The 65,941-nt window shown below is 41.4% G+C and overlaps 3 protein-coding genes across 6 annotated transcripts in view; 2 read left to right on the top strand and 1 right to left on the bottom strand.

Annotated features, from left to right (window-relative positions):
- gal (galanin/GMAP prepropeptide) overlaps positions 1 to 1,426 on the bottom strand; it is a 10,624-nt gene extending 9,198 nt beyond the window's left edge. Inside the window, exons 1-2 of one of the 2 annotated variants that reach the window (XM_023397447.2) lie at positions 1,310 to 1,426; positions 1,124 to 1,204 (exon numbers count right to left, since the gene is read on the bottom strand). In XM_023397447.2, the coding sequence (XP_023253215.1) occupies positions 1,124 to 1,204 (81 nt within the window). In that variant the 5' untranslated portion in view covers positions 1,310 to 1,426. The remainder of the gene's footprint in view (positions 1 to 1,123; positions 1,205 to 1,309) is intronic. The other variant, XM_023397448.2, reaches the window with a different exon arrangement.
- Positions 1,427 to 24,734: 23,308 nt separating this feature from the next.
- Positions 24,735 to 45,510, top strand: cfdp1 (chromatin remodeling protein CFDP1). Its single transcript, XM_023397344.2, has 7 exons — positions 24,735 to 25,218; positions 27,688 to 27,814; positions 29,378 to 29,606; positions 30,852 to 30,961; positions 35,411 to 35,542; positions 41,321 to 41,479; positions 44,308 to 45,510. Exons 1-7 carry the CDS (start codon positions 25,149 to 25,151, stop codon positions 44,393 to 44,395), a joined length of 915 nt encoding a protein of 304 aa, XP_023253112.1. The 5' UTR covers positions 24,735 to 25,148; the 3' UTR covers positions 44,396 to 45,510.
- A 3,212-nt stretch (positions 45,511 to 48,722) lies between these two features.
- The window catches only part of bcar1 (BCAR1 scaffold protein, Cas family member), a 90,380-nt gene continuing 73,161 nt past the window's right edge, over positions 48,723 to 65,941 (top strand). For 2 of the 3 annotated variants that reach the window (XM_023397397.2, XM_023397395.2), the window contains exon 1: positions 48,725 to 49,209. In XM_023397397.2, coding sequence (XP_023253165.1) covers positions 49,198 to 49,209 — 12 coding nt within the window. In that variant the 5' untranslated portion in view covers positions 48,725 to 49,197. Of the gene's footprint in view, positions 49,210 to 65,941 lie in introns of all 3 variants that reach the window. The other variant, XM_087171552.1, reaches the window with a different exon arrangement.

Here is a 65,941-nt window from a genome sequence, read left to right as displayed (position 1 = left end):
GGGGGGGGGGGGGGGGGGGGGGTTGCACTGCATAAAAGAAAAACTCAAACAGCTGATTCCTGTGGAGGATCTCTAACTAAATTCTGCTCACAGCTGTACTGGTATCATACAGTCTTTGTGGATGTATCAGGAACTTATTTGACACACACACTTATTACCTACTTTACATACTGCACATTTTACTGTACACACCTTTGTATAAGCTACAGCTCTATTCTGATATTTATATCTATACAATTATTGTATTTAACCTCTTTCTATACACTCACTGTCTATTTTTTATATTGTCATTTTTAATCAGGCTACATAATTAGTTATTTTTACATGATTTTTCACTTTTACATTATTACTTTAGGGGAAACCGGGGCATCTTGTCACACCAGTTTCTTTCACCTCAATGTCTTGGTCTCAGTACATCACAGTCTCTCATTTTCCAAGTTAAACAATAAAATCTTGTGCGCAAATGATACAATACAATTTTTATATTTACTGCTCACTTTAATACAGAGTTGTCCCATCAGGGTAAATTGTCACATTATATTTTTCAGATTAACTAAAACCTCACCCCCATCAAACTCTTAACCTTAACTCTTCCCTTTGTCTTTCCAACCCTCTGAAAATTCCGACAAAAACAAGATATTTTATGATTAAATATATTTTTCTAATTAAAGGTTTATCATACATCCTCCCGTATATACTCCCTATTTTATCCTATATAATTGTTTCAAATCCATCCTAACCATGTTGTATCCCTATTCAACAATATATGCCAAAAAATCAATGTCTTTGTTTGTTCTCATGTCACAATTCAACAACAACAAACAAATATCATGTGTTCTTACGTCAGCACGCCTCCACCAATGTTAACCAATAATATCAGGTGGAGAAAGTGTCAGAAAGACAGCAACAGCGCTTCAGCTAACTTCAGTCCAGGACTTTGGTTTAGGTACCAACACACACCGTTTCTGTCCTCTATCATGTTCATATCACTGAACACACTTCTGTGTCCAAGTTTTATTACATAAATAGTGCAGTTTAGATTTTTACTTTTAGGGTTGCAAATTTGAAAATTGTGTCAAGAGCAAAATGACTTGAGAGCTGTGCTGACTAGTGAACATCTTACCGCGATCACCAGCCCGATGGTCTCAGACAGAGCAGCGCAGAAGATGAGCGACACGCAAAATATCCCGAAGCACCTCTGCATCTGGGACAGACAGAGGAGAGAGGACATGAGCGGAGAGGAGGACACGCAGACACTGTCTCATCATGTTGGTCAGCAGGAGTGAAGTCTGCAGAAGCAGTGACTTACCTTGGATGTGGTTTTCCCGCCGTCTGTTCCACCTGAACGCAGAAGTTGGTGTATGTGTGTGTGTGTGTGTGTGTGTGTGTGTGGCGGGGAGACTCAGTGGTTGGGATGAAGTGAGGACTCCTCCACCTTTTATTGTCGCTGCAGCCCGACCCCGCTGCTGTCAGCCCGCGTCAGCAGCCCCCCTCCTGCACACGGGATGGGCAGGTCACGAACAAGGCGCGTAATGAAATTCAATATCATATGAGTCCATCATCAGATTTTTTCTTTGTCGCAATCGGAGACACTGGATTGAATTTAAAGAGGGAAAAAGGTCTGCGCGATCCTTCTGTCCTAATCTGATACAGTGGCTTTAACGTGTTTACTCCAGGAGCAGCAGAGGGTCAATAAACATCTGTTTCACGAGCATCACAGACTTTATCTTTTAGGACCTCTTCCCTATGATTATCTTAATGTCTTGTACGTCTTTCATAGTGTTGGTGCAGATTTTTACTGATTTTACTTTGACATAAAATTTGGTAAATTACATTTTAACGGAAGTAGCAGAGCAGTTGTGCTGATATAATAATAAAGATGGAAATTAATAGTAAAATGTATCACTTTAACCCCAACATCCTTGATACCTGTACTAAATGTTATAGCCATAAAGGTTCTTTGTCTCATTGTATGTGGGAGTGGCCCCATATAATCTGTTTTTGGAAGAGGTTGCTGGATTTATCCAGTCAGATCGTAGGCAAGGAGGCTCCTCTTAACCCTATTGTGTATAGTGTGCGGAAACTTCTAGTACTGAAAACTGAAAATGTCAGGTCGACGCATCTATCAACACATCAAAGAATATTTCAATCAAGGGCAGAAATCAAACTGTGTCTTTTCATACAAGATTATCTTCAAATCAGTTCTCGTCAGCTAACGAGTTAATAAGGATTGTTGCTAAGGAAGGAGTGTTACTGGGCCTTAGAGTATGAGGTTCCGTCAAAGTTGTTTTCTCCTGATAATATCTCGTTATCTCGGAATATCGAGTTTTGTTATCTTGAGATGACGCGATAAAAAAGTATTTGTGAGTATGTGCCTTTCTCAACTTCCGTACAAACCAACTCCACAGCAGCAATTCATATATAGTTCAGCACCATGGACAGAGCTGAAGATCACCCACATGAGGCGTGGTGTAATGCAGGTGTAATGGTTCAGCACCATGGACAGAGATGAAGCTATGTTCCATAAAAGACACCCACAGCAGAATCCAATACCCCTCCCGCCTTCTGTCAGTCACTACTTCTACATAAACACATTTATCAGTCCTCACTCATAACATTCATTTTATCATCATTATCATTCATCTTTCAAATCCAATCTATTGCATTGTGGAATTGTTAGCAGTAACAAAATATGTAATGTGTTGTATATTTAATAAGGAGTGATTTCAGACACAGCATATGTTCTGTGTCGTAGATATCACAAACAGTCAGACTTCAGACTATACTAGATAGACTGAGTCTAAACTCATCTGTTGCACAAGGCAGTTTAGATGTTGACTATCTTAAGCCGGACTGTGGTACAATGAATTCTGGGTTAATAAAGACTTTTTTACCCCCAAAGAAAATGTTTGTCTACTGGAAGAATTCAGCATGTTTTACTTGAGAGAAACAGTAAAAAGAAAAATTTGATTTCGAAAAAAAAGAAACCCTGCAGCCTCTAAAAAGTCTCTTCCTTCGCGTTGCTCTCTCCATAACGATGTTAGCAAACCAAAAATTATGAATCATGTTTTCCCGTTTTTTGTTGTTGGTCAGTACTGGTGTAATGGTTGTTGCCATGGTAACATTGGTCTTAGACCTGAGTTAGCCTGGGGATAAAGTGTCTACAGTTTTTTGGTTCAAAATGAGTCAGTCTTTATTTTAGTGAAACAGTCTGACAAACATCAGACTGATCTGTGAGCAACATGAAGACTGGACCAACACTACAGACCAGTCTCACACAGCTTGGTGAAACTGGAGCCAGAGCTACTGGTCTATGTTAGGAGGCTGTGTGAGGTCAAAGTTTCAGGCCAACACACAAAGAGCCAGGGAAACAGGAACACTGAGCAAATCTTTACAAGTGTGTGTCCCCACACAGAAGTCACCGGATAGAGTGGGTTAAAGCTACTGAGACAAAGCTGCATCCTGAATGAGCATCATGTTATAATACACGTTATAATATTTATTTTCAAACAGAAAGATTCATGATAGGTCAACGAGGCTTGTTCCACACTGTAAAAACACCCACTTCTAATGTTTAACAGAAATAAGGATTACTAGATTCTATGACTTAAATGATCACACACTCTAATTCTGTAATAAACTCAAGGTTGTAATGTAGCTAGAAATGTTGATTCCGATGTATGTAGTTTGTGGTGCAGCTGAACTGTGTGATTTCCAGGTGTTTATATATATATATATATAGCCATTCATGAAGGTTGGATTGATTGATGAGCAAAATATTTTTTATTGACATGCAGGTAAACACTGTCTGTCCTCTTCTAATCTAAATCCCATTATGATGCAGACTTGTTCTGTCTCAGATGAGTTTTCTCTTCTGACTTGTTGGTGCAGCTGCTTTGACTCTGTTTTAGCAAATCTGGAAATCAATAATCAATACTGATTTGTTTTCTAGGTGGGTACATTGTACAGATTAGAGTTACTGGTAGATGTGTCATGCAAACTAGACAAATAAAAGAAATAATGCAGGATGTAAATAATGGAATGTAAAATAACCTTGTACTTGTTAGTGACCTGGATATGATGTTGATCAATGTTATAGAAAGAGAGAAATTATATGGACATATGTAGCATTAACCTGCCACATTGTTTGCCAGCAGTCAGTCGTACTGAACACATCCCTGGTCTGTTGGTTTGTTTGTTTGTTTCAAATAATAACTACTACAGAGATTGGCCTTAAATGTAGCTATTTTTGATGTACTATGCTTGTTTTTCCACTAGCCAATGAACTTTTAAAAATATAATAGTTCTGTAAAATGACTGGTTAATACTATAAATGTGAAGAGATTTGTCTTCTCAGATCTGGCTTTTATGTACTTACTGTGTATTTATACATTAGTTCTTATTTATTGTACTGGAAAAAAACAACATCTTAATAGAACATTACTGTAAATATACTTAGCAGTTTCTTAAATGAACTAATAAAAGCCATAAATTAATAGAAATAAACCTGAAAGGTAATTGTTTTTAATGTTTTTTGACATCATATGTTTGTTATTCTACTGTTAAATGAACATGTATCAACAATAATATACTGTAATTTAATCATTTTTGACTGTAACATCTGCTCTGTATTTTTACAGTTTATCACATATAATTTTGTGTTTGTGCATTCAATCAGATACTGCCAAGATTGCGACAGTGGAGCAGCTCACTCTGAGCTTCAAAACTGCTCTTTAGAAACCTGTGGATGACGTCACAAAGGCTATGTCCATCTTTATTTACAGTCTATGGACTGAACGAGGGACATGGTGCCACGTTACCACAAAACAGCATCCTCCAATCTGGAAACAGCTCGGTTTGTATGTTGATGCTTGTAATAATGTATGTCTGCATATCGTAGATAAAACCCTTTGGTGTTTTAAAAGATAAGCTTTTGTGATCTGGACAAAACCTTTTGTAAGTTGCCCATCAGGAATATTTGTGTTATTTGATGTACCTTGGTTCACAGCCCCTCTAACAACCTAATTACATTATCTTCTAATACACACTTTATATCTACAGTGTAAGTGAAACAACGTCTCTCTCTTTCTTCAGTAGGAGCGAAAAACATCATCAACATAAACCTGATTATTATAATGTTAGAGGCTGAAAGAGTGAAATTAAACAATGTGTCATCTCAGTCAGGACCCAGAGGAACCTACTGATGAAGCACTGAGGTTCCCTGACACCACACTGGGAGCTGGATGGTCTTGATACTAATAATCAATCCTAATAACCTTCATTCACTTTGGTCCTTGGGCTCATCTCTGCAGAGCAAACAACTAAAACATCTTCATACAAAATAACCAGCCACTTGGAATGAGGTCCATCATACAGTATTTTACTGAGTCATAACAGAGGCCTGATCAGCTTTTTGTATTATTATATACTGTATATATTATATTATATATTAACTGACAGTGGAATGCGTTGTCCTGACATTTTCAGTTTACAGCTCTAGAAGTTGCCATCTGCATCTGATCTCTGATTAACAAAGTAATTATGCTGAGAACAGATAACGGGATAATCATCTAAAAAAATATTAAAAAAAAGAACCATTTTCCCCTGATAATATCTTGGGATAACGAGCTTTGTTATTGTGATATAACGGGAGAATTAATATTTGTGAGTATGGCCTTTCTTGGCTTCCATAAGTATCAGTGGAAACTGCTGACACGTCATCCTGAGGAACTCGACATTTGTTCAGTTTTTCAAAGCAGTGGAGTAGATGTAAATGTCACTAGAGAGAAGAAGGAAACGATATTCTTCTTACTTCTTAATTTACTCCAGAACAAACTTGCCAGGTCTGTCAGGTCATGCTTTGATTAGATTTTATTCACAGTGAAGCAAAATAAGCCAATAAACCCACATTTATCATCTGACTTTGATTCAAATGTTGCTTAAATGCAGTTGGTGCAAGGAAATACATATTACTGATCTCCACCCATTCAGAACCAATGAGAAGAGCACGGTCAGAAATCCAAACACAGAAACCTCAGCCAATCACATCACTGGCTCTGCCCTGTTTGTTCTGACTGACTGACACTATGAAATAAAATTGTCATTTTGAAGAAGAATTTTATTATGGAAAAAACATATGTTGAAAAAAATATATCTATTTTCAATGGTTTAGAAATGAATTCAATTCTTACATGATTATATTAAATATATTTGTATTTATTAGTGTGACTATTCATATCATTAGGTGTTATTAATTTAATATTGAACAGTTTGGGTCACCACCTTTTCGTTTGAAGAGTCTGCTGAACAAGAGCCGGTCTGAAATCAACGGACATCTGTTATTTAAGGAGCTATATGTAAGATTTGCTATTGCTACATAACTAACATTAGCATTAGCAGCTGTTTACTTACCAGTCTAGAAGAAACATGCATCCAACATCAAACTTTATTCCTTTACTCACCAAAAGCTGTCTCCAGAAGTGGAAACAAACACCAATGTTAACTCTTGTCTCTGTCACGTCTTTTCCTCTCCTGAAGTTAGCATGCTAACCAGCTAGCCCAGGCCCATCTCATCACCGTAGCTTCCAGTCTGTCCAGAAGACAGAAGAATGCTCAGAGGACGTATTCTAACCTCTTGTTTTGTAAATGGAACGATGGCTGAAGCTCTTGTCAAGAGACAATCATCACCACCTGCTCCCAGCAAGAAAGCAGCAGAGAAAACTTACAAATAGCCCTTTAACTTATATAAACCAGTCACATGGAGCGTTTAATGTCCACACAGCAGTAGTAATACATGCTTTACTTTATGCTTTGTCAAAACTGTCTCATGTGAGAGACATTTGAGTTAAATTGTGTCATAATTAATGTATGAATTCCTGAGTTATGACCAAAAACATGTTTTGTGAGATCACAGTAACCTTGACCTTTATGCGGACTTGGTTTCATGTGGACTTGGTTCCGTGTGGACTTGGTTACGTGTGGACTTGGTTTCGTGTGGACTTGGTTACGTGTGGACTTGGTTCCATGTGGACTTGGTTACATGTGGACTTGGTTTCGTGTGGACTTGGTTTCATGTGGACTTGGTTCCATGTGGACTTGGTTCCATGTGGACTTGGTTCCATGTGGACTTGGTTACGTGTGGACTTGGTTCCATGTGGACTTGGTTACGTGTGGACTTGGTTTCGTGTGGACTTGGTTTCGTGTGGACTTGGTTTCGTGTGGACTTGGTTACGTGTGGACTTGGTTTCATGTGGACTTGGTTTGGTACAGATGATCACAGTCCTTGTGTTGTAATGAGCGTGAGGAGCAGAGGGAGAAGTTAACCAGAGCTCGGATGTTGACTCTGGACACATCACTCTGCTGAATGACACAGATCCAGGTTTGTCAGGAGGATTTCACGCACTGCTGGTGGATTAAAGCTGCTGAGAGCATATTACAGCCTAGTAAAAGTAATACTGATTTGTTTTATTATTATCATAGTTACAATTGAAGGTTATTAGAAGCTATTCAGAAGCCCACAGCAAGAAATACACACTAATGAAATTCAACCAAATTTTTTATGAGAGGAAAACATACAAACTGTATTAGATATATTTTACATCCTCCCTGCAGTGGTCACAACAATTTAATAGGCAGGTGAAAAGTACAGCAGAGAGGGAGGGGGCTCTCTCCTCACTCCTCCACCTTCAGTCTGTAATCACAAACATCACACACTGACCCTGTCTCTTATACACATCTTGAGGAAGAACACAGAGAGAGGACTGAAGGGAGAACAGGAAGGAGAAGACAGAGCAGCAGCAAACAATTGTTGTTGTTTATACTTATACATGATATAATACACAACAATAAGTCTGTACACTATGAACCAAATCTAGTGGAGTTTGTGATGCTGTGAGAAAAAAAGGCATGAACTCATAAACTCAAGATTCTAACTATCTAATCTGTCATTTTAACCCTAAAACTTATTAAAGTTCCTCCAGACATGTTTTAAACTGTGAAAATCCTCTGCTATGATTCATATTGAGTTTAAAATGTGTAAAAAAATTAAAAAAAAAAATCCAAAACTGGGTCTGAAGCTCATCTCCTCTTACTTCCTGATTGAGAAATGTGGATCAGGCCTTGAGCCCCGCCCACCACCTGCTGTCTCCAGGTGGACAGGTGAAGGAGCAGAGAGCATCAAGATGGTTAGAGGAGGAAACATCAGAGAGAAATTACATAAACATGCACAATATAAACTTTTGATTTGGTTTTTACAGTGAAATAATTATCCCAACAGATAAATAAACAACCAAGTGAATATTAAAAGGGCTGACATGAAATAAACACAAACAAAGGACAAGATAATCAACTTTTATTCACTTAAAACTGCATGAAACTGTAAGAAACACAGGTACCTCAAAATGTACTTAAGTACAGTACCGTACTAAAGGTACACCACTGGATGTATGTACCTGACTTGAATAAACCCATTTCATTCATCAGAGCTGCATCATGAGAAGTAAAACACAAAGTTATCTCCATTAATGTAGATTTCCACTTTGTAGACATTCAGATATTTACACCCAGTTGTTTCTTTAAAGACAAATACTTCTCAAATGAAAATCAACTTTTTAACTTCGTCCATATGGTGTTTTTTTATACAAGAAACATCATGAGTAAAATAAGCAGTCAACACCATGACTGTGACAATGTACCAATCTCATAAAAACAGATTCAGACAGCCAGGGGTTTCTACTTCACATATGTAAGGAAACATTCCTGTCAACTTGCAGGATGGGGCTTTTCATATTATTTCACAGTAGAATTCCTCTGATACCTCAGCTACCTCTCATTTAGATTAGATTAGATTAACTTTATTAATCCCACAACTGGGAAATTCATTTACCACAGCAGAAAATAAACATCTATAGACTGAACATCTATGAAAATATAGATAAAAATACACCAAATATACACTAATAAATACAATATACACAATACACACGATATGTACATGAAAAAGTGCAAGTTTGCACATGGTCAGGAAGAGCAGGAGTTGTGGAGTCTGACAGCTGCTGGAATGAAGGACCTGCGGAACCTTGCTAAAGCAAATTGAGGGGTATCAGAGGAGAATCCAGGTACAGCTAATTATCGGTATCTAACAAGCTAAGTTAGCTAATTTAGCTAAGGCAGCTAAGTCAGAGCTGGTGATCAGGACCAAATTTTATCTAACATTAGCAACACAGTAGCTGTATGATAATGTAGTCAAGCTGAAGGTTCAAGTGATCTATGATCACGTCATTTCTAACGTTGCAGACATATAAAATACTCAACCATAGTAATAAATCGATTCATAGGCAACTCTGAACAACTCACTCTTCTTCTTCGTTGTCTTCGGATATGATCTCCGCTTTAAAAATGTCTGCCTGAATTACTGTACTACCACTAACACAGGACTCTAAAAGGAATCCATGTTAGTAGGAGGTTGGAGTGGATAAATAGGTCAACGAAACACAGGACTCTCAAACCCTCTTTTTTCCATGACTGTTATTACTGTAACCTTGACGACGATCTTCTAAACCTAAGGAAGCAGATCTTCTCACCCAAACCATGGTTGGGTTGTTTTTGAGCCTCAACTTAACCAAACTGTGATGTTCCACAGCCTTAATCCCATGTTTATTACAGTAGCCATGACAACAAATGAAGACGAATGTCTAGCACACATGCTGGGTTGTAACAGAGGGTTATTGGGACAAATATATATGGTCATTTTGATTAAAGGATCTAAATTATTATATAGGACAATAATTATTCATTTCTTGGGAACAGAGTTGTAAATATGCATCAACAGAAGAGAACGTCAGCTGTAAATGACTGTAAGCATGGTTTACATCCTTCATGGCGGGAACAAAAAGAAGGCATAAAGCTACATACAGCAAACAGCACTAAAAATAATTGTTGAGACCATGTCTGGTTGTCATTAAAAGTCAAACAACCAAAGAATAGTGTAAAATGAAGGAAATTGCTTTAATTATGTAATGGACATTTCAAGATATTTTTTCGTTTTGGATTAAATAATATTTTCTGTCCAATTATCCCAGGCATCACATGCTTTGCATAAGGTAAACCCCCCCTCTGAGCAGCCTGAGACCCCGGGGTGAATCAGTTGAGACTGTGCGGAGTAAACTGAGTTTTCCATCATGTTCCTGGAAGCTTCTTGAGACAGTGAGTGCTCTGTGACAGTACACATCCATGTGGACAGAGTGTGGAGAAAAGGGATGCACCTGTTCAGAAACAATGCCAAAGTACACTGTGGCCATTTGACTGATGCTAAGTTGAAGTGGTGAGAGTGTGCCAAGAAACTACTCTCCACACCATTACAGTCAACAGCCCTCTGAGCTGACAGTCACATGAATCCCTGGGTTTAGCACCGGGGTGTGGACCAGATTCTGACTGGACCACTGACTTAAAAAGAAACCAATTATGTATGTCCTCTTTTTATTTGTCTTGTTGTGACGTTGATATGTCGACTAATGCTTCAACCTAGCTGATGTGATACTGGATTTGACAAATCTAAAGGAGATGCTGTGTCTCCAACAGCCTGGATCCACATCACTGTGGAGCTGGATTAAGTTATGATTGGTCAGTGTTGCGGTCGTGCTCTGATCCTGATCTTCCTGCTCTGGTTTGCATCAGTCTTGTGTTACTGCTGTCAATACAGACCACCAAGGAGGTCTGAATTGGGTTAGAGTGACAGTTATGAATACATCTTGTGCACCGTAAACTATTGACCTGTCTGGATCCATGTCGTTAAATAGGGTTTGGTTTCACTTATAGTGTGTGAGAGATGTATCATCCACACGAGGAGGAGTTTCCCCTAGAGGATCAGGACTCCTGGTAACATTAGTCTAGTCCTCTCAGGGTCTTGAGTCCAGCCATCAGACAGTCCTGATGTTTCAGTTCAGGTTTGTTTAGTACACAAATTTAGGAGAATTTAGGAGAATACAAGCACAACAGGATGAGAGTGTTGATGAATTAACAGGAGTCTTTATGGTTCTTTGAAGCTGTTTTTAAATTCATGTGGAACTGCTGTCAGAACAGGTCCTGGAGCCCACACCAGCAGCTTATTGTGGATCATGACCAGTACATTTTGGGGTGAACCACAAACATGTCGTAGTAATATATGATGAAAGAGAGTTGTTATAGTTCTGATTTTAAAAAAGAACATGCAGCTTATTGAGAAATCCCTGTGATCTGTCCACACTTAAATTATCATAATGAAGAATTACCTTAATGAAGGAATTACCGTAATAGATAGATAGATATATTGATACTTTATTGATCCCCTAGGGGAAATTCATGATAATGAAGAACATTATACTTATACATGATAAAATACACAACAAAATAAAACTCATAGTTTCTAGCTTGAGTTTATGAAGGGGCAGAGCCGGCTCTTTTTCCTCAGGAGGCTCAGGTCCTTTGACGTCTGCAGTGAAATGCTGCACATGTTTTATCAGTCAGTGGTGGCCAGTGTACTCTTTATGCTGCAGTCTGCTGGGGCAGTGGCATGTCCGATATGAACACAAAGAGTCTGGACAAGCTGGTCAAAAAGGCTGGGTCTGTGGCAGGAGTGTGGACTCACTCAGGACTGTTGGGGAGAGACACATCCAATGTAAGATGGAGGCCATCTTGGACAATACCAACCATCCTCTCCACAACATTCTTGCAGGACAGAGAAGCAGCTCACTGCACTGCAGAACAGGTTCAGGAGATCCTTTGTTCCCACTGCCATCAGGCTATACAACATCTATCTATCTATCTATCTATCTATCTATCTATCTATCTATCTATCTATCTATCTATCTATCTATCTATCTATCTATCTATCTATCTATCTATCTATCTATCTATCTGTTAAAAAAACAGTGGATCCAGAACATACAGGATTCATTTGGCATTAAAATGGGAATTTATCAGTTTAACACTAAAACTTTTTTAAATGATTAACTGCAGAACTCACTTTACAAAAAAAATGTTATATCTAACTTTTCCACATTCAAATGTCACATCACAGAACTTCTTCAAACTTGGCACAAACATTCACAAGGATTACTCAAGGATGAACTGGCTAAAGGTCAAAGGTCACGGTGACCTCACAAAACATGATTTTGGTCTTCTGAGCGCAATATCTTGAGAACTCCTCAAGGGAGTCCCTTCAGATTTGGCACAAATGTCCACTTGGACTCAAGGACAAACTGATTTGGTCTGTGTGACCTCACAAAACACTTTTTACCCACAAGACTTCACACAGCAATTATGACAAAATTTCACACAAATGGTTCATATTTCCTATGACTCTGGATAAACAGGGATGTAACCTGAAACTAGTCTGAGCGGAGGAGGCAGACAACCTTGAGGAGGTGATACTAGTTAAGAAAAACTTTTTACACCTTGGTGGTTTTCAACTATATATTTTAACCAGATGAAGGATTTTAGTCATCACACGTCTGGATCTCAAGTTATCAAGGAAAAAAGTGAGTAAAGAGTGAGTGTTAGACAGTTCAGCTCTGCGACATCCTGTGTCAACTGAAGAGCATCAGTGAATCACTAAGAGGAAGAATTCAACTCCAATTCAATTCCAGGTAAAAACCTGGAGTTGAATTCCAAACCAGGAGAAGCTTATGGCAATGGTAGTGAAGAGCTCCAATGACACCATGCTACTTCACCCACTACCATCTCTTATTGTTTTAATTGAGAGACCCCTTGAGGCAGAAGCTACAGACTGTGTGTTTAATGAAATGGAAGATTTTAGTAAGGTTTGATTTTCATATCAAACTTATGATCATCACTTGAGAGTCTCTTGCACGTCCATTGGGAAACAAACCAATCATTCAGCAAAGTCATTCTGGGTCTGACCACACTCATTGGTTCTATCAGTGATGAAACACTGTGGAGCTCAAACAAATGACACCTGCAACAATGCAGGAACACACATCAAATGAGACTCATATCCATGAATCTGTTGCCCCTGGGCATGCTGGGTGGTTTCCCAGCACTCCTCATGTAACTGCAGTCACATGATCAGCCCTCAGTCATATGAATGCTGATAGTGCTTTAATTAAATGCACATTGTTTTTAAAGACAACTTCATCCAGGATAAAGAAATCCATCCTCAAACTGCTGAACTGCAAAAGCAACAATAATTAACAGGATTATTTTATTTTAACAGCATGTCAGCCTGAATTAGTTAAGCCACATTTGAAGAACAGGGTCCATGTAAGAAAAAAGAAAAATATAATATTACATGGTTAGGAAGTGACTGGAGTTTAAGATGAAGGGTTTGAGATGAAGGGCACATTATGGCCATAAATCATTAAACACATCCCCTTGCTGAAGATCAGGGAGAAGGAAAGTGAGGAAAAGCCTATTTTTTCCTTCCCTGAATTCCCAATTACCTTGTGGTGAGAGTTTGGAGGTGGGGGGCATCAGGGCTCCAGTTCATCTGCTTTCACACCTGTCCCTGCCGTCCTCAGCATCAAAGGACATCAAGCAGCAGCAGAGCAGACCTCTGTCTCTTGCTGAGAAGAAAGAGAATAGGCTGTGTCTAGTGAGCCATTACAGCGTCATCGACAGGTCCAGGAAAAGGTAGATGGAGTGATGGCCACAATAGGACAGCCTCAGCAGGACACAGAGACACAGTGCAGAGCATGTCAGTGTTGAAATGAGCATTTATCATGTATTTAGATTTCTCAGGTTGGTTAGAAGGAAATACACTCACAAACAGGTACACTGGTATAGGAAAATTTTCTTTTCTTATGTAGTCAAGCCTGGTTAATGAAACCTGAGTGTGAATTACACAGAGTGAGGACTTTTTTCTGCATGGCAAAAGGGAACCAGTACAGTGCAGGCGTGGGCTTCAGTGAATTTAAGTGTAATCCGTAAGGTATCTTGCTACAAGGTAATATTTCCCTCTGAAATACAGTGGAGTGGAATTATAAAGTAGCATAAAACAGAAATACTCAAGTACAGGTAACTCACAATTCTATTTAAGTACAGTACTTACTTTCCACCATTGCTAATCCAATTACTGAGCCTACAACACATGGATTTTAATATTGTTCAGTGACTCAACAGGTAAAACTTTATGACTAAAAACAAAGGGACGGTCTATTATAGAAGCTAATATCAAAAAGGTAATGACTCGCTAAACCACCACAGACACACAAAGACCATTAACATGAAATAATAAACTCTATACTATATCTCTACAACAACTAATCCTCCATTGTCTCACTGCTCATGACTGAGCACCAGTGTTTGCTAACATTAGATCATATATGACATTTTATATTGGTAATGGAAATGAAAGGGCATGTTATCAACGAGCTAAAATTAGTTAGGGTTAGGGTTAACTAAGGCTAAATTAAGGCTAAACTGCAACCTTAGGCTAAAGTTAGAAACTAGCTAACATTAACGTCATCACAGATACTTGACACAATCTAATTCCGTAACTCTGAAGGTAAGAAAGTATAGTGTATTAAACACGCTAGATAGTTAGCTACTGCTACTTACATTTACATACAGTGGCTGTGTGGAACCACTGACGTAGTGAAACAGGCAAAGGAGACCTTTAACTAATGTCAAGGTTAAGAAATGGCATAGTCCGCTCAATATTCTTCCATGCATGAATATGGAAAATTTATTGTAATTTTTAAGATTACAGGTATATTGTAGAGCGTGGGGGCGGCACAGCAGAGCAGTGGTTAGCACTCCTTTCTGTGTGGAGTTTGCATGTTCTTCCTGTGCGGGTTCTCCGACTTCCTCCCGCAGTCCAAAGACATACACATTAGGTTAATTGGCAAGTCTGAATTGCCCATAGGTGTGACTGTGTGCGTGACTGGTTGGTTGTCTCTATGTGTCAGCCCTGGGATGGACCGGTGACCTGTCCAGGGTGTACCCTGCCCTTGCCCAATGTCAGCTTGGATTGGCTCCAGCCCCACCGCAACCCTAAAAGGATAAGCAGTATAGATAATGAATGGGTGGATGTAGAGAGTGGAGAGTGGACTGGTTGGCACCAGTGAGTTTTCCTGCAGACCTAAGTGTCCATTGTAGTCTGTTTCTGTCCACTTTGGTGGCCAATCCAGACCAGACCATGATACATGAGATGTGCAGAGAGCAGACTCAGAAACTGCATTTATCATATTTTCCTGTCTTCAGATCAAGCTAAGGGCATCCATTAAATACATCTGCAGTCAAAAATGACACATGAGGTGCACAAGGTCTACTCAGGTAGTTTCTAAATCTGAAGCTCACTCCTGCTGCGGTCTCTGTGATTACTTTGTTATGAAATGAGGAAGTGTCAGCAGCTGTAGTTTCATTATATCCCTTGTGCTTCCCTGCCGCTCTGAAGCAAGGCTCTCTGGAAGCTCTCACCACTCACCTACAAACATCATTAGCATTTAGAGAGGCTGGGATCATCCTGGGCTCCACACAAACACAATAGAGAGCTTAAGACTCAGCAGAAACTTCAGATTAAAATTCTATTTGTGTTGGATGACGAACATCAGAGTGAGAGGAGGCCAGATCAGGACGGCTCTTTGTAGAAGTTCTTCGGTCCTGTCCTGCTTCTCCTCTTTCCTCCATCTCTGTCATATGGAAACACACAATATCCAGTTTATGAGGATTTTGTCACAACTGAACTGAGACTTGAACCAAATGCACGACTCCAAGACAAAGTACCAATTAACAATATTTTAATAACAAAGTAGCAAAGGAAAATCACTCTTTGGAGGAAAACCAACAAAAAATTCAGGACACAGGTAAAGACAAGGTATCAAAATAATGTACAGCAAAACTATGGCAAAAAGTAACATCGAGTTCAAAACCTGGCGTGGGATAACGTGGCTGGCGTGGTTCTCCGGCGACAAGACGAACTGGCACAGGACAAAGGGAAACGCAGACTATATACACACACACACACACACAAGGTAATGGGAAACAGGTGGAAACATCAGGGCGGGGCAGACAATCAGACCAGTGGGAAACACACAAGGGAAGGAGGAAGTTACCTGAAACGAGAGGAGAGTTAGGTTTTCAAAATAAAACAAGAAGTCACCAGACAGACAAAACTAAACATAACTTCTCTTCATGGACATGACAGATTTTTTCATTACAACAAGTTCTCCTGTTACATTAACAAGTTACAGGATATTTCTCATAATGATCATTCCTCATGTTGCCATATTCATCACCTCACCCTCCAGGTCTGTTTCCCTCATCCACCTTTTTCTCCCCATATCTCTCAAACCTGTTTCTATTCACAACTGTCCTCTCTCCTTATGAGGAGTTTAAAGGTCTTGTTATGCCTCAAAATAAAGGTGAATGAAATCAATTTAGTCAAGTAACTTTGTTTCTAAACCAGTTTAAAAGATGATAATGAACTGATTTCTGATCGAATAATAATTCAACCATTTATCACATAATTTGTAACGGGGTGTGATAGGACCCACGTGCAGCACAACCAAACAAATGGATGGTTCGAAATGATCTTTATTGAAATACCAGCAGAGAGAACACACACACACACACACACAGGTGGGAATGAGGAGTCGAGGATGGGGTCCGGGGCTGGAGAGCCAGGAATCGCACAGGCAGAACTCGTGGTCGGGGACAGAAGGCTGAGGTATTTACCGGGGCAGAGACGAGGCAGGATGGTCAGGGGCAAGCAGGGTCGAAAACAGGAAGTCAGTCCGGGGATAATCGCTGGAAAGTCAAGCATGACGCTGAGAACAATCTGGTAAGGAGCACGTGAACCGGGGATGTGTATATATTGGTCCGACTGGGGATCGACTGCAGCTGGGGGCAACAGGTGAAGACAGTGAGGCTGAGTAGGAAGTGTGGCAGAGTGGAGAGTGAGAAATCGGCATAGCAGGCTGTGACAATAAATAAGACATTTCAAGATTCAAAACCACAGAGACATGATGTTATAGAAAACACACAAAAACATTTTTACAATTTTTCATTGTTATTCAGCTGTTCTACACACATTCTCTTTATCGCACAGCACAGATATTTTCATTTATCCAAGGCATTTTATTTTTGTTGTAGTAACACAGGAATTAAAGGGAGAGGGTTAGAATATGAGAGGATCAGATCTTAATTATTGCGATCGCAATAAATTATGCAAATTCAACCAATCCCTGGGACTTCTGTGTGACCTTGCATTTTTTTGTCCAATCACTGCAACCTTTCTGCAATTTGGATCAAAAAATATGATAGTTTCATACAAGTTGAACCAATCACACCAGTCCCTGTGCAGACCCTTAATGATGTCACCAAACTCATTTCCTTGTTTCTGGTTTTGAAGCATGTTGTGAAGCTGCTGACATGAACATCTCACATTTACCAATAAACATTACCATGTAAAGCAATTCCCTGATGTTTTACACCAAAGCGGAGTTAAACTGTTTTGTGCTGGGTGCAACATTGTGTTGGAACCACAGATGTAGAGCTGCCAGAACCACCGGAACGACGCTCCGCTACTTTTTTCTCCAGATGAAATAAAATATCTACAGTTTAGATAATCAGGTTGATAGCCTATTTACATGCAATTTAAGTGGTTGAAGGTCGGCTCTTCACTAAAGAGTAAGTCGGAGCTAATAACAACAAATGAAATGGTCAAAGTTGTCATATTGACATTTAAGGTACATTGATTGATTTCCAAACATCAATCACGCATCAAGTAACACTCAAGAAAACATTCCACCTTAAAAGATGCCAGTAGTCATATACTCATATAGTCTCTGAGCTGCTCAGTGAATTAAATCATTAATTAGTATGGATGAAAATACAAAAAACATCCTTTCATTCATCATTCACAAACTCTATGTTATAAATTCATAAATTCATGAGGATATAATAAAGATCAGCTCTTCCTGTGATTAAGACAGCAGGGGAGCAGAATCGCTTGTTGCTTTTCCCTGTAAGATTTGTGACTGCTGCATTTATTCTCACTGGTGCAAGTTGCCTTCAATTTTTAATGAATTATACAATTCCCACACACACACACACACACATACACACACAGTTTCATTGCAAAAAACATCTAGAAAAACATCACAACAGTTATCACAACTTTTTGACTATTTGACTTCAGTGGCCAAGGCACTAATACACCAATAGACTGTTTAGAGTAAAGAGGGACCTCGGTTTCATGACTTAGTAAAGCAGCTGTTGTGAGAGTTACATTGTTGCTTAAAGATCTTTGATTTCCATTGGAATGTTAATAGCTGTAGCCTTCCCTTCAACCGCTGCTCAGACTCCCTCTCCCCTCCTCTAGAAACACAAACCTGAGAGCTGGGATAAGCTCATATATTCTTGAAAATATAAAATGAAATGAGCAGCTTCACATATCACAGTCATAGGCTATAAAAAGCTTTTTCCTGACTGAGGTGGTGGCAATTGGTTTCAGGTTCAGGCTGAATGGAGCCCGTTGACGTTAGACAGACCAAACAGGAGTCGAACACGTCAAGTCTGCCAACAACACACTGCAACATATAGCGACGATCTGGTGACACCTGAAAGAAGCTGTGTCCCAATTCAGGGGTCTCATCCTTCAGAGGCTGCATTTGAAGACGGACTGCGACACGGGGGCGTGACCAGACTGTCCTATTTCAAAGGCTCCTTCAAATGCAGCCTTTTTTTTGGCTAATGAAAAGCTCCAACAGGTGAATCCTTCGTGGTCCAGCCTATCCCAAGATTCATTGTGCACCGGTAATGAAAATAATATGTCAGCAAACAACAGTGACAGAGATCCTGAGGATTACACTGTTAAATGTAAGCATTGGGTTTCAGCTCAGTTCAACAGCTAACAGTACAACTGTTAAAACCAAGGGCCTTAAAACCTCAAGTTTTTGTGAAAAAACATTACGTGTGTTCGAGGTTGCAAACGGTAAAAGGGGGGCACAGCTGACGATGCAAAAATTCTCTGTGGGCCAGACCGTCTCATTTGGTTTCGGCAAACCAATGCTTTGGGAGGACAGAATTGTTCCTACCAATATATGAGTGTCATTAGATAATTCCAGCGGGCCCTCCCAGAGGCTATGTCCCCAAGAGAGCCCATTTAGGCATGCTGCAATTTGATTGGCTGAGAGCTGAGAGCAGATTAGTGAGCTGACAACAGTAAATTACCAATGCTGTCACTCCAGACCTCTAACATGGGTGTAAATGTAGCATTTTAGATGACTTCCTTTCCTCTATTGTCTGAACTGCAGCACACATAACTTACTTACCAAAAAAGAGACATCAGGAGCGCCCTGACCACCCGAGTAGGATGATCCAGTATTATATGAGACGAGTGGCAACCCTAACCCAGAGCGTCAGTAATAGGTAGTAAACTAACAGCCAGCAGCCACAATGATTCCTAATGAAAACCTGCAATAGCTACCTAACGTCAGAAGACTAGATTGTTAGTACTGATGCATCACTGGATTAGCAGCACTTTACTGTTGTAGCAGGTCATGGTGGAGCTGGTTTAAAATGTGGAATCAATGTGAAGAGGGGAACTGCAGCACTGGTTCATCTACTGAATATAAACATGTTGATGATGGATGAAAAAATGTTGAAATATTGGTTTTTTTTTCTCTTTTCTGTCAACAAGTCATTTCCTAAAGTTGATTTTCTCTTAGTCTCAGATCTGTTACTGTGTATAGTTTTTATTTAAATCTTCATACAGATCTTGTATGTTAATAAACCATTCGGTTGACAGCATTTAAAAGTTGGGGGTTGTTGTGTCTCTCCTAATGTTGAGACCAAACCTACGCCATTGATCAGAAATCTACAATTATTATTTTACATACTGTTATTTTAGTGTTGTTGTACTTTAAAGTTAGGACTGCTTACTTTTCTGTCATTTCTCTGAATATAAAACACCTTTAGTTCAGGTTTGTGTGTGTAAATGAAGTGTATGAACATGATGTTTGTTGTTAAAATCTCAGCATTACTTTTGGTGACAGTGACATAACATCAAATGATCAAATTGAAAAGTCTCAGAGAGCAGAAAACACTCTCAGCTCTGATGGGCACTGTAATCAAACAGAACTAAACATCAAGTCATTGTACTTGGTTTGTAGATTTGATCACAGGGCTAATTGGCTGTCCTCTCCACTAAAGCCAGCAGATGATTAGCACCCCCCTGTCACCCCCTTCTATTAATAATATGTGCAAATTACACTTAATCACTCATCATTCAGGTCATCTTCAGATGAAGCTGCACGCCCGCCATCTAAACACATTACATCGTGACACGGCAATTATGTGTTATTTGGGAAGAGAAGCTATAATGGCTTACTCTCTTTGTGGGAACATCTCTCTGTGCTTCTTATGATCTTCACCGTCGAACACACCGTCCATGTTCTTCCCTTAAACTGAAATGAGCAACTGGGATTTAAAATACTTTTGTTTGGGAGACAAATTCAAACTTTGTTATCAGTCTAGATGATGTCTGTTGTTGCAACAACTAACAGACACTAAAATGTAAAACCTGAAAACCTGAAACCTGAAGTAATCCTGGTCTGTTGGTTCACCAGATGTCACCCTCAGTGTTGGTCTTTTCTGTGTCCTGCATTGCTTTTCACACATGTCACGACCAGTAATTTAGTTCTGTATGACAAGCAACAACGTTCATTAGGTGACTCATATGGAGACACACACACACATGCACACACACTCATGTAAGAGTGCTTAAGGTATAAGGTCAGTCTTCAGTAGACTTGTTTGTCCTATTCATGATGCTTTGTGACTGTCTTCAGGACAGACGTGTTATTCCATCATTTAAAGCTACATATTTTCTTCTTCTGTGTTTTATTTTGAAGTGTTGATCCATAAGAAGATATATTTGTGGTTTTAAGAACCAAAAACCATCTCAGTGTAGTTTCACATCTCCTCTGTCAGGCTTCTTTCTGGAGCCCCGGTAACAACAGAGAAACCAAATCCTGCAAGGTTGGATGGTGGGTCCAGGTGGGCGGGGTTTTGGGCATGGCTGAGAGCAGCGACTGCTTTGTTGTGACATCACAAAAGTTAAGTTTAAGTTGCAGGTACTTCTCTTCAGGAACTAAAAGGTTCCTGTGGCCCATTGTTGTCTGCGTTTCCAGCGCGGCCTTAAGTCCCCCGAGTACTAAGTACTACCCCCCGACCAGGAACCTTTTTGGGGGTCGATCAAATACCCCAGAACTAAATTTAGTCCCTGGTTCCTGCGGTGGAAATGCGCATAGTTCCTCAAAAGGTTCCTGGTTCCTGGGGAAAGTTCCTGTGATGGAAAAAAGCGGCTAAAGTCCCAGAAGTCCTGACGGCTGGTTTTAAGGCTCAGTACCTGAATACAGGCTGTGTGCATTTTCTCTGTGGACTGAGGCGTTGATACTTTCACAGTGTTAATATAGAACCTAATCCTAGACCTTACTTATCCCACAATATGGACTCTTTAACTTAACTTTATCCTTTTTTTTCCATCTGCTCCTTGCATGTATCCCCATATCAACACTTATTTTTTGTGAGTTAGCAGATTGAATTGTGAAATGTTTTCCTTTCTCAGTTCATTGTCTGGAGCTGAATTTACATACAAGTTGTGGACGGATTTGTCATGTGGTGTGGGCTTAACCGTCTTCTATTTTATATATATCTTGTAGTGTTGCACAAACATTTATTTTGGAAGGAGTAAAGCTCAAGGTGAGTCACATGTTCCTTCATTACCATGAACACACACTGGTTTAATTAGACTCCGTCCCACATACAGAACATTCAGTAGCAGCCTGTTGGATCTGGGTTGAAAGGGCTTTCGCTCAGATATGAGAGTGGCTGTGCTCAGGCAGGTGTGTGAGGCCTTACAATGAGCACTGTGCTCATCATTTGAATCAGACACAGAGACTGGACATGTATAAATCCCCCCCTTCTTTGCCTAAGGGAATTAACCAAAGTTCATAATGTTGTGACATTAAACAACGTGATTACAAGGATGCCCAGAAGCTAAAAAAAAAGGAATAAGGTAGAAGAAGAACAAGCATGAAAGGAACAAACCCAAATGTTACCTGTAAGTCATTTGTCCTGTGCTGACATGATGATAAATTACAAATCTGCTTTCATCAGATCTGATCCAACATTATTATTTTGTTTACAAACAGGGAGCAAAAAGAGGGAATAAAACATGTAAAATCAAAAGTCCCAAACCTGGACCCAAAATGTTTTGGCATCGTCAAGGTAACGTGATATGTCACAGAGGGCCACTCAGTTTGAACCTTCATAAGAAACTGCAGCCACTGACTGTGTCCAAAATCTGTTACTGTTGACTTTACAAGGCGCCGCCACCACTTTATTTTACTGTCCCAGTTGTGAGTGTGGATGTTCTGCTCTATATAGTGCCCTCAAAAATTCTAACAATGGCATGAAAAGGTGATGCCAGTGTCCTGTACTCTACCGTCTGCTGACATCCTCACAGAGGACAGGTGAGACAGGCGATGAACCAGCAGATCATGATGAGCAAAATCAGTTACTGCTCCTGTAGGTTACAAGAAATCACCTGTCATATAAGTTACCTTCAATAGGTCTTAGCATGTAATTCTAAATCTATTTCATTTTCAGTTTTTTAAGAATATGTTTGAGCAACTTTAACCTAGTCCATTGATTCATTAACAAAATTCAACCTTAACTTTATCATTCTCTTGTTTAAGCTTCTCTAATGTGAAAATCAGCTGTATTTCTTTGTGTTACATAATAATAAGTTGACTGTTTGAGGGTGTTAGAAAATAATCAAGAAAATATCAATGATGAAAATAGTCATGTAGTTTTGGAGGCACTAGTAATGTGTGTGTTTGTGTCTCACTCCTGTCTCCAGAGACCCCAACAAGGTCTCAGACTCAGGGCTAATTTAAGCAAACAGCCCCCTCTGCTGGTCAGAGGGCTTTTGTGAACGCTGTAGAGCCGTGGTCAGCGACCTCCATAGCCAGCAGGGCCATTAATGCAGCAGGTTAGGTTGACTGTCATCATTACTTCAGCCCCTTTGACTAAAACTGACACAGTAGTGTGTTTAAATATCTCTGTCCCATCAGGAGTAAAACAAACAGCTTCTTTTAGACGCTCTATTTCAGCCATTATCTTATGTCCTTTTCTGTTTCTTATTTCCACATGCTGTGGCTCTGCCCTGATGGTGTAAAGTTGCTCATGTGTTATCAGATGCAACCGTACATACTCCATATGAATGCTTTCCATATGAATTCTGTATGGGATCAACACATAAAGATAAAGCTGAATACACCAGCCTGGACAGACTTTCATCTGAGAAAGTAAAATACCACCCACACTAGAAAGGTCTCTGTAACCAACAATTAAAAATGGATTTTAATTATTCAACTTTTGGTTAAAAATAAAAAGTGAAATTTTTTCACCTCGATGTTTACTTCTAGTGATTCCCAAATTTTTGACAACTTTTCTCCATAATTCTTTATCTAAAAATATTTTCCTACAGTATAAATAGAACACTAAAAGCACAAAGTAATTAGTTCCATGCAAGAAATGTCGGCCTACAAACAGAAGAACAACAAAAAATAAACAAAACAAACAAACGAGACAAAAATGTGAACCCCAACAAGAGCTTCACTCAGTCAGGTATAATCCCAAAGAGTTTGTATAACTTTGCATAAATTAGTTTGCATTAAATGAATCTCTTAATACAAGATAATACAAGATACATGCTTAGATCTGCTCATTTAAGTGTCATATAAGATGACAACTTCTTAAAAAATTTAATTTTATGAATGTAGCATTTGGTTAAAATGACCAATTATATATTGTTCATTGCTGGAGGATTATTAGGATTGTATAATATTAATAAAAATCATGTTCTTTAGGTTTAAGGTTGAAACTGAGTGAAGTGAGCTGAAGTATCTGAGCAGCATCATGATCAGAGCTGCTCCACTTCTCTAAATGATGACGAAAGGAGCTTCAGTGCTTCCTATCTTATCTCCTTTAGCATAGGAAACATTGGAGCTTCCTTTATGAAAGGAAAGGAGAAATGCCGTAATTTCACCAGGCAGACCCATGTCAATGTAGAAACAACAGAGCAGCTGTTTTATGTTTGTGACGTGACCCAGAACTGATGGAACTCCATAGAGATTTCCTCTCCTTCAAATCAGTGCAGAGCTTATCATCTTTATCATCATCATAACAATCTATACATAAATGTTGTTTCAAAACTGCTCACTGCACCAAAAATGTATTTTCTCTACTTCAAATGTACACATCAAATTCTATATAACCTACTTCTGTCTCGGCTGCTTATTTTTATTGAGTTATTTTAATGGCTCAACTCTTTTTACTTAGGCTACTCTACTTTTTTTCATGTTATCATATTTCAGTTTCAATACGAAAGGCGTAGGTCTCATGTTATAAATAAAATTAGTTTAAAAAAAAAATTGTAGTCTAAGTGCAGTCAGATTATTTTCCTAAATCCTTATGAATTCTCTTGCACATTTTTCTTGAACCTCTGGACGTTTTCAATCGAGGTGGAGGAGAAGGGCTTAGAGACGGAGATTATTTTGACTTTTCGACCTCAGCAACTGTGATCCGTGTCCCACCATCACCATGCTTGTTTTCCTGCACCTGTGCAGTTTGTGCCCAGTTTGGCGCATGCGCAGTTGATACTCGGGTAGTGTAGTAGCCACGCAGTTATAACTGGTGGGTTAGCGAAAGGTTAGCGAGCGTGTTTACAAGAGACTCGCCGGCGTACATCCTCCGGTGACGAAAATTAATGTGGCGGAGCCTCCACGCGCACGCTCAAAGGCAGTAAGAGTGTGTAGGGAAGAGAGTGAAAAGGGGCGGGGCGGATTGGAATTGAGCCTTCGAGCTCGCCGTCTCTACAGGAAGTTACATTGTGTTCTTCATTTTCCAGAAAAGCTCCAATAGAACCACATTTCATACATTTCAAACAACCAGTTTGTTTTTATCTTGCACAGAACTAAAAGAGCCGCGTTTAAATTCAGTTTTTGTTAGTAAAGAGACGTTTATGGTCCATTAGAGTGACGTCTGTGACGCTGTGAAAGCACCGAGGCTGGTAGGAAACATACCGGCGCCTTGTAGCTGTTTCATTTACTTCATTTTGAGTCAGGAGCTTTTCCTCCAAAATGATGAACTACTCTGACTACGACTCTGACGGATACTCGTCTAATGAAGACGCAGACTACATCCCGTCAGGTGAGGGAGTCACCTGGGGCTGTGCTAGATTTAGCTATTAGTAAATACGAGTTACTACAGGACGTAGTGAATTTAATCGTGTGTTGAGGTCACGTAGACTAACAACACACATGCTACTTAACATGATATAGTGTACAATATATATCATTCATGCTCGTCCTTACCTGCGTTTAGTGTCACTGTGCAGAAGTCCGTTAAGAAAACGATCATTTATTGGTTTCTCAAACTTGCACACCTCGATGAACATGACTTAAGACTCTATTCAAAATAATAGAGTCTGCTGGTAATTTCGGCTTGAATTAGATTCATCAAATAGCATTTACTTGCTGTGGTTAACGTAATTTTGGACCTAGTCTAACGGGCACATTGTTTATTACTGGTTACAAACCGTCCTCCCAGTTGTCAGGTTAACGTCTGCCTGACCAGTTCACTCATCTATCAGCTATGGCAAATTTACACGTAAATATGGTCACATTCACACAGTTTGGTGTTTAAAGTGAAAGTTGATTACTGACAAGATGAAATTTGTCCAGTGATAAATAAATAAGTAAATATGGTAGATGTTCGACTTAAATGTGTAAAATCAGATATGTTTATTATGGAGGTCATAGTTCAAAGTGATGTTGCACTGGACTACATTATATCAAGAGGTGTTTCTAATTTTTTGTCCTCCATGTTTACATCCAGCAGTGATTATATATTACAATGCTAGAAACACTACTGAAAATAGTGCACTCCAGTACCACACCACTAACAAATACATTACTCATTAAATTAAATTGGTAAATTCTATGAATGTCAAAAAACCTGAACATTATAGACGCGATAAATGAATGTAGTCTTTATGGCGTTGTCATAGACTGTGGAGTACAGGGAAACCAAGGTCTCTGCCATCAGTAAGACCTGCCACAGCGTCCATCTCCCATTCTAATGATTCCAGGATCTCTTGCAGTTCTCTTGATGAAATTGTCGAGACACATGTTTCCTCCACACCTGCCTCCACATTTTGATTGCTGATAATGTGTCTGTACCTTCTAGAGATGAAATGGCATAAAAATTTGATATCATGATTATAGTGACTAAAATGATCACAGTTATCACTGTTATCATGGTGTTGTTAAAATGTGCTGAAAATGTTGAATAAGTAACACAACACAACCTGTCTGGGAGACTGTTGCTGGTTGATGACGTACAGAACTTAACGTGAGTTAAATTAACCACGGTAATCAACCGTGGTTATAGTGATAATTAAAATTCAAACGTTAATACTAACCGTCAGGCTTCTTTACTGTGATGTTGCATGAAATGGATAAGCGTTTCATCTCTTGTACCTTCACTGAGCAGACGGGAGCTAATACCATGTGTTTGCCATCAACAGCACATAAGCCACTGGGGATGATCCACCTCCCAGTCCTGTCTTGGAGCTGGCATGTGGTTTGCAACAAGGGCATCCCAAATCTTCCTTGAGACCTCTACCAGACTCCTGAGTCTGTACCTGTATGCTGTGGAACTACCAGGGGCCACACTGCTGTTTGAGAGAGGGACAGAACATGAGAAAATATATTGTTCAGTCATTTTTTTGCGAAATAGGGATAAAGTATAACGCTGGTTTTCCTACACTGTGAGGTTCACAGCTAGACACACACATTACATAACTACAGCCAAGCATGGTCAACACACAGCACTTCATATTACAGTCAGTGTCCCTCTGTGTCAGAGACACCAAACATGCAACATGGTGTTTATTCCAACGCAAATGTGTGCTGGCTGTGACATGGCTTTGGGACACATTAGTACAACACAGGCTGCGACTACAGTCTGGACTGGACACAGAAAACAGAGGGCGAGGCGTTCAGACAGAGAAGTTGTTCGATTGTCACCTCGTATCCATCCTTTCTATTGGGGGTCCAGTTCTCTGGTGCAGGTCATCACCAGGTCAACATCAGTGACACTCTTCCAGTAGAGCTGGAGAGCTCCGGTGACATTGTGCCATTAAAAAGGTTTCACCAAGTACCATAAAGTTAAGAAAAACTTCTGCAAACATTACTGTTGTGTACTCAGGAAACAGCAGTACAACAGGAGATGGACTGCTATGTGTGCTACGTAGTGTGGTGGATACGTCAGAACTGAAATAAATTACGTGCTCAACCCAGCACTACAGACTGATGAGGGGTCAGATACTGTTGTACTCCATCATAATGACAGGTTACAAGGTCTAGGTGAAGTTCATAAGCCTGATATACAGAACTGAATCCTGGTTCTTCATGATATGGTTGAAATCATTATCCACCACTGATACGTCACGGTCAGTTAAATGTGTGAAAAACCTCCAATAATGAAACTGGCGTTGACAGTAAAGTGTTCTGGGCTGTGAATGTATGCATTTTTTCATACCGCAGTGAAAAAGCAACGTATCCCTGTGATCTCGTGGTTCTCATTTCCACTGCTTCCTGTTCTCTTCCTCCTTAGACGATAACCTCAGCGAGGATGACCTTAATGAGTGTGAAAAGGAAGACCCTCTGCGCGAGGATGACGATGTGCCACACCCTGATGATGTCAGCAAGAAGAAGAGGAAGAAAAAGGACATTAGTATGAGGTGAGAGGGTTTGACAGAGTAAGGGATGGGTATCATTAAGATTTTAACAGTACTACTGCTTTAATTCATACTGCTTATTGATCCAGTGCATTAACAGCTCTTTTATCGATCTTGTACTTTAGCAGTTCTCTTGTTAATCCAGTACTTTAAAGGTTCTCTCATTGGTCCTTTACTTTAAAGGTTCTCTCATCAAGCCGTCACTTAAACGGTTCTCTTATCAATCCAGTACTTTAAGGTTCTCTTATAGGGTTGTCAAAAAAATCGATACTCAGATACTTATTGATAATAAGAATTAGTATCGGATTCGATGCTCATTTTCAACAGTATTGATACCACATCACAGCCCCTTCCCTCACTAGCAGCACATGAACACTAGTTGACGTTCACAACACTGAGCTGGTGTCGCCAGCATAAAACCAAATTAACATGGCAAGTGCTGCTGCTGAAGGACCTTTTCAACCTATTTTAGTTGAAAATGACAAAAGCAAAAGTACCGCTTGGAATTATTTTGCATACGAGGGAAACGAGCAGGGAAAGGCTAAGGATACTGATAAGCCTATATGCAAACAATGCTACAAAGTGGTGGCGACGAAGTCTAGTAGCACAACAAACTTGGCGAAGCATCTTAAAGACCGACACCCCAGTCTTTATGAGGAGTTTGGAGAAGCTCCCGTTTCAACAACATTGAAGTATTAAACAGTTATCATAAACCGGTTAAATGGCTGTTTAACTATTAGCAATTAGCCGATAGCCACATTAGCCGTCTGTTAAGTTATTATTCTTGTATGTTGTTGTATGTTATTGCATTGTCTAATCTATATTAAATACATTTTCATGCCTCTTAATTTATTGTCATTTTTTCTCCCTGTGGTATCAAAAATGGTATCGAGTATTTTCCTGGGTATCGGTATCAAGTTTGAAATTCTATCGTGACAACCCTATTCTCTTATTGATCCGGTACTTTAACAGTTCTCTCATCGATCCCTTACTTTTAAGGTTCTCTTATCGATCTGGTGCTTAAACAAACTTCAACAGCATTGTTTTTGAACAAATCGCTATTATAGACTGATTTTGTAATGATGGAAATGTAATACAATATGATTTACTGCATTACTTCACCATCACCCAGTGTGTGTGTGTCACATGGTGCTCCACTGTGTGACACAGAGCTGATCCCACCCCTTTTTTCTATTTCTCCAGTACCAAGAGCAGGACCAATAACGTCGGAGCTAATCGGTACTATGGTCTTCAAAAATTTGGCCCCAGGGCCCGTTTAATACTGGGGTTCGGTACCCATCCCTAGTCACAGTCATGGTGTATTTTTTTATGAACTACAATTATAATTTATGAACTATAAATAAGTTCACAGGCAGAGCAAAGTTACAAAGCACTGATGTAGAACCATGATTCAGAGGCAGCTTTATTACCCAAAGATGTTTGACTCTGCTGTCATTGGCTAGAGGTGTTTGTTTTATTTTTAATGAAAGAAAAATCTCAGGGCTTTTCTTAATAAAGGGATGTGATGCCAATGATGATGACCTTATCCTTGAAAAACACCCACAGAAAGAGGAAGATAAGAGTCCTGAAGATAGAGACGGAGGAGAGGGATGGAGCTGGAGCTGAGGAGGCGCAGCCGCCACAGGAAGAGCTGGTAAAACCCACTGAGGTAGAGGTGGACGATGAAGCAAAACAGAAGAAGAAATCTGATGACCTCTGGGCCAGTTTCCTGTCTGACGTCGGATCCAGACCCAAAGAGTCCACACCTACCTCCCAGTCCAGTACCGAACAGAAGGTAAAGATGTTCTAGACCCAAATGGAAATGGTCTTTTGCGTTAACTGCTCATAAACTGTAATCTGATCTTCATCTAAGTCACAAGTACAGACAAACACAATGTGCTTCAGCTAATAACACACAAACGATTATAATCTCTGTCATTAAACATTCACAATGTAGCTGGAAGCGGTCAGTGATCCTTGGATTTAATAACTGGTTGAACCTGAAACCAGCTGTCCCAGTAGCTGCTGATCAAAGTTGCTCAATGTTCAGGAGGAAGTTTGGATCATTCTTCCTTATAAAGCTGCTTCAGTCAGACTGATTCTCTCTCTTCAGCGCAGTCCATAACATCTCCACTGGATTCAGGTCTGAGCTCTGACTGGACCACTCCGGTAGATGGATTGTCTTTGATGTTCAGGGTCATTGTCCTGCTGCATCAACACCTTCTCCTGAGCTTCAGCAGGTGGACAGACACTCTGACATCATCCTGAAAGAAACCTTGATAAACTTGATGATGTGGAGCTGTCCAGGTCCAGAAGCAGCAGCGACCCAGATCCTGATGCTCCCTCCACCTGCTTCACCTGTGGGAGGATGTTTTCATGTTGGTGTGCAGAGACCTGTTTACACCGCACATAGAGCTGATGTTCTTCACACAGTTTAGCCTCAGGCTCATCAGTCCATCAACGAGTAGTGTTGTGGAGAGTCAAACTTCAGTTCAGTGATGCAGCAGCTTCCTCTTTGGTGTCTATGGCAACAGGACTCCATGATCTGTGTGTGGTCGACTCATGAACAGAGATGTGAACCAGTGATCCAACGGTTCCTTTAAGCCTTCAGCTGTTACTCTTTGTTACTGATCATCTGTGTTGAGCTGGACATCCACTTCTGTTCATGTCCATGTCATTAGTCGAGGGCTTCACACACTTTCCAGATGCACTGTTAATGTTTAAACAAGAGCAATGCAGTGATCTGTTTGATATCAGTTAAAACAGATTGTGTTTGTTCATATTCATAACTTAGATGAAGATCTGATCATATTTTAGGACAAATTTAAACATAAATAATTTATATATGATTCCAAAGGGTTCACCTGCTTTTTCTTTCACTGTATGACTAAGTTGGTTCCATGTTTAATCTCAAGGATGTTAAAACCCAAACATGTCTGACTCAGGATACACAGGATCATCAGAACACATCAAACCTGCAGCATTTTCAGTGTGTGTCATGTTTTCCCTCTCAGACTGATTCTCTTGTTTTGATCCTCAGGCCACTTCTTCGGTGTTGAAGGTTTCTCCTGTGAGTGCAGACACGAAAGCACCGGAACCTGCAACAGTCACCATCACTAAAGTTTTTGACTTCGCTGGAGAAGAAGTTAGGTACGAATCATCTGCACAGTTTGAGACAGTTTAGCTTAGTATATAAAAAAAAAAAAAAATTTTTAGAAAAACAGCCAAGTTTTCTGAAGGAACAGCATCAACATGTAAATAATTCAGTTTGGTAAAAAATAAAATAAAATCAGAGCTTTTAAGTTCCAACACTGAAAGATGGATTAGAAAAACATGACAGCTAATAAGAATATTTAATAATTTTGCGTTCAGTTCCTGACAATCTGTTAATAGAAGCCTTTTTATTCATTCTGTGCAGTAACTTCATATTGTACAATAATGATCAAACTAAACCATTCTCATATTGACCAGTAGATGGTGCCACACACACACACACACACACACATACACACACACAAATTGATAATGATAAAATTTGAAACCATGATTGGTTAAAAAATGGAACAGAGTGAACCGTGGTAGTCCAGCTCCCTGTGTGTTGTTTCCATCACAATACAGGTCTTTGGTGGTGGGGGTTTGTCTCGTAGTGGTCTGTAATTTACGAATGAAACTTGTAATCAGTGGAATTTGTCTCTGGTGCAGTCGCTCTTTGTCTTTTTTTGTTGTGACTGACCTACCTCAGCAGCCGAGGATGAACTACAGCTCTGCGTGGTTTGCCTTTGTTATCCTGTCTTGACCTTACCTGTAGCGCCACCATCAGGTCAACACTTATTTTTCCAGGATAATGAATTCTTCTCACTTTAAAGACCCCATCACCCCTCCCTCAGTACCATCCTCAGGACAAGTTTTACAAACCTTTAGGCTCTAAAAACTGTAAAATCACTTTGGTTCATGTTGAATGTAATGAACATTTTCAAATTTAACCGACTAAAGACAGGAAATACATTTAAAATCAGTATCGGCAGCGTGTTTGCACTCATACAATTGATCCTACACTGTAAGCAGTAATCCTGTCCCTTAATTATGTGGAGCTGACAGTGTGAACGGTCTCATGAGCCCCTGGGACGGACTGAGTTTGCAGTCGTGTCATAACTGAACCCAAGTAATTATCACAGCTCATGACATTCCTTCAATAAGAGCCACACAAACAGCTGAGTGTTCCCATAAAAACAGTCTTAATGATCAGTGTGTAAGATGAACGTGCTGTATATCACAAAGACAGCCACACCCCTGCTAGTTATGTGGGGCGAGTAATGTCCCCCTCTAACTGTTTACATGTGAGCAGGCTTTATTCAGAGACTAAATATGAGCCTGGGTATAATTCATCTGATTCATTATGTATGAAGCTGTGCGCTCTGTAATTACAGCAGCATCAGATTAGTACATGGATGATGGTTGTAGCCAATCCCCAGAGCCACAGTAAATGCTACTGACTCCAATGTGTGATGTCTGAACATTTATTCTGCAGCGAAGTTGGTTAAAGGTCCAAACATGACAATATGTCAGACGGTATCCAGACACCCATCACCTGAACCTGATGGTTGGTCTCTTCAGTTTTTTAATATTTGGAGCTCGGATGTCTTTCTCCCGCTGAGAAGAAACTCGCCTTTTCAAAATGCTGCTCCTCATCATCTGTGGAGCTGTGTGCTCTGCTCTGTGTAATTATGGCTGCATATAATTAGCATGCATAACAGGGAAAGCCTTTCAGCCCTCATGATGGATGCAAGTGGTTGTGGTGTCTGTGCAGTGCTGATGTTCCCAGAGGATGCAGCGGTTTTTCCTCATATAGTCCTTTCTAACCCCACAGTTACACTATGGACACAGATGTGTGTCTCTTACTGTGTGTGTGTGCGTGCGTGCGTGTGTGCGTGTGCATGCTGTTTTATAATTTACTTTCTAACACAGAGGTTTGGATGCAGTGAGCTCTGCAGCTGTGGAGATTAAATTTGCGTTTGGCAGATGCTGGAACGTTCGGTGAGATCTCCTGCAACTCCAGCGTTTCTTCTTGTCCTGTATCCACCTTCTTTGCTCTGTAGAGAAAGTCTGAAATTGAAGTAGTGCTCCTAAACACAGATGCTCTAAATTTCCATCCATCCATTCATTTTCTTCCGTTTATCTGGGGTCGGGTCGCGGTGACATTAGGCTGAGCAGAGTATTCCAGACAGACGTCCCTCTCTCCAGCAACGCCTTCCAGGTCCTCCTGGGGGATCCCGAGGTGTTCCCAGGCCAGATGGGATACGTTATCCCTCCAGTTAGTTCTTCTTCTTCCCCGGGGTCTTCTCCTTGTTGGAAGTGTCCAGAAAACCTCCAAAGAGAGGTGCCCAGTAGGCGTCCTGATCAGATGCCTGAGGTCCTCACCCTGTCTCAGCCACCTGTACCCGCGATCTCATTCTTTTGGTCACTACCCAGAGCTCGTGGCCAGAGGTGAGGGTTGGAAGAAGGATCAAGAGGTTTGCCTTCAGGCTCAGCTCCCTCTTCACCACAACAGTCCTTTACAACGTCCACATTACTGCTGACACTGCACGATCCATCTGTCCGTCTCCCGCTAGAATGGAGTGCTCTGATTTCTTCCTTTTATTTAGTGATGTCTGTTGTTGAGTCATTGGGTTCTTAGTAGAAACACTTTGTGGCTCCCCCGGATCCATCTGTGTTCCTTACCCCTTCTTCGTCCTGACACCAGGACTCATAAAGGAACCAGTCTGAAAAATCACCTGGTCTATGGAATATTTGGCGGCAGAATGACAATCTCAGTTCTGGTGGTAATTTACTGAGCAGGCGGGACACATGTGATCCACACCTGAGTTCAGCACAGAGGGTCTTGGGTTTTCCAACCAGCACCTGGACTTGTAGAGTTAATTGCTCAAAAGCCTCAAATTCACCTCTGTGGATGCTGGGAGCATGGTGTTCTGTGCAGAGAGTTGACGGTCTATGAGGTATCTGGCATTTGAACAACTTCGTCCCATCTACAGGCTGAAGGTTCTTAAGAGCTGCTTTCAACCAGGAGAATTCTCCCAGCTCCTTATAAGGGATTCAGGGACTGGCCCCACGATATGAAGTTTTCCTGATGGTGGCTCATTGAGCTGGCACATACACACTCACTGGCTCAGTGCATGCATTTCAACAGGGTAGCACTGTCTCATTACAAACACTACTGTTGTGCTCTCACCGGAAATGAAGATCACAACATGTGACCTCAGTTGTCGCCCCCTGTGTCATGCAACATGGAAATTAGGTTGCACCGGTCCCTCCCCTTCTGACGACGGACGTTGAGGGTGAGAAGTGTCCATTGTTTTGCGATCAGTTTTTGGACCGTTTTCAGTGCACCATCCAGGTATTTATAACTAGGGTTTTAACGATTTCGATTCTCAATATCGATTCCTGTTCTAAACGATTCTCGATTGATTCTTTGAGGGGCGGGAAAGAAAAAAAAACGAGAATTTTCTCATTTGAAAAAGCCTTTACACAGGCCATTTTTATTTATTCACATTGTCAGTTGACTTGACACAGTTTAATTTGGTTGCTGTACTGTAACTAGGGTATTCTATTAGAACTCATTAACTGTAACTGTAAAACTGAATTCTGCTGAAATAACACTACTATAACAAAGTTGGCAGCAGTCTAAAAAGCAAAGAGCTGCAGCCCAGGTGGATGTATATGAAACAAAATAAAACAAACTCAAACCCTGGCGCAGTCGTGACAATGCGCACTCGACAGTGCACTCGTTAAGTTTTATACCATGCAGCACGCGAAGGTGTTTTGTCATGTTCGTTGTGCATCCTCCTTTGGCAGAAATAGGTTCACCACAGGTGTTGCACTGTGCGAATCCTTCCTTTTTTAAATTAAAATGAAGCCAGACTTTCGAGCGGCGTTTGCGGTTCCATGTTCAACAAGTGATGTTCAGCGGAGCACGCCGGGCGGAGTGATACAAACCCCGAAAACAAACTAGTGCGGGCATTTAGGAACCGAAAAAAAGAATCAAAATTCAAACATCTTCTTAACGGTTCCGGAACCGGACGTTAGGAACCGGTTCCTATTTGGAAAACAAACATGGACACTGAGTTTGAAGAGAGGCTGTGTGAGGAGGTTTTCCGCTTCCCTCAACTCTTCAGTTCATCTTTAAAAGAAGAAGTTCAGCAGACAAAGCAGCTCTTCTTCGTCTTGCATGAATGTGGCCATTTTGATTTGATTCATGATGCACGTGTGCAGTATACGTAGGCATAGGGAACACGTGGTGTCCGCAGAGTTAGAATTATAAACATTCTCAACAGAACAAATAAAGTAAATTACGCAGGCTGCTATCATCAAACAACATAGTATTTGAACACACCAAGCACCAATTAAGGCAGAGACAACACCACTGAATATTCTGCAGTGAGATGAATCGAATGTTTAATTAGTCCAACTAATCAGTCATTACGTCAGAAGATAAAAATATACTACTAGTTAACCATTTTGACCTGTTTCCTCTTACCAGGATGTTTTCTGTGTCTCCTGATGAAAGACCAGAATCACATACAGAGTTTGTGTTTCCTCTGACAGGGTGAGTCAACAGGTGTCAGCAGACTCCAGAGAAGCTAAGAGTTTTCTGAAAAGTCAAAACACCAAACAGGAGAAGACTGAAGACGAAGAGAGGAGCTCACCCGACATTGAACCACCTCTTCCTGGCCCGAGGTACGCACACACACACACGCACGCAAGCACACACACCTTCACACATGACGTTCACTCCCACACCGACATCTGCAAACCAGGATTACAATATGTCAGCTAATGTAGTAATATATGATAATATGGCACTGCAAGTTGTCTTGGGGACAGATGTTACCACAGCACCCAGAGACCAGCTGCTGTTTGAGGCCAGAGCCTCAGTCCAGCAGGTGTGTGTGTGTGTGTGTGTGTGTGTGTCTGTGTTACAGTATACGGGGAAATTTATTTTGTGCTGGAGCTTCTATTCAGACATCAATGTAATGGAATTTCCATTAATGTGTGTGTGTGTGTGTGTGTGTGTGTGTGTGTGTGTGTGTGTGTGTGTGTGTGTTTGAGAGTGCGTGCATGTGCTTTTTTTCCACCTCTTTTAATACCTTTTGTTGGCATGGCAATAAATCATTTGGGATGTGTGCATCTTCCCTCCAAAACCCCAGACAGGAAACAGGAAATCATCTGCCAGCAGACAGGAAGTACAGTGTGTCCACAAGTTATTTCCTTTTTTATCTCAGTCCAGTTTTTTGTGTGTGTGTGTGTGTGTGTGTGTGTGTGTGTGTGTGTGTGTGTGTGCATGCGTGCGTGTGTGCATGCGTGCGTGTGTGCGTGATTGTGTGTGCGCGCATCTGGGTTTAGATGCTCTATATGCACACATACGTACACATGCAAACTTGTGTGGTAGGGCTCACATGTGCACACACACACAAACACACACACACACACACACACACACACACACACACACACAAACACAGGACTTTTAGTAAACAATCACACATCTTCCATGACTCTTTTCACCCCCCACATTGTGTTTGTGTGTGTGCGTGTTTTTATGCGTGTTTGCACGAAGAGGCGACAACTTGCACAACAGGAAAGAGCCATCAGCACCACTCCCTCATTAACCTTGCGCGCACACACACGCACACACACGCACACACATACACACACGCACAGAGCTTTGAAGTTTGTTTGTTGCAGATTGAGATAATAGTGTAGCTTTTATGTAACGTCACACAGTGGTGTGTTTACTACAGTGCAGAGGGACGGGTCGACAGGGACAGCAGGTCTGAGTTCATGATTTCTCTTGATTTGAAAATGAAACTAAAAATGTAGAAATCAGAGCAGCAGTGATTTAGCACATCAGCAGTTTTGTTTTGTCCCGTGAACGAACATTAAAGAACCCTTTCTCTCTGCCGGCGAGATGTTCAGACATCAGTCTGATGTGTGTGTGTTCAGTACAGAGGTGAACTGAGCACAAAGACTGAAAACAGGGACAGACAGCTCACTCTGTCCACAGTTCAAAGATGCTACACCTCTAAAGCTCACTGACCAACACATCCATACACTAACAGTCAGTGCCGGCCCTGACCAATCTGGTGCTCTAGGCAAGGTTTTAGCTGGCGCCCCCCCCCCCGGCATCACAGTCTGTTTTTCACAACCAATGTTCATACACTCACACAGAAACTGCACAGCTCTGTCTTTGAGATTTTCTGTTCTTTTAGATAGAAAATAATCCACTAAATAAAAACAGTATAAGAAACAAGTGACATAAAATAAATTATAAATACAATATAAATGAGGCATTGAACAAAATAGGATGTTAAAGAAACCAGTGAAGACAATCAAAATATAAAAAAAAAAATATTAACTGCAAATGCAATATGCTTAATGTAGCTGCATGATGTGTTGTACAGCAGACATGGGCAAGTTTTGTCTGGTGCTGACAATCCACTAGTGTCTCGCTTTCATATTGACTCGATCCAGCCGCCTGTGTTCATGTCTGCACAGTGTCCCTACCTGAGCGATCAGGTGACCACATGTCTTTGTCTCCATTCGGCAGGTGAATGTAGTACTGACACATATTTATTCACAGCGTGTCTATATGTAATTTATTTATCAGAAATGTTTGTATTTTATTATGTGTGTGTTTAGAACTTTTTATTTAGGGTTGGGGTGGAAAATTTGGAGATTTCACAGAGAAATGCCTCTAAAAATATCTCTTTTCATCTGCTTGACTATATTAATATCAGTTTTGAGACACGTAATGTTCAGATGTTGCAGTATGGTATAGTAGAGGCTTTGGGCTGGCCCTGTATAATTACAAAGGGATATTCACATGTAGGCTGATGCTCACACCTCTTGATAAATCTCACTAGTGTTAAAAATTTCTTTTGACAAATGAAGAAGATTGAAGATTAGACATGTAGACATCAGCCTCGATGTTACTGGCCAGGAGTAAATGAAGATGGCATGCAGCATGAATGAACACTTTCATTTCAGTTTAGTAACTCTGTGTGACTATTACAAGCAGGGCAAACGTTGGCTGACCAGATGTCAATAAAATGTATGATACAGCCAGCAGGTGAAAACAACACCTGAATACTCATAATGTTAATATTTCCAAATTCCCCTGATGAATTTAAAGAGGGAATAACGTTAACTGACGTTAACTCGAGCTATTTATTGATGAGCAAACCACGTTACTATCGTCCAAAAGTAAGCTAGCAAGTTAACACAGTAACTACCAATGCAATAGCCTGTTCATTTCATCACATTACTGTACCTCTATAACAATAAAAAAAATCCTTCTGTTTGCTGTCTCCATAACATTGTTAGTCACATTAGCCGTGTTTTCCTGTTTTTAGTTGTTGGGTGCTGCTGGTCAGCACAGGTGGGGGTAGGGCTTCTAATGTTTTTGTCTTAAAATGAGTCAGTCTTTGTTTTTGTGTAACAGTCTGACAAACATCAGACTGATCTGTGAGCAACAGTAAAACTGGACCAACACTACAGACCAGTCTGAGATGTCTTTGTCAAACTGGCTCCTGGACAGAACCAGGTTTTAAGACCACATCCTCAGTCCGGCTCAAGCTGAAGACTCTGACATGAAATTGATCCATGAACCCGTCATCTCTCTCAGAAAGAAAGCGGTGAACTGCTCCTTTAATATAATATTTAGCTCTATGTTGAACCTAATGTATTGACCTATATACACCTCGGCTTCTTCATGATGAATGACGATGTTAGTTTTACTGACACTGCCAGTGTCTCAGCGGCTTCACTGCTGGTTGTCGAGGTTACTCAGTCAGACTTGTCCCATGAAGAAAACGGATACAAGAATGATAAACAAGATGAAGCCGAAGCCTCTCGTGCTTCACAGAGGTCACAGAAACGTGTAATATCTGGATATATTAATGGCTGAGATGAAAAGACTCAGCTGACTGGAGTGGAAGCTCACACTTTACTTATTGATCTATTCATGAACAGGAAGGAAATCTCAGGCTGCACAATGACATGGGCTAACACACACACACACACACACACACACACACACACACACACACACACACACACACACACACACACACACACACTCCTTGACACAGGAGTGTTCCAGCAGCTGGCCTGGCAGCACAGATCAGGACACAGATGAAAAGAACCAAGATGTTCAGTGACATAGTTCTCACTTGATACTATAAATCTAAGGACACAGCCACACTACATTTTTGTATATCTCTTTTCCTATGTTTACTGCTGCCATCCACACTGCTACTAATTGTACAGCTGTCTTTGCTGTTCCTTGTTCAGATGATTCACTGTAACTGATCATCTGCAGAGGAGACAATGTGCTTCCTGTTTACACCGGCCCACACATGCCCAGTGCACGTGAATGGTCACGTATGTTTGCGCTTTCAGGTGTGTTCGTCTGGACCGAGATCATTTAGTTTTAAAATGAAAACATAGTAGTGTAAACGCAGCCTAACAGAGTCACCTCTGGTTGAAACATCAACACGCTGCATTAATGTAATGTTCTCATGTGTGTGTGTGTGTGTGTAAGTGTGGAATATCAAAACAACAGTGTGTAAATGATTCAGTCATGAACAGCGTCTGAGTCCAGTCCTGCCGCAGTGAATGAAAAGCTCTGTGGTCTCCAGTGGATCATCATGATGCTTTCACAGATTTACAGCTCTCAGTTTAAAAGAAACTCTCCTCATACTGTGTCACTTCACAGACCAGAGATGTGGACGAGCAGCAGTGACACCAGAACAAAACTGATGATGGACGAGTTGGAAACCAAGCAACAAAAAAATATTCTGAGCAGCAAAAATATTTTTTTACAAAGTTAAATACTAAATTAGTATTTTTTCTTTTTGCTAAATTGGCACTGAAGTGTTGAACAGACCTGTTGTTGTGATGTTTAAACTCATCTCTCAGCCTCTCTACAGAGTGGAACACACATAAACAGAATCATTTATCACACGCTCAGCCTGTCATGGTTTATTTGCAGCTGCGTTATTGGTTGTGTGTGTGTTTGTGTGGACTTTAAACCCATGTAATTTCTTGAGTATTTTGTTGTGGTTTAACCAAGTCAATCCTAACATGTCAGGTTTTGTGGACTTTGTCCGCTTATTTTTGTCCATGTGCTGAACCCAAAACTGATTGGTCCCCAGTAGCTGAATGATGAGGCCAAGCAGGTTTATCTGTATATCACATTTCATTCAGTAAGACAAAGTGCTTTACATAATATATTAAAAACACATGCATACAACAGAAAAGCATCAAAATATTAAAATAAAAATTTGTAATGGAAATTGAACAGTGAAGAACAGAGACGTGAAGACAGAACAGGAGGAGAAGATGGTTCACACTTGCACACACACATGAGAACCTTACATTTTTGCAGCGTGTTGATGTTGTGACTCTGTTAGGCTGACTGTCTGACTCTGTTCACACTTTCAAATCTAAACTTAAAATGTATTTTTATGCCTTAACTTTCAGTCAGCTTCTTATTCTTCTAACATACTCAGGCTCTGCACCTGTTGCCATCCTCCCACCGGCGGGTGGGACCCCATCCCTGGAAACTTTCTGAATATCACTGCATCATTCTAACCATTTGTTCTTTCTCTCAAACACATGAGCGCCCAGGCTGTGTGCCTCTCTCTCTGCTTTCTCCTTCTCTAGCTCCCAACCGGTCGAGGCAGATGGCCCCGCCCACCCTGACTTCGGTTCTGCTCGAGGTTTCTGCCTCTTTCCTTGCCACTGTCGCCTAACGCTGCTCTTGGTGGGAATTGTTGGGTCTCTGTAAATGATATCATAAAGAGAAAGTCTAAACCTGCTCTGTTTGGAAAGTGCCTTGAGATCACGTATGTTGTGAATTGGCGCTATACAAATAAAAATTGACTTGACTTGACTTCATGATGAGGATTGAAGGTTCAGTAAAAGAAAGATTGTGGATTTGAAGGTGGTAAAGTCAGAATAAGTCTCAGTTGTCAGCTCTGTGGTGCTCAGTAGATGCTGTGTCTATTCTCCACTCCTACCAATAAGAGGAAGGTTCCAGCACCCATGCAGTTGATACATACAAGCAAATGGACCAGCTGTGCTCACCAGTAATTCATTGTTTCTACAGGTGTTCTTCCATTACTTTGCAGTTTGCTGTGTCTGATGCGGCAATTCTTTGTATATAACCGACCCCAGCAAGTACAACACAGCTGCCTCCACCGGCCTCAACAGAAGTGAAGCTGCTCTGTCACACTCTGACTCATCATCAGAAACAGATCACTGACAGTGCAGAGGCTCTGAATTGAAGTTTACACTGTCTGCCTGCTGTAAACAGTCTTTCCGTGGGAAAGTAGTTTAGTGCGTTAGAATGAATCCTGTTCATCATAAACTCTCTGCTGTGTGTAGTGGAAACCCTTCAGCACCTGCAGTGTGTGTGTCTTCTTCAGGTTGTGTCCTCTCGTGTGTTTGCAGTGCGAAGCGGTCCGCAGGCGTGTCGGGCGTCCTGAGTCGTATCGGCGGGAAGAAGCAGAAGATGAGTACGCTGGAGAAGTCAAAGATGGACTGGGACGCTTTTAAATCAGAGGAGGGCATCACAGAGGAGCTGGCCATCCACAACAGAGGCAGAGAGGGGTAAGATCCTGTCAGTGTGTGCTGGTCCGGGGGCAGTTTGATCCTGGAAATTACAAAATATTTCCCCAGTTTACTTTTCCTCACTGAAATATATTGTTAGGGTAAAAACTCTAAAACATCATGAGGACTGTCACTGAATGTCAGTCCAGCATTATCACCCCTGTCCCTCCCCCTCTCTTCTCCTCTACTGAGAGCGCACAGTCACATTCACCATGGATTCTGTTCAAGATTGTACAGTGACCTGAAGTAGTAACACACTGATCCCTCCTCCTTCACTCCACACGTTTCCCCTCTGCTCTCTGATGCAGTCAAAGTCGTCTGCATCACTCATATTCAGATTCAGGGTTTATCTCACTACAGAAGTAGAGGAAAACTCACCTGTCAACCAGTCTCAATGTTTTTTTTGGCTATTTGCTTGATATTGAGGTTATGGAGGTATGGTTAGTCTGTTCATCTGATTTGTTCCTGCCCACATTTCCCAGTGTGAGTCTTAGATCTCTTAACCTTAAAGGTTCTGTAAACGAAATTTACATGACAATAATACAGCAGCAAGCAGCTGTTCTCTACATAAAGATATAGTGGAGTAACGGCGTCCTGAGCAGAGAATGAAGTCACACCCCCTCTGTGTGTGTGTGTGTGTGTGTGTGTGTGTGTGTGTTGTTGTAATCTGAGTTTCTCTAAGCTTTGTTTTGGTAGCAGGTCTGGTGGCCGTGCATGTTAGTGCGTGTGAGTTTAAACTGCTGTTAAAACCCCACGTTAAACACACAGGCTCCGCCCACAGGTGAGACGTCACAGTGTAGTACACAGCGTTCAGGTGAAAACCACCTTCCAAAATATCCTCCACTGAAGAAGAAACCATGTTTTAGTCTAAACAGGCCCTCAGACAAAGAAAGAGATGAGACGAGCGCAGGTGGACTGGACATGGGGCTGTCAAAACACGCAAAGAGTTAAAAGCTTTTACCAGTTCGGTCGTTGTTTTTACCAGCTCCATTATTGTCTTTACCGGCTCAGTCAATGTTTTTAGCGTCTCTGTCGGTGTCATTCCTGCAAGAGCAGTCCCACTCGACTGCATCACAAAACTGCAGAGGGTTCAGTGCGCCTCGGCTGAACCAGGAATTGGCCTCTAAGCTACGTCTGTACATGAATTTGGGATGGGGGTGTGGCTATGTGCAGTTAGAGCTCAGCAATAAGTCAGTATAATGTTGATTGGTGAATATTCCAGCCTGCAAACACTTTGTGTAGCAGCTCAGTCTCTCTATTCTATACGGATTTTCATCCGCTTCCTGCAGACCAGTTCACTTCCTATCTGCCCTGCTCACACAGCCGATTTAAGACTGGTTTTCAGTGATGTTCAGGTGGGGGGGGGGGGTCCGGGGTCTGTTCCAAAAGCTTCAGCTTGCGTTTGCTGAAATGGTTCATGGTGGATTTTGAGGTCTGCTTTGGATCCTTGTCCTGCTGTATAAACCAGCCTGTTTTCACTTTGACTGACTGACTACAGAACATGTGCATCCAGATGTGCTGATATTCAATGGAATCCAGTCAGTCAGTGTCTCAGTGCTACTGTTTCTAAATGCTGGTGTGACTTACATCTTGTGTTTTCCAGCTCTTTAAGGTTGTGTGACACTTCAGTGACAGACACTGTAAAGTGAATGCTCGTCATATTCACTTTACAAGGCAACAATAGTATAAAGCCTTTTGTTTCAGTGTTCAAATTAGAGTTTGGTCTACTGCTAATTCATATGTGATTATTATATGTCAGACATTGTGACTATCACCACATACATGGATCATTTTATTTTCATGATATTAAAAGGAGAGAGAAGGCTGTGTCAGTTACATCCCCTACAGGAGTGAGCCGTTAGCACATATGATGGACTAATGACACATTGGATACGGTTGCCACCGGATGTGCAAACATTCACTTGGACTCAAGGATGAACTGATTAGATTTTGGTGATTAGACTTTTGGTCAAGGTCAGTGTGACCTCAGAAAACACTTTTCAGCCATTATTCAAGACTTCACACAATTATGACATTTTAAACAGGGATGAAACCTGAGACTAGTCTGAGTGGAGGAGGCAGACAACCACCAGGAGCTGATTTTTTTTTTTTTTTTTTGAAGAGTTGCAGAGAACCAATAGCTGTTAGATTTTTTTTTTTTCAATGTGTTACATTGGTGAGAATTCATCTGACATGATGGCTTTTATGCTTTATGTCAATAATCACACAGAGCTGACAGTGAGTTTTTAATTATGAAGCAACAGCTTGAAAGAACAGAGTGTAAACATAGGAGCAGGAGTCCCGCTTCAGTCGGGACGGAGAGAGAGATGGAAGACTGGGTACTCCAGGGAGGCCCCCCCCCACACACACACACACACACACACACACACACACACACACGCACACACACGCACACACATTTTCCTACCACTAACCCACATCTCTCTCCACTTTTTCCATTTCAGCACAGAAAGCAGTTACACAGCTTTTCCTGCTGTGTGTGTGTGTGTGTGTGTGTGTGTGTGTGTGTGTGTGTGTGTGTGTGTGTGTGTGTGTGTGTGTTTAAATTGATTTGAGTCCCTGTTGTGTCTGAGTGTTTTTAAATTAGCTCCCGTTCTTCTGCTTGGTTGGAAGTTAGTGCATGTTAAGTATGGTATCAGAGCCTGTGTGTGTGTGTGTGAGAGAGAGAGAGAGAGGGAGGGCACATTGCTTCTGTACTCTTTGTCCTCATTTGTAATTTCAGTGTGTTTGTACTTTTGATGATAAAAGTACGTCTAAAGCTCTCTGTCTTTCCTTCTGTGTGTGTGTGTGTGTGTGTGTGTGTTTAGGTATGTGGAGCGGAAGAACTTCTTGGAGCGAGTCGACCATCGCCAGTTTGAGTTAGAAAAAGCAGTGCGACTGAACAACATGAAATGATGACACAGACTGACAGCGCGCACACACACACACACACACACACACAGACACACACACACACACACACACACACACACACAGTGGAACAGATGTTGGACTGCCTGTATCTGTCTCTAATGACAGAGTTGTGGAGCTCTCTGGTGCTGTGGCTTCAGTCTATTTCAGGTCGGGGTATTAATAGGCAGAGTTTGTGTCATGGTTGCGTTCTGACTGTTCTGTGCTTCCATCGTCGTGGGAACCAACCTTCTCACTGAGGGCGTTTCTAGGAAGTGAGGTCACTCTCTCCTACTTCCTGTTGAAGACCAGGACTCAGCTTCAGGGTTAAAGAACCATTTAGTTTTATTACAGCTTTGTTCTTATTTTTGTAATTTTGTCCTTTATTTCTCTTTGTAATGAAAACATCATACTCACCAGTTTAACAGCTGTCGGACAATTGAGCACAACAAGTTAAATAAAGCAGTTAGTGAGGATCTGGTTCGTTTTTACCAACATGAATTTTCCTTTCAAAGTTAAAGCTTAGGCATTAACACGTGATGTGTGTGAGGGCAGCGCATGTTTGTGATCCAGATCATATGTTAATACCTGGAGTCTTAAAGATAACGTCCATGGTCTGTAACACAGAAACAAGATCCCCAGACAAGAGTTGTGTTAAAGCTACTGCTTATAAATAATTAAATGTTTGACTTTAAGACATCACGTCTTCTCTCTCTGTTTGGTATGTGGACTAAACACTGAAGTCCCAGATTAGTTCTGTTATATTCTGCACAAACAAGAAGAGAGCACCAGACCACAGCTGCTGAACTGATCCAACCATTTCAACAAAGCTCTGAATTCACCCACGACTGGCTGCAAGGCAACACAACTCAAGGCTCTTGTGAACGTTTTGTGAACGTTTCTTTCCTGAACGCATCCTGGCACTCTTGTGCAGTGTTACCAGGTACTGTTGGACACTGATGGCTGACACCGACCCGTCCCTCAGCTGTTGTGTTGTCCTGGTTATGAACCAACATGAAGACACGGACAGGAGGAGAGGTGAGAGGGATGTTTGATCTCTTGTCTTTATACAGTTCTCTGTAAATATCAAATATGCAATAAACACAAACGGATCATTTGAAGTCTGCTTTATTTTTATTCCTCCAGGTGACAATTGGAGCCAGAGGCGTATTGTTTTCAGGTAGTTCCCATTCTCGTGGACGCAATATCTCAGTAGCACCTTATGGGAACTTTTGGAAAAATGTTCACTTGGACTTGAAAACGAACTGATTAGATTTTGGTGGTCAAAGGTCAAGGTCAGTGTGACCTCAGAAAACACGTTTTAGCCATTACTCAAGACTTCATTCAGCTATTAAGATGAAATTACACATAAATGGTTCATATTTGATTTGACTCATAGGACAGGAAGAACACTGTTGTTTATGTAGCACCATTATTGTAATAAATTACAACCGTCACATTCACCTAAAGAGCCGTCACCAGAAGTTTAGTCAGATGTAGTTTTAGAAAATACTCAATTTAATACCTTTTGTTGAAGTAAGTGGACCTTCCGATCAAGGTTCTTTTGCATTTTTACGTTACCTGCAGCCCACTGCAGATTCTCCCACAGACTTGGAAAAGGGAGGGGTGAGGGGAGGGTTATTCATTTGGTTGCAATCTGCAATTTCACCACTAGATCCTAAACACTGGGCCTTTAAATAGATTCTTCTTCTTTTGCAAATCCATAAATTTGGAGCCCTGCATCGTTCACATCATGTTTAGCAGCATGTCTTTCAGATAGAACTTGGCTACAATAGGGTTTACATTAGAAGCACAAATAATTCAAATAATGATTAACATTACTTCATGAAATATAAATAAATAGATTAGATTAAACGATATCAATCAACTTCCATATCTGTTTTAAATGTACCATTGTCCCAACGATAAAAAGGAAATAAAGGAAATGCTAGTTACATTGAAGATAAAGCAAAAAACACATGACAAACACCCAGCAGAACTCAAAAGGTGAAGGGGGTTTAGAGACATAGAGGGGGAAGGCCTCATCCTGGCCTCTATCTGTAAGGTGGGAGGAGGTCGTTTCAGAGGTGCTGTGGAAAGGAGGGAACATGAATCTGCAGTTTAAGGGAGAGGCATGTTAATGCAGGTGTGAACAGGTGTGAACAGGTGTGAACAGGGCCTGGGTGTCAGTACAGTAAATCCTGAGCTATTTACTCACATTACTCATGAAGAGATGGTGAAATACTGTGTGCATGTTGAATAAAGCAGAAGAGGACTGCTCCTGACTGCTGCCTAAAACAGCTGGTGATTCACTACTAAAGCCTTCCACACACACACACACACACACACACACACACACACACACACACACACACACACACACACACACACACACCTTCAACCATGATAAGCTGCATATGAACATGTGTGAGGATAATCTCCTGTCAGACCTATGCCATAAAAATCCCACTATCTGTGTGTGTGTGTGTGTGTGTGTGTGTGTGTCTCTAATTTTCTTCTTGTCAGGATGGAGGAGGCTGAAACAGCGTTTACATCATCATGAGATGATAAAGCTCCACTTCAATCAAAACATCTCAGCAGAGGCAGTTCACTGTAATGATTCCCCACAGCAGCCATGAGGTAATCTCAAATGATGATGGACTCAGTCGATCTGCTGCGGACCAGATCAGAACTAGAAGGAGCCGTGTACATCAGCAGCCTCTCATGTTTTATTTTATTTACATGATAGCCAGAGGGCAGATCACTTTAACATGGAGCTGTAATTATTTATAGACATGTGATATCTCAAACCATCTCTACTCGTGTGCGTGCTCTGTTGCAGCACAGAGGATCAGGGTTTTAGTCTCATTAAAACCATGGATCATTGTGTGTGTGTGTGTGTGTGTGTGTGTGTGTGTGTGTGTGTGGGGGGGGGGGGGGGTCCTGTTTATTCTGCACACATTTGATCAGAGTAAGAGACATGCATTAAATTAAAAACACATCTCATTATCTACGACGTAATCTTGTGGGTTTTTAAAGGGACACAGTAAAGTCTGGATTCAGTCACCATCATCTAGTGTCTGGTTGAAAACTCAGCAGTCAAGGTCAGAATGAACTTTTTTTTTTAAACATGGGAAAAATAACTAAAATATAGGAGAGCTACAAGAATGATAATATAATAATCATAATAATAACCTTATTTGTCATAGAAGAAATGTAGCACAAAGTGCTTTACTACAAAGAAATGACATGCACCAAGTGCTTCACATGAGAAGAGATAAGATGAACATAGAAACATGTTAAAAACACTGATGTAAAATTAAAACATTAAAAACATTGATGTAAAATGAGCTGGAATAATAATAAAAATAACATACAGTGACATCAATACTTATAACAGCATATAGAGGAAGTGCTGAGCAGTGGATAGGTTTGGAGCAAAGTGCAAAATAATTTCAGAGTTGGAAGAGTCATTACATCAGCTGAGGCGCTCAGAAATAAACTCTTTGAAACAGGATAAGTTTAGATGACGATCTAATGCGATCTCTGATCCACCTTCTCACTGTGGACACGTTAGAGTTATTATTATTTTAGTCGTATTTCAAACAGGATTATTCAGTTCAGTTGCCAATTGTTCTAGTTTGAAGACAATTTCTATTTATAATAATAATAACATTGTGTTCATCAAGTTCATTGCAGAGATCAGTGACAGAAAAACAAATCAGCTGGGTCAGAAACAAAGTAGTCTGTGGGTGCTGAATATTATTGCCGCAGTTACTACTTTCACTGACTGAACACTTATTTCTGTGTCGTGCAAATAATGAAAATAATTATAGACTATATTGTCAATAAATAAATAAATAAATAGCTTTTTATTTGGTCTGAATCTGTGAGATAGCCTAACTACGCCCCCTTATTTGAATATAACAGATGGAAGTAAAAGGAGCTGGAAAATAAATGTGGCATTTGGAAATAAAAGTCTCCAGAAATTAATAAATGTGAAATAAAATAAAAAGCAATTTATTTATTAATTAATTAAGCTATTTACTTATTGACTCCCTTATATATTTAAATGTACATTTATTTATATATGTATACATTTATTACCTAATTTATTTATTTCAGGATTTATTTCATATCTGTATTGATTTATTTACGTATTTATTTAATATTGAAAGTGCTCCTTCTGTGCATTTTTTAAATGATAAGGAATGGGAATTACTGGAATTACTGGAATTATTGGAATTACTGGGTTCGTGGTGCGGCGGCCCCTTTAAGGCTGGACTGGCTCGTGCCTGCGGGCGGACGGCAGCAGACAGCGGCAGAGGTGGAGCTGTCCTCCCGTTCACTGACGGCACAGACCTGTCACTGACGCTGGAAGCCGCTCGACCTCCCGGATTATCGCTGCATCGTTAACGCGTTTGTTGAAGCTTCTTACCGCACGGCTGAGAGAAGGAGTCGGCGGCGGAGGACGAAGGAGAGAGCGTCGGGTCTGCTGGACACAGAGGCGGCGCACTGCTGCTGCTGCTGCTGCCGTAAACCCTGCTGCCTCTGCTGCAGACACATCCACTCACAGTCACACTGTAACTCAACCCGACCCGCTGTCTACAGCTGGATGTTCCCCGCGGGGTGGAAACTATGGACGATGGAGGACTGACATCGGAGGAGCCGTGATTTAAAAACCTCGTCCTGTTTGGAAAGTAACGACTGGAAAGAAGAAGAAGAAGGAGGAAGAGAAGGAAAAGAAGGAGAAGAAGAAGACCACCGTGTGAGAGCCAGGAGACCAGGAGAGAGACAGCACCAGCAAGATGTCTGTCCCTGTAAGTATGCCAGCCCCAAGGCTCAGGACATACTGTCACTGCCTGTCTGTCCCTCTGGTTCTCTGCCTGTCTGTCCCTCTGCCTGTCTGTCCCTCTGGTTCTCAGCCTGTCTGTCCCCCAGCCTGTCTCTCCCTATGTGCTTGATTCCTCTACATGCCAGAGCAGGACATCACACACTAAGCCAGCTCATTTCTAATCCAGCACACACCCAGTCCTACACCGAGCAGCACTTCCATTATTAAAATGTCAACTTTCACAGCAGCTGTGAGCCTGTGTGCCACTGACTCAGCAGCCAGGTCTAAACTGAACCTTATATTCGGTGCTAATCGTGGTTTGGTTTTATCATGAATAAGTGAGATTTACTGGAGGAACTGACTGAAATGGTTCAGTGTAACATCATGGACGTTAATGTTGCAGGTCTGTGAGTGCTCTTTGATTTAAGGCCACATACCGACTCTGTGGTGCCATAGCTATTCTGGGCAGGCCTGGCCTGTCAACTTACTCAGACAGTTGATGTTGCTGCTGGTGTGTGTTGAGGGGATGGATCAATATCTGTGCTGCTTGGCTGCTGCTGATGGAAATGGTCTTGATGGAGCTTGTTGTGTTGTTCTTTATCACATTCCTGAGGATCTGTTTCACTAACTGTGCCTGGAGGCTCTAATGTGTGTGTGTGTGTGTGTGTGTGTGTGTGTGTGTGTGTGTGTGTGTGTGTGTGTGTCAGCCTTGCCAGTCTGTGTACGCCACAAATGGAAAAGGACATCATGATAACTGATGATGTCTTCATGGTTGAGGATAATAATACATGTAATTTCACTGTCAGATCATCATATGTGCAGTTTAGTTTGAGCTGTAGGTGTCATGGGTTTATGCACATGCATGAAACTCATGAAACTCTGCTTAATCATGTCCTGATTCATTGCCAATGCTACAGTTTTTCCATTGGAATTTCACATTGAATTCACAAGAGTCTGCACTTCTTTGTGCTGCAGGCTTTTAAAGCTGTCTTGAAATGTTCTGTCAGTATTTGGAAATTTAAAGAGAAATATTTTTGCAGGTTTGTAGGAAAAACACCTTCAACAAGTGTTGGCATGTAGTTTCAGTTTTAGAAGATTTGTAAATGACAAGTGAATCATCCACATATGAAACACACACTAACGTTCACACTGAGCCAACTGTTCTTTAGTACTTTATTTCCCCATACTGATAAGCTTAACAAAACACTGTGCACTGTTAATGATTAACACACACTGGAGCTAGCTGGTTAGCATGCTAACTTCAGTAGAGGAAAAAAAGTGGTAAAAATAGAAGCAAAACAAGAGTGTTTGTTTCCCTCTGTGGAGACAGCTGTTGGTAAATATTATTTTTTATGATTAACCTTTATTTACACAGGGGAATCCATTGGGACCGAGGTCTCAGAGCCCTGGATACATACAAAGAATTTGTTTCATAACAACAATATAAAACAGTCAAACATTTGTTCGTTCATAAAACAATGTAAAACAGTCAATAAAAAAACAATTGGTTTCATTCCTTTATTTAATAAAGGAATGAAGTTTGATGCTGAGCTCACAAAGTTTCTTCTAGCAATAGCAAAACTTACAAATAGCTCCTTTTCTAAGAAAAATATCTGGCAGGAAATATCACAATATTCACTCTTATCTAATATCAGTGTGTGTAGTCCCATGTTAAAGATATTAAGTCTTGAACATATTGTGTCAGCCTATCAGAGCCAGCTGTGATGGTTGCTGCTCTCCTGGCAGGAAGCCTCTCACGAACCTGTGGCTGATGATACTCTCAGAAAGTTTTTGTATAATTCCTCAGAGCTGCAGCTCCCACACGGCAGCAGGGGGGAGTGGTCACATGACAACATAGTCCTGTGTCTCCTAAACAGCTGTTTGACTGATGGTTCGTGGACGGAGAGCGGTGCTGCAGAGGACTTGTACATGTGGCTCCTCATCGGCACGGCTGTCATCTCTGGTAATGTGCATTAGAGGTGTTTCCACCTCTCGGGGGGGTTCGCCCTCTCACTGAGGCAGGATGTTCTCTGATCTGCTAAACTTGGCACCCATACATGGACCTGCTGCCTCCTGCTATTTGACGAGACACGCCGGAGATTCAGATCCGTGTGTGTGTGTGCGTGTTGAGCATGTGTGTTCCTGCCACACAGTGGGGTGGGGGGTTGTATAACACAAAGGTAGAAACTGTGATGATGAAAGTGATGCACTCAAAGTGTATTGGATGCCTGTAGTGTGTGTGTGCGTGTGTGTGTGTGTGTGTGTGTGTGTGTGTGTGTGTGTGTGTGTGTGTGTGTGTGTGTGGATGTTTTCACTAAAGAAGAGACAGGCAGTGAACTCTCTTCTGTCAGACAGACAGGCTGCACATCTCAGCAGGGAGGACACAAGTAGGTCTGCATTCTCCAAAGCAGTGTGAAAGAACACATGGTACCAAATGTTCAGCTGGTGCCTCTCGAGCTATTTCTGTAAAATCCCAGTAGTTCAATGTTCACTTTCACTTTTCAAGAGAACCTCAGTCAGCCTGAGTCCAATTCATCCAAAGAGTTCTTCAAGGCCCAGCCCCCCAGTTTCACTCCAGCATCAGTTGAATGGCAGTAGAAGGTGAAGATGCTGATTGGTCTTTGATTATACTGAAGATGTCCCATTCAAGCTTTTTTGATCTGATACTGTTCACTGATTGGCTCCTGTTCTGAGAAATCTTTTACACAACATGAAAGCCTCTGCAGAAACGACTGCAGAGGCTTTCATGTTTTTTTTAGCTATGCTTCTTTAGCCATGGCTCCATGGATTTTAATGGCTGGTTGGTTCACCATTTTGTTTTAGTGTTTGAGTTTAAACCGGTTATATTTTATGTGAACCAGCTTAACTGACGTTTGTCGTTATGACACGTTCTGGCTAATTAAAAAGTAGCCCACCTTATTAACCTGTGCTGACTATATTCCATTAATATGATGTGAGTAACATGATATTATGTTTGTTTATAAATGGACTAATGGAGCCACTTGTGTCTGATGAGCTGTGAGCAATTTACTGCAGAGCAGTGGCAGCATCATTTATAATAAATATCATCTAATAGAATAATGATAATAATCTTTAGCAAAATGTAGAGCGTGAACACACTGGATGTGTGGTGTGTGCATGGCGGTTGAGGAACGTCTTTTCATTTTGGCACACATAACGGGTTAAATCACACACATTGCCTGTCTGACACCTTGCAGCTGTGTCACGTGATCTAGAGCTTCAGCCTATTTTTCACATGTGATGCTTCTCCCAGCAAAACCTGTTGATGTCAGTGACATCATACCACTAACATAACATGCAACTGACTCCTTTCACTATAATTTCAATGTCTAGACGGAATCTGAACATGACACACACGTAGCAGCTGCATGTAGAGACAGTGACATTTTAGTGACTTTTTCTGTCAAATATAAATCAGAAATTAATTTATAATGAAGAGAAATCCAACATTCAAATAACCTGTAAACTCTATATAGAGAGACAGAGCTGCAGCAGCAGAGACACAGCTAGTGTGAACGCATACACCAAGCACCAACCACCAGGGCTGAAACATGAAGCCAACACTGAAGTGAACTGCAGTTCCTCTATTGACCACTAGAGTCTGGCTCCAACAGTGAGTCAGTCCCCATAGACTCCCATGTTAAAATGTCCAACTTTACAGCAGAAATAAACATGTTTACAGCCTGGTACAAAAACTGTTTTGGTCTGTAAAGCTAATTTTCTCGTTCATGACACCTGTTTATATAACTCACCTGTTTACATTTTATTCAGGCTTAAAGTTATGGAGAATTGAGGGCGTGGCCTCTTTGAGTGACAGGTGAATGAGTGTATGCTTGTCACAAACTGACATGCACCTTAGTCTCCACACACTTCCCTCCTCTTTGACCATTTTTAGATCAGCTGGGAGTTAGGGGCGGAGTCAGAAACTGCCAAGATGGCGACAGTGGAGCAGCTCACTCTGAGCTTCAAAACCGCTCTTCAGAAACTTGTAGGTGGTGTCACAGAGGCCACGTCCTTCTTTATCTACAGTCTATCACACACATGCGTGCTTCTACACAGCAGTTCAGCAACGGCAGCCACCGCTTTCACGCTGCTGAATAATATTCTGACTGATGGAGTGTGTGACCAATCACTGCAGGTCTAGTCTTGGCTGTTTTGATTTTAATCATCTGGGATTCACACAGTTTATTCATATATTTGTATGATGTTACAGACTCATGTCTGTGAATGTTGGACTTACAAACAGGATTTCATGGTGGTGATAGCGCTGGCTCAGCAGCATGTGTGTGTGTACTCTGTGTGTTTGCTGTGGAAAGGAAGTGCGTGGTGTGCTTTATTTGTACTGCACAGGTATTATTCTTATTGACATCATCAGTGACATCATCATACCTGCAGCATCAGCCAGTGACTTCCCAGTTTCCACAGCAACCGTTTCCATGATCCCTCCCACCTGGTCAATGACACACACACACACACACACACACACACACACACACACACTCTTTCACCTTGCTTTCCATGACGTTGATCACAGGTCTGTTCCTAGAAACAGTGTGTGTGTACGTGTGTGTGTGTGCACGCTCAGGTTTTTGAATTATGTTAAACTGAGCGTGGCTGATGTGCTGATCACACAAGAAAAGAATAGGGTGTGAATTTCAGACTATTTGATTGTTCTTCTTCAGACTGTGGCTGGAGGCTTTTCCACTGAGTGTTGTTCTTCACACACACACACACACACACACACACACACACACACACATACACACACTGTAGCAGCAGCAGAGAGCAGGGATGGGTCAGATATATATAGAATTTCAAGAGAGCAGCCTGATTTTCACAAGCTCAGAGTACAACACAAGGTGTTAGTACAAGCTCACAGACACATTAATTAATGTGCATATACACGTCTCATGCTAACAATGACCGTATCTTTTTATCTGTATATAAAATCCTTAAAACTGATGGAAAACGTGTAGTCATAAGCAACAGTAACATGGAATAACATGAAATGTATCACTGTCAGTATCCCAGTCCATCACTGGTGTCTGTACCTCATGCTACCATGTGGTGGCAACAAACAGTTGCTCTCTCCTGATCCTTCCTGACTGATTCTTCTCTAGTTGTAGCTGGTAGCATGAGGCGGTACCTGCAGCCCAGTCAGGTTGCACAGGTAGTCCAGCTCCTCCAGGATGGCACATCCATATGTGCAGTCGCAGGAAGGGTTGCTGTGTCTCCCAGCACAGTCTCAAGAGCATGGAGGAGATACCAGGAGACCGGCCGTTACACGAGGAGAGCAGCTGGACAGGGCTGAAGAAGAGCATCAACCCAGCAGCAGGACCGGTACCTGCTCCTTTGTGCAGGGAGGAACAGGAGGAGCACTGCCAGAGCCCTACAACATGACCTCCAGCAGGATACTGGTGTGCATGTTTCTGACCAAACTGTCAGAATCAGACTCCATGAGGGTGGCATGAGGGTCTGGCGTCCTATGGTGGGACCTGTGCTCAGCCCATTACTGTGCTGCTCGATTGGTGTATGCCAGAGAACACCAAAACTGGCAGGTCCGCCATTGGCGTCCCGTTCTCTTCTCAGATGAGAGCAGGTTCACACTGAGCACATGTGACAGGCGTGAAAGAGTCTGGAGACGCCGTGATGAACGTTATGCTGCCTGTTACATCATCCAGCACGACGGCAGTGGAAGTGGGTCAGTGATGGTCTGGGGAGGCAGACACTCTGAAGATTTCATACCAGTACCTAACAGCAGTACCCTGACTGCTGTTAGGTACAGGGATGAAATCCTCAGAGTGATTGTCAGACCTGATGCTGGTGCAGTGGCCCTGGGTTCCTCCTGGTGCAGGACAACGCCCGGCCTCATGTGGCCAGAGTGTGTGGGCAGTTCCTGGATGATGAAGGCATTGATGCCATTGACTGGCCCTCACGTTCCCCTGACCTAAATCCACTGAGCACCTATAGGACGTTATGTATCGGTGCATCTGATGCCACCAAGCACCGCCACAGACTGTCCAGGAGCTCACTGACGCCCTCATCCAGGTCTGCATGTCCAGACGTAAAGGGGGTGTATACAGGCACACGGGGCCATACACACTACACACATTATGAGTTGCTGTGATGAAATTCAAGTCGGATCAAAATTTAAAAAATATTACTTTGATTTTAGGTGTGATTGTGAATCCAGACCTCAATGATTTTAGTTTCCATCGACCATTGTTACGTCATTTTGCAGATTATACAATGTACATTGTAGATTTTCAACTTGAATAATTCGTTCATCAAGATTCCATGTGTAATTTGTTGTGTGTAAAGTGTTCCCTTAACAGCAGTGTATGTTGTAACATTAGTGTTCTTCCATAACTAATGAGAACTACTACACATATATTCAGTATATACAAATAATAATAAAAATAAATAAGTCCCAGGAAGTGAAAGATGATGCACTCCTACATACGGTAACCAGGAATGATTGGATGGTGTGTGGATTATTTCAGTGTGTGTGTTTACCTGTTTGCTGCCTGTGTGTGTGTGTGTGTGCGTGTGTGTGTGTGTGTGTGAGATCTCTAAGTGGACACATGAATTTATAAATTCTGTTTTAAAATTTCATGAAGAATGATGTGTTCTTACAGTCATGCATCCATGATACGTGTGTGTGTGTGTCAGGCTTTTGTCCATTAATTCCTCTTTCAGCCTCCTCCTCACAACACACCCCCCCCAACACACACACACACACACACACACACACACACACACACACACACACACACACACACACACACACACCTTACATCTCAATTTCCCCCAGCTCTCCATATTCTTGGCAGGGAGTTGCTAGGGGCAACAGGAGGGTCTGCTGAGTGTGACAGTCACACATAGGGAGCTGTGTGTGTGTGTGTGTGTGTGTGTGTGTGTGTGTGTGTGTTGTGATATAAGAACAGGTAAAAATCATTAGGCTGCATGAGAGCAGCATGAGAGTGAGATGCTGTTGATAAGACTCCATCAGTATGTGTTGTTTATTAGCTGATACTAGCACTCGGCTCAGCTCTGTCCAGCCTCATGGTCCCGTACAGTGTGTCTGGTTCAGCAGAAACAGAAACAGTAGAGAAAACAATACAAGCAGTAAAAAACATTTTCAGTTATTTCAGTTCATATTTTTGTCACTTTTATTTCTATTTAGACAATTCTTATTTATTTCACCCTGACTTTTATGTTGTAGTTTCTCCTGTCATCCCTATCAGTAATAATAACACTGTATTAAATTGTGAACCAAATTTGAGTTTGTGACTGAACAGTAGAAACCCGCAGGTCAGTCAGACAAATGTCAGAGAGAAACTGAAGCTGACCCAGACTCTCCATCATAAACATCCATCACAGTTTGATGATCTGTCTGATGTACTGATGAACTATAAAAATAAGTGTTTGAGGTGTGTCAGTTGTTGGCTGCACCCCTGTACTGTAAATATCATTTGCTGACAAACTGAGTGATGAAGTTACACCATTGGTCGGCCAGCTGAGTGCTGGGGTTTTCCCATTGGCCGTTTCCAAATAATTTTGCGTGAACAAGCAGTGTTGCCAACTTAGCGCCTTTGTCACTACGTTAGCCAACTTTTCAAACCCTTTAGTGACCTTTAATTCCTCTGCGCCAGCGACAGTCAGAGCCAGAGGCATATTGTCCGACCGTACATAAAGTCCATCTGTCCGGCCGCCCCATTTTTTGGACACGATATCTCAGTAACGCCTTGAAGGAACTTCTTCAAATTTGGCACAAATGTCCACTTGGACTCAGGGAAAAACTGATTAGATTTTGGTGGCTGAAGGTCAAAGGTCAAGTTCACTGTGACACACACAGAAAACACTTTTTGGCCATTACTCAAGAATTAACGCAGTAATTATGACAAAGCTTCACACAAATGTTTCATTCTATATGACTCTGGATAAATAGGGATGTGACCTGAAACTAGTCTGAGTGGAGAAGGCAGAAAACCACCAGGAAGTGATTCTAGTTTTTTTTATAAAACTCAAACTTGTTCCGTTGTCTGACAACAGAGGAAGAAAAACGTGTAAATTTTATTGTGAATTCAGCTAATTAGCACATTTTGTCATCCAACAACATTTAGGATTTATCTAAGCGGATTTAGCTACTTTCCACTGAAAGTTGTTTACAGTGGTTCCACATCCTCAAGAGCACACAGGGTCCAGGGTTTGACCCGGACTTGTTTACTGTGAAGGTTTTACATGTGAAAGCATCTACTGCACTTCCTGAGTTTACATGATCGCCAAGCTACAATCTAAAATGATCTTCAGCAGTGTATTGTCTGAAACATACACAGACAACATCCTGCTAACAATGGAAACATCATGTGAAACTGTGATCTTCAAAGAAGAGTGTTTTGTTTCTTTGAAGATATTTCTGATCTGATGAAGACTGACATGTCTGAGAAGTGGAATGCTGAGTCTTATGGAGTGTTGATTTTTTGGTCAAGACAGTGATGTGTCTGTAAACAGTCTGTGATTGGTTGACATCATGAAAACCTCTTATTTTTTAGTTGACAACCATCGTTAGTGGCCCCCACTATCAGCTCTATCGACCTCTCTAATTATATTAAAGAGCACCTATTATGGCCATTTTTTGTGTTCATCATTTCATTCTTGGTGTCGACTGAAAATAGATTTAAACAAACGGTCATGGTTTGGTTCTGCTATATCGTTTTGGGCAAGAGTCTGATCCTGAACCAGAACATGACAGACCCGCCCCACCTTCACAAGCTGGACTGGAGCAGAAAACAAGCGCACCCACTGTCAGGCAGCCGGAAGGAGGGAGAAATATGAAGAGTGTTGCAAATCAAGATGCCGGACAGCCTGCAAAGATTTCAGACGACAATATTCAGAACTTGGAATACTTTTATGAGAAACCCTTTTTGAGTTTTTATGTATGGACACTTCCGGAATAGAGGAATGTAAAAAAAATGGAGGAACTGACAGGCAGTGACAGGTCCACCGCTTCACCTCCTGCTGGTTTGCGATGCCGGTAAATCTGAATCAATTAAACTTTTGTGCGCATGGTTACTGAAAAAGTAAGAATGGTTAGATTATGGATAATTAATTTGAGCTAACCAGGTACAGCAGGTCAACAGTGACAAACGTTTAATCATTTATATCTTTGCTGCTGCTTCTTACTAACGGGATCAGGTTGCACTAACGTGGTTAAGCATCGTAAATCCACAGTAACAATGCAGAGTGACCGTTGTGAAAATGAAGCGTCCTCCTTGAAGTGCCGGCTCACACTATAATGTTTGGAGAACTGTGGAAAAAAAAGTAAATTTCTCCAGGCAAATGAGAACATTGTGTTTCAGCATGGCTACAAAACTAAAGAAAACTCTTCATTATAAGTAGTTATGTGCTGCGCCTTCTGTGGGGACGTGCCAAGCTTGCAGGTGGGCAGCACCAAGAGACGTATTGACGTCAATAGGACCAGGAAGTAATGTCTGGACCCCCAACGAGGCGTTTCCTTACAGTATGTAAATATGATATATAAATGATATATAAATGTGTATAAATATTCCGGTGAGCAGCTGTACTGATGAGCTGATGCAGTTGACACCTCCCTGGTACTTCAGAGTGTGAGCACAGAGGTGGAGAGGTGGAGGCGTTATCAGCGCATTTCACACACTGTGTAAACTTTGTGTGTGTGTTAAGTCGGCAGTGTGTGAGCTGTTTGCTGAGCACGCCTCAGTGGTCAACTGCAGTCCGCACAGCACAACACACACTGCAGCAGTATCACTTCAGGATGTTTATTCTGTGCACAGATGTCTTGTGTGTTTGTGTGAGACTGTTACTCTGTGTTTCCTGAAGCATCTTTGGTAGAGTAGACCAGCAGCAGAGCGTCCACCAGGCTCAGCTGTGGAGCCTCCTGGTCTCCTTCCAGCCCAGGAGTCAGGACCACACTCTCACTCTCCTCTTCACTCACTCAGCTGAAACGATGCATCACTGCTGGCTGTGCTGACATCTGTTGGTGAATGACAGAATTTTAAAGCTCCATATTTCCTTCTTCTTCTGTGTTTTATTTGAAGTGCTGACCCATAAGAAGAAATATTTGTGGTTTAAGAACCAAAAACCATCTCAGTGTAGTTTTACATCTCCTCTCTCAGGCTTCTCTCTGGAGCTGTAGTGACAACAGGTCAGAGCTTCTCTGATTGGCTCACTGACTGACCGAATAAAAATAAAGCAGATTTTAGGTAATTACTTAGAGAAACCAAATCCTGCAAGGTTGAATGGTGGGTCAAGCTGGGTGGGGCTTGGTGACTGCTTTGATGTGACATCACAAAGTTCCAGAAGTCCTGACGGCTGGTTTTAAGGCTCAGTTTCTGAATACAGGCTGTGTGCATTTCTCTGTGGACTGAGGCTTTGATACTTTCACAGTATTAATATAGAAGCTAGAGCTGATCTATAATCAAACAACACATGGACAGACTGTATGGAGCTTTAACTTGGACGCGCCTGAGCTTGTGTTCCTGCGGGGTGAGGGAGGCCTGCACTGAGACCTGTCCATCACCATGGACAGTAGCAGTGGTCAAACCCTCCACATCTGCAGGACCATGATGCTCTGCTGTCTCTGGGTGATTGATTTTTTTCATGTCTTATCAGTAGATGAGAAGACAGTAACTCATAATACTGACTTATTATGCAGTTTGACTGTGAACTTCACTCTGACCCATAAATCACATCATCAGCTGATCACAGATATGCTGCGTCATCTTAAATGCTGCGAGTACGTTTAGAATAGTCTCCATGATGTAGTAAATCTTTACACATTCACTTCATATCCAGGTTTATAAGTCTTAAAGAAATCAATGTTTAGGAAGTAGTTCTTAAAATCAGATGATCTATTGTTATTGGATTTTTAAAAATCTCAACCTCATCAGTCCTGGTCTTAAAAATCCATCAGACTCTGATTTGAATTATAGTTTGATCTTCAGACTCACAGTATAAGGCTTGTTTCTAGTTTGTAGTGTATATTGTGGTGTTATCTGTGCCTCCATTAGCCAAAAATGGTTAAGTATTGATCAGTCAGTATGCTGGTACACAGCTTTATTGATTGATGGACATGTGGGCTATATGTTCAGTTTAGCATCAGAGGTGCTGATCCAAACTAGTCTGGTCTCTCTGAAACCTACGATCCTCATCAGGAGACATGAGTCTCTGTCACTGCACTGTCTGTGTGTTCCTGTGTCATTTTACCCTTTAGTAGAACCACTATCTGTAGTCTGCATGATGTCAGTGGTCATGTGATGCTGCAGTTTGCTTGTGTTGCTATGAGAATAATCAGAATCAAACAAACTTTATTGATCCTCTGCTGGGAAATTGCTCCATCCAGATCTCTAAGGGGGTGTCCGTTGTTCTGTTCGCCACGCTGGCTGGCGTCAGTGCAATCAGCTGGTCCCTGGTGTAAACAATGCTACAGTAGCATAGCTGAATGAAAGAGTTAATCCAGACTGGAACTCTCTCTATGACCATGTTCACCGGACACAGCTTAAATACGTCACTGGTTAAAAAACAAACAAAAACATGCTTGACAAAAGAAGAAAGATGAAAGAGTTTTGAACCGGCTGAGGAGGTATAGATATCAGCTTCATGTGTGTGTGTGTGTCCATCACAGCAAGCATTCTTCAGCCTGGCCCAGCTCAGACTGGGAACAGTGGGAAGCTGCTGGCTGGGCTGCGTCACAGTGAACTGGCATTGATCAACAACACTAAAAAAACCCTGCTGGCAAATAAACATCATTTTGTGCAATGAGGCAGTTTATGATATCGTGTGCTCCATTAAATGCAGCTTTAGTGTGTGTGTGTGTGTGTGTGTGTGTGTGTGTGTGTGGGTGTCTTATTGGAGCGAATCTCTTGTTTTGTTTTTCATGTAAATTGAAAAAAAAGCTTGATGACTCATAGATTTTCTACTTTAATTATAAAGTAAATCCTGTTTGTCCTGATAGAAACTAATACTAATTATTAATGATTAATTTCATTAATAATTATTAATAAATCATTTCATAAATGGAGCAAATTGTACATATAACTTGTTATTCATACTGACATTAGACAGGTGATTATACAACGGAGGCAGTGTGGTGATCTTTGCTCATGTCTCTCTGTTCTTTCTTCCCTTTACCTCGTCATCATCATCATCATCATCTGTCTGACCGTTCATCATCAGTGCGTCCCTCTTCCGTAGACTTTGGTTTCATCTTCACCTCCTTTATCTGCTCCATCTATCATCACAGCATCCACATTGTGTCCATGCACACAGAGAATAATTCAGATGGCTTGTAGAAGGTAAAGCAGGGTGTCGGCACTGATCCTCCTGAATTGATTCAGTTTGATTTGATTCTTGATGATATAGTTCCATCAGATAAACGGAGCAGATTTACTGAGTTGTGTTTCTTAGCGTTTGAACTACACATCCATGGTTTGTTCAGACTATATTCTGAGACCCCTGATTAAGAGTCTAAACTGTGCGCACATTCCCTGCTTAGAAAACTGTGGACTGAGGCAAATGCAAAATGACTAAGCATGACTCATCTATCTTTCTTTGCTCTCCGTTGATGAACTCCTCCTCACCTGCGGGAAGTAAACAGGTTGTTACACATGAAGCAGGAGACGATTTCTCAACGACAGGATGATCAAAAACATAAACCGTGGATAAAATATATGATGTGGAAAAACATATACTTCTCACAAGTCTATCTTACTGCAGGAAGCATTACATCATATTTTATTTTTGAGACATCTGACATTAGTTTGCATCATTGGTCAAAAGTGTTGTAGGAGCAGCTGTGCAGTGTAAACAAATGCCGGCCTGATTCATTCCTTAAGTGCTTGTGCAAAATGCAGCATTACAGTGACTTTTTAATCCTCACTGTCTCTGCAATCAGTGTAATTCTCAGTGTGTTTCATCATCAGTTATTTTGCTGATATTTGTCAAACACTGAAGACTCTGCAGGACACACCCTCTCTGCTGAGCGCGTGCACACACACACACATTCACACAGAGCATGTGTGGGCGGGGCTGATACAGACGGACGTGTCACTCACGTCATGATGCAGGAGTGGAGACTGATGGTCGTAAAACACATACACACACACACAACGTTAATCAAAACTATAGAATCAAAGATGAACATCATACAGTAGAGTAGTAGAGTGGTTCATTTAATTAGAAGGAAAATGAAAAGCTCTTGTGTTATTTTATTTTCATGTGAATCTGTGTGTGGAGTATAAAATGATTAAGGAGCTGAAGAGTAAATGTATTCTCTTCTTCTTCGTCTGTCCTCTCCCTGCTTGTTTTTCTGTGATATGATTGTGTTTCTGTCCCAGCTGATTGATTGATTAGTCAGTCAACAGAAAATGAACGCTGTTCTGATAAGTCATTAATAATCTCCTTCTAATGTGAACATCACCTGTTTCATTGTAAACTAAAGAGATCTTTCTTTCAGAGATTGTGTCAGTTTTTCTCTGTTTTCTTGCATTTTAATAAACTGAACAATCAAAAAAACAGATCGATAATGAAAATCGGTCACAGCCCTAATCTCATGTGTAAAACTCTGTCTCCTTTTCTCCTCCAATCACTGATTCCCTCCATTTTCCCCTCCCTCTATCCATCCTCCCGGCCGGGCTCACCTCATCCCGGTTTGTCTGCGCTTGGCCTCTGGCCTCTGTCATGATGGGGTCCGCCTCAGGCCTGATTGCGTGATTTACTCTCTGTGGGGAGGCAGCGGAGGGAGGAGGAGAGAGGGGAGGGGTCAGCAGAAGGAGATGGAAGGAGGGAACGAGTGGGGGGATAATGAAATGGTAAATGGATGGAGGAGAATGGAGAGAGATTAATGATGTGAGGAGGTAGATATTACTGTGCCCAGACTGAAAGATGGAGCGCTTGATGTAATTACCCTGCAGACACTTTTTCACTCACCTTTCACTACTTCCCTTTTACCTCATTCCCTCGTAACGCATTTCCATCTTTCTATTCAATCATCTGTCTGCTCATGTCTCCTCTCTTCCTCCTTCCTCAGAGCTCACAACTTCACATTTCAAAATCAGATGATGTGTGAGTCCTGACTGACAAGCTCCACCAGAGCTGGACACATGGTATCAGCACTGTTGTCCACCTTTGTCTTCCTCAGTTCGACAGTGAAGAAGACTCAAACGGGCCAGGGGCCAGATGAATAAATGATGTGTACACACAGAAACCATGCGTACACAATTTCCCACAAATAAACACACAGTTTTCCAAAGTGATCCAGGTCACAGTGAAAATCCAAAATAAGACAAGAAACGTGATTTAACATAAAATAAAATAAACAACTGCACGGAGCTTCGTTCATTATCATCATTATAAGTTTACACAGCAAGAACAATTTTACATTTCACAAACAGAAATCGTGTTTGAGCGTCAGTGTTTCCTTCAGCATCGTTTAATATCCTGATTATTTATTGTGAGTCATTCTGTAACTGTTTCACACTATTTGAATATTGACTCATCACAGTGTTGGAGCCTGTGGAGCCTCATTAAGACTCTAGTCCCAATACATGAAGTCCAGAGTGAAACAGGACTTTACATTAGAGTGACTGTACCACAGTAAACTGATGCATGCTGGGACCTCAGATATTCTTCTTTCTCGTCTTTCTTCTCTGTGTCTGATCACTTGCGGCACAGACGGTGCTTTTTGGAAATGACGCTCTTGCACATGCGCCCAGTTTCTCAATGAGTGAGATTTCTAAAGCAGAACCATGCGAAGGCACGGCTCCATAATTCTGATGAAAAGAATGGGTATGAATATTTCTGGTTTTGTGCGTACACATAGTTTTAGTCATGAATCTACACTGAGTTTTATTCATCTGGCCCCTGGTGTTCAGTAGAGACTGAAGACACAATCAACCAATCAGAGCTTTGCAGGCAGGATTAAGAACTGTAGCTGGCTACCAATCTCCATCCATGACAGTGGTGACAGAGAAACGGTGAGAGTTGTGAATGAGAGTGATTCAGCTGTGTAGTTCACAGAAATAAAACTTATTAATCAGGCTTATTGCCATCTGTTTCCGTGTGATACAAAAACCTCTCTCTCATAGTCATCAGGTGTGTTGTACTGGAGTGGCTGACAGTCATTTCAGTCATTAATATTTCATATTTTGTAATTGCATGAACATATGGAAGAAAAACATAATGACTCCCTGGATACCAGACATGTATGTTGTAAATGACCACCTTTTATTTACCTTTGTATTACCATCTTTTTTTTTTTTTTTTACCTTTTCTGATTTTGTACTTGAAAATGTCTTCTTTTTTTTACTGTTCGTGAAAAGATTAAATAATTTGAATAATATTTTCAGTGAATAAGTTTGAATAGCAGCAGTTTAATGTGTCTGCGATGTTTTCACATTGAAGTATGTTCACTCTCTGCTTTTAGAGAGACCTTAGGTAACGCACATGAGCAGAGGTGTCCCTGCAGAGACTGACTCTAAAGGTGCACCATTAACACATAGCTAGTAAAACAGTGGTGGATGAAGTCCTCAGATCCTTTACTTAAGTAAAAGTACCAGTATAGTAATGTTAAAATACTGCATTATAAGTAAAAGTCCTGCATCAAAGATCATACTTAAATAAAAGCACACAAGTATTGCAGCAAATTGTAGTGAGTATGCTGCTATATAAATAAACTAAAGTTAAAAAAAAATATTATTATTAAAATAAACATCCTGATTTGATCTCTCTTTTCCCTCCACTGGCCAGTAGATCAGAGTTTTACTGGCCCCTTGTATATTTTTACTTAGAATAAACCCATCCAACTGTTAATTTACTATCGTACAAGCAATAAAGACTTAAATAGGAATGTTTGATTTCATTCCTGTTAATACGTTCAGTGAGAACTGTGGATCTGTCCCTGCAGGCTCGCTCAGTACTGGGTGTATTTAACGGGCAGCGCTGTTGCCTCAGGAAAAGGTAGTTGTGGGTCTGCTGGCTGGACAGGGCCTCTCTGTGTGCGGTTTGCATGTTCTCCTCGTGCCTGTGTGGGGTTTCCTCCAGGTACGCCCCACAAGGTTGAGTTGCAGGTCAGGTTCGCTGGCGACACTAAATTACCTGTAGGTGTGAATGGTTTGTCTCCATATGTCAGCCCTGTGATAGATTGGCGAGGGTGTAGGATTAGCTCCTCCCCCTACCCACAGCTCACCTAGAAGCTCAGCTGTCATCTGCTGCAGTTTGAAGACTGCGTCTGTAATTGTGGATAATAACAACTATTTCAGGCGAAGAGCGAAAGTCCTCACAGTCCTCAGTGCAGAGTGATGCTGTAGCTGTGGTGCACCTTAGATGAAAACAGCTCCTATACCTCACTGCCACATCTGAAGCCAGTGAGGCAGCTGGCAAACAGAAGCTGCTCCTGTGGGACTCAGTGGTCCAGAGACCCATGTTCCAGCTCCCAGCTCCCAGCTCCCAGCTGACTGTGGGAGTGTGTGTGGAACACATGTGGACTGTTGAGCCCTGCTGTCTGTGCTGCACACACACAGGCATGCAGCCAGCTGTCCTACTACTGTCTGGGTCTGTCTGTCTGTGTCTGTCTGTCTGTCAGTACGCTGTGTCGGTACTCTGTCTGTCAGTCTGTCTGTCAGTCAGTCTGTCTGTGTCTGTCTGTCAGTCTGTCTGTC

This window comes from Seriola lalandi, unplaced genomic scaffold (assembly GCF_002814215.2).
Source record: "Seriola lalandi dorsalis isolate HSWRI2012SDOR001 ecotype SW California unplaced genomic scaffold, Sedor1 jcf7180002055008, whole genome shotgun sequence".
NCBI lineage: Eukaryota > Metazoa > Chordata > Actinopteri > Carangiformes > Carangidae > Seriola > Seriola lalandi.
The sequence above is the reverse complement of the archived record's forward strand: the minus strand, read 5'-3'. Positions and strand labels throughout refer to the sequence as shown.

What these genes read in the sequence shown, in the direction of transcription:
- cfdp1 (XM_023397344.2), top strand. Translation starts at nt 25,149, where the DNA reads ATGATGAACTACTCTGACTACGACTCTGACGGATACTCGTCTAATGAA. An exon ending in AAAAAGGACATTAGTATGAG is followed by an intron (nt 27,815 to 29,377) that starts GTGAGAGGGTTT and finishes AAACACCCACAG; the next exon opens with AAAGAGGAAGATAAGAGTCC. An exon ending in TTCGCTGGAGAAGAAGTTAG is followed by an intron (nt 30,962 to 35,410) that starts GTACGAATCATC and finishes TTCCTCTGACAG; the next exon opens with GGTGAGTCAACAGGTGTCAG.